The 72089-nt window shown below is 43.8% G+C and overlaps 1 pseudogene; it reads left to right on the top strand.

The window, feature by feature from the left end:
• The first annotated feature begins 36281 nt into the window (after positions 1 to 36281).
• LOC126163842 (5S ribosomal RNA) lies at positions 36282 to 36399 on the top strand (annotated as a pseudogene).
• Positions 36400 to 72089: the final 35690 nt, after the last annotated feature.

Genomic DNA, 72089 nt, shown 5'->3' with positions numbered 1-72089 from the left:
ATAAATCAGTTAAATTCCCGGAAACTACCGGTTTTACTTCCGTAGCGGCTTCCTCTTTAATTGTCCCCCGGTATTCGTCATCAAGGGATTCAGATTAGATTTTCACTTCCGATTCCAAAACATTTTATAAAGTTTGGAATTCCATTTCTCCTCTTTGTTGCGTTTCGGCGGTCGCGTCTTTCATGCTAGCCGCCTGCCCCTGAACAATGGGTACCGCGGTGCGCGTTTGCCACTGTTCGACCGATTGTTAGGTATCCAAGTCCACCAAATTTTGGCAATTGTTGCCTTCACTCATTTTAATAATTTTCAATATAAATGCCAAATCTCAAATCTAATTATGATTCCTCACACTAATATTCTCGCTGACGTATCGACCATTTCGTAACCAGTACTTTGTTACGAGATTTGCACAATGCAAAATTCGTGTCCAGAGCAACCTCAAATTCGAAGATTGTTCTGTCACCAGGTCGCCACGTGTAACCTCCCCCTCACTTATCGACCTTAATGACAGTGAAAAGTTAAACCGCATGTACCTAATGGGAATTTGGGAAAAGCAATCGTCACCGAAGTTTATCTGTCGGTAAAGAGGGAGGAAAGGATTACAGCCAAATGAAAGGAAAAATGCAAATGAAACTGGTGGAAATTCGTTTTGAAAAGGGGTAAAGTTAATAAAGAAAGTAAATGTGCGGCCGTTACGTTAACAATTAACTAGCGGTCATTAGATATTTGAGATTTGGGGGAAATTACGGTCGCCAGTCCTAAGGACAATTACTATAGTAACTGAAAAAGAAAGGTTATTACACATATAATTAGCACTAGAAGCGTGGCAACTTAAGGTTGACACGTGTAGTGTGAAAACTGAAAGTTTGTCAGAAGTAATAAATTTTGCTACACTCTGACTTAATTTAACAAAAGAATTAATAAAACCGGAGAATCGAAAGTTAATTTAGTGACTGAAGTAAATAGTGAGCTTTCTTTCTGAAGCACATCGAAATTCAGTAAAATACAGTTAGTCTTGGACTACCTTAACAATCATTTCAAAAGCTACATGAATCTACGCAATTTAGAAATAAGAGATTTAACTTTGAACTTGAATTAAATGATTCTGAACAATTAACAATAGTAAAATTTAGTACATACCAAGCTGAGCTGCAGTCACAGGTAAGCTAAAATATGGTAACAAAACTCGCACTCTTAATTTGTGCTTGTGTAATCTAAATATTGTAGCCATCTATGAATATCTTAACTGAACTTTGAAATTAAAGCAGTGAAATCGAATGAGGCTGGCGTTTGAATTTCATCGGAACTCGGGTTCATTCCGGAAAAGGAAGGGACCCTGCTTGGTAATGCAACTGGGATAATGAGCAACAAAGGTTCATGCTACGTTGCTGAAATTTTGTGATTTGAACAGTTTGAAAAGCTGAGGTCTGCCATACAGTTCTAAAACTTAACGTGCATCCAGTCTTCCTTGTTGGTTGGTTGAAGGTTTGAAGCCATCGATCGAGGAAGTGGCGACAGTCACTTATTGTCGGCCGTCGCTGTTGCAGAAGCTGGATGTTGGCGCGCCTACTTCTCGACACGGTCACCAGGCGAAACGGGCTCTTGATGTGCGCCAGCTAATGCTTCCCGTCCGCGACACCGTGTCAGAAACTATCATAGCAAGTCGAGCGCAATTACATGCTGCCCAACCCCGAAAGCGCGGCAACTCGCGGAAGCTTCACACAACACACCTGCTCCACCGCCCTACCCCAGCCAGATTACCCTGCCTCTGCCCGCGCTCCACGCGACCGAGTTAACACTACCAAAGATCCTAAACACTTTGGTTCTCCACACGACCTATCGACGTACTCGTTTGATAGCATTGTTTTCCCTAGGCCATATATATATATATATACAGGGTGTTTCAAAAATGAACGGTATATTTGAAACGGCAATAAAAACTAAACGAGCAGCGATAGAAATACACCGTTTGTTGCAATATGCTTGGGACAACAGTACATTTTCAAGCGGACAAACTTTCGAAATTACAGTAGTTACAATTTTCAACAACAGATGGCACTGCAAGTGATGTGAAAGATATAGAAGACAACGCACCATTCTGTACGACGTCTTTCTGCTGTAAGCGTGTGCTGTTCACAACGTGCAAGTGTGCTGTAGACAACATGGTTTATTCCTTAGAACAGAGGATTTTTCTGGTGTTGGAATTCCACCGCCTAGAACACAGTGTTGTTTGCAACAAGCCGAAGTTTTCAACGGAGGTTTAATGTAACCAAAGGACCGAAAAGCAATACAATAAAGGATCTGTTTGAAAAATTTCAAGGGACTGGGAACGTGACGGATGAACGTGCTGGAAAGGTAGGGCGACCGTGTACGGCAACCACAGAGTGCAATGCGCAGCTAGTGCAGCAGGTGATCCAACAGCGGCCTCGGGTTTCCGTTCGCCGGGTTGCAGCTGCGGTCCAAATGACGCCAACGTCCACGTATCGTCTCATGCGCCAGAGTTTACACCTCTATCCATACAAAATTCAAACGTGGCAACCCCTCAGCGCCGCTACCATTGCTGCATGAGAGACATTCGCTAACGATATAGTGCACAGGATTGATGACGGCGATATGCATGTGGGCAGCATTTGGTTTACTGACGAAGCTTATTTTGAACTGGACGGCTTCGTCAATAAACAGAACTGGCGCATATGGGGAACCGAAAAGCCCCATGTTGCAGTCCCATCGTCCCTGCATCCTCAAAAAGACTGGTCTGGGCCGCCATTTCTTCCAAAGGAATCATTGGCCCATTTTTGCGATCCGAAACGATTACTGCATCACGCTATCTGGACATTCTTCGTGAATTTGTGGCGGTACAAACTGCCTTAGACGACACTGCGAACACCTCGTGGTTTATGCAAGATGGTGCCCGGCCACATCGCACGGCCGACGTCTTTAATTTCCTGAATGAATATTTCGATGATCGTATGATTGCTTTGGGCTATCCGAAACATACAGGAGGCGGCGTGGATTGGCCTCCCTATTCGCCAGACATGAACCCCTGTGACTTCTTTCTGTGGGGACACTTGAAAGATCAGGTGTACCGCCAGAATCCAGAAACAATTGAACAGCTGAAGCAGTACATCTCATCTGCATGTGGAGCCATTCCGCCAGACACGTTGTCAAAGGTTTCGGGTAATTTCATTCAGAGACTACGCCATATTATTGCTACGCATGGTGGATATGTGGAAAATATCGTACTATAGAGTTTCCCAGACCGCAGCGCCATCTGTTGTTGAAAATTGTAACTACTGTAATTTCGAAAGTTTGTCTGCCTGAAAATGTACTGTTGTCCCAAGCATATTGCAACAAACGGTGTATTTCTATCGCTGTTCGTTTAGTTTTTATTGCCGTTTCAAATATACCGGTCATTTTTGAACCACCGTGTATTATATATATATATATATATATATATATATATATATATATATATATATATATATATATATATATATATATAAGTAAAACAATTACAGTATATAAAGAGACAGAAATGTCATATCTTCAGGTGACAAAATAAGGAAAAATCTACAGTACAATAGACGGAAATAGAAGGATACGCATTTCCGGCGTTACATACAACTTTAAATTTTAACGCCGTCAGCGTTACGAAATTTGAACGACGTAAGTTAATTAATTAAATATTAACATGAAGAGAATTATTAAATTTTTAAGATTAAATCATAGCAAGAATTTAAAGAATTTCAGCATCATTACGTTTCTTTGCATTAGTACTTGTATATCAGATACCATCATATCTATTTAAAAGACAGTGCGTAAATAAAATTGCCACCTATTATAATTATTATCATAAGCAATTCAAGTCTTTCAGTTCCCCAAAGAGAAGATAGTCACATGGAGCCAGATCAGGATGGTAAAATGGGTGTTTCAGTGTTGTCCATCCCAGTTTTGTGATCGCTTCCATGGTTTTTTGACTGACATGTGGCCGTGCATTGTCGTGCAACAGCAAAACATCTCGCTTTTGCCGGTGTGGTCGAACACGACTCAGTCGAGCTTGAAGTTTCTTCAGTGTCGTCACATATGCATCAGAATTTATGATGGTTCCACTTGGTATGATGTCCACAAGCAAGTGTCCTTCGGAATCGAAAAACACTGTAGCCATAACTTTTCCAGCCAAAGGTGTGATTTTGAATTTTTTTTTTCTTGGGTAAATTTGCATGATGCCACTCCATTGATTGCCTCTTCGTCTCCGGTGATGGAGCCATGATTCATCACCTGTCATAATTCTTCCAAGAAACTCATCCCCACCATTCTCGTACTGTTCCAAAAGTTCGCTGCATCCCGTTTTTCTTGTTCCTTTGTGAGCCACTGTCAACATCCTGGGAACCCACCTGGCAAAAACCCTTTTTAACGCCAACACTTTAAGTATTCTGCAAACACTTCGTTCCCCTATCCCAACGTAGCGTGACAATTCGTTCATTGTGATGCGTCTGTCAGCAGTCACCAATTCGTTAACTCTCAGCACATTGTCTGGAGTGTGTGCAGTACGAGGCCTGCCGCTGCGAGGACAATCCTCAATATTGCTGTGCCCGCTTTCATCACGCAACCTGCTTGTCCACCGACTAACTGTAGTGCGATCGACAGCAGCATCTCCGTACACATTTTTCAACCTCTTGTGGATGTTTCCCACTGTCTCGTTTTCACAGCACAGGAATTCTATGACAACACGTTGCTTCTGACGAACGTCAAGTGTAGAAGCCATCTTGAAGACATGCTGTGACGGCGCCACTGACGGGAACAGGTTGAACTAAGTTTGAAAATAAGCGGAAAGGGTGTATCTACACACTGTAAAACTTTCACACATGCAGAATGAAAACTGTATTTTTACAAAAATGGTGTGCATTTCTATTAGAGTGACCATCGTATTTACCTGCTTTTCTAAAACCTGTAATTCATAGAGTAGCAAGCGAACAACTCATAGTAAACTTTAGACCTGAACATTTGTTCAGATGAGTGGCTTAAAGTGACGTCCATGTACGACAGTCGTATAACGAAAGTGCTCAACGTGATGTCCATCCATAACAATGCAACATCTTGCCCTTCGGCGTAAGCAGTCACGCACTCTTTTTAAGAGACAGCAGTTATTCGTTATGTACTACCCCCGCTTACAAGATGACGACACAAGCCATTCCTCAGATAATCATCGCACACTGCTTCCACGATTTTCGCCCAATCGATGTAGCACTTTCTCTTCCTTTACAGATCTATAGTCATACTGAGATCTTCCACTGTTAATCATTGGGCTACTGCGTAGAGCTTGAGTCCCTAAAACTCTGGAAATCTCAGGTGATCGGCTAATCGGATTTTTCTGCTTAGCGGGAACGGAGTCTTACGTTACTCCATTCTTTTAAACGGTAGTAAAATCAAATGCATCGTATCACTTAAGGATTGGTAGCGGGATCCAGAAAATAAAACGTAACGGACCAGTCCTAGGTGCAAAAAGTGTAATATAGCAAATAAGAAAGTGATGTCACTTTTGTAAGTAGGTGAGGCACCACGATACCCAGAGATGTAAGATATTTGCTGTAAAAAACACCCAACCATACAGATGATCCCAGATTACCTACTGCTCGTAGCAACGTATGCTTAGAGCACTATGGTTAGTAGCTCTTATTGTCCTTACTTCACAAGGATCCTGTCCTTGGATTTCCTCGCCCTGCTCCCAGTATCTTAAGGTCCTTGGCTACTTGCTCTCTACATTTTAGTTTTGGTCTGCCTAAACTTCTTCGCCCCTTAGGTTACTTATGTGACACTCAATCTTGAGCCTTCTTCTCTTCTGCGGAAGTGCCCGGCCCATTTCCGCTTGTCTTGGCTTCCACAGCTACATTTGGTTCCTTACACAGAGCGTTAAGGGTATAAGTCCAGATATTTTATTGGTAACTGAGGACACCCTACTAAACAGTATTGCATCAGTATTTACTTCATTTGAAGGTAAATAATTACAGTTATTAGGAGACGTATGTTTTTAGGTAGGTTAATACATCCAAGTACATGTGGCAAGAGCAAGCCATTAATGCTTATTTATCCCGGTCAGAAGATTAGGTGTTCAAGTGAGGACATGTGTACGCAAAATGGTTTGTCTCTACCGACAGGGCTGTGCGGAGTGGCCGCGCGGTTTGAGGCGTCCTGTCACGGACTGCGCGGCCCCTGCCGCCGGAGGTTCGATTTCTCCATCGGCTATGGGTGTGTGTGCTGTTTTTATTATAAGGTAGTTTAAGTAGTGTGTTAGTCTAGGGACCGATGACCTAAGCAGTTTGGTGCCTTAGGAATTCGCACACATTTGATTATTCTACCGACAGGCGTATTTCACTTAGTGGTAGAATTACGTTTGTGAAGTAAACATTGGGTAGCAAATTATGTGACGTGCTTGGGGGAAGACTATTAGACACACAGAAAAACCAACTAACACATTGAAATGGATACATACTAAGGTACCAATTATCGCAATATCCGCAATTACACCCTTAACATCGTATATGTGGCTCCGACCTCGCTTTTATTTCTTCTTGGCTATTCTCCTGACTCATAAATTTGTCCAATAATCTTTCAGCAGATTTTACTTCCAAAAAGCTTTATTTTTCTTACCTACTCTCCATATTTCTGCCCATACAGGAATGCTGGTTTGATTATAAATTTATATAGCCTTCATCTACATCTACATCTACATGGATACTCTGCTAATCACATTAAAGTGCCTGGCAGAGGGTTCATCGAACCACTTTCACAATTCTCTATTATTCCAATCTCGTAGAGCGTGCGGAAAGAATGACCACCTATATCTTTCCGTACGAGCTCTGATTTCCCGTATTTTATCGTGGTGATCGTTCATTTTGTGTAGGTCGGTGTCAACAAAATATTTTCGCATTCGGAGGAGAAAGTTGGTGATTGGAATTTCGTGAGAAGATTCCGTCGCAACGAAAAACATCTTTCTTTTAATGATGTCCAGTCCAATTCCTGTATCATATCTGCGACACTCACTCGCATATTTCTCGATAATACAAAACGTGCTTCCTTCCTTTGGACTTCGGGCCTGTACTCCGTCAGTACTATATGGTAAGAATCCCACACCGAGCAGCAGTACTCTAAAAGAGGACGAACAAGCGTAGTGTAGGCAGTCTCCTTAGTAAGCCTGTTACATTTTATAAGTGTGCTGCTAGTAAAACGCAGTCTTTGGTTAGCCTTCCCCACAATGTTTTCTGTGTGTCCTTCCAATTTAAGTTGTTCGTAATTTGATATCTAGGTATTTAGTTGAATTTACGGCTTCGTTTTGGTACATCTAGAAAAAAAACCAGGATTACAGTAACTTGTTGATCCCGCTTTGATTCTCTCTTCTGTTTCTCGTTTCTCACAATTTCTGTTGTTTACTATATCTACGCGCATCTCTTGTTTACTATATATAAACACATTTTCTTCCTGAAATACGTGGTTGCCAATCTGCATGGTTCCTGCCCTTTAGTCTCGCTATTTCTTTCTACAATGGAGCATCCCGTTTCCTCATCATTTACCTCCGATTGAACTTCCTGTGCTTGTTTACATGTCTTCGTGGTCCGTGTTTTTTGGTCATCTAAATTTTCAGCGATTAACGCTTTCTCATCACAAAAGGCCATCCGCTTTTATTCCTAGATAGAGCAATATATCAAACCACTCTCTTGCTCCTGTTCACGAAGCACCAACATAACGACTGTGCCTTTATCAGCCAAAAAACGCCCCTCTTACGATCACTTGTTGAGATCTCATCAAGTATTAATTTCTAGACGCGTGTTTTCAAGACTTATTTTTCTCGTCAATTCAAAATATTCGACACTTTGTAAGTGCTTGCCGTGAATTCGTAATTTGCGGCACATCTGGTTTCCCTCCCCACCAAGTCGACCGAGTTAGCGCTGCTGTAGCAGTAGAAACGTGGTTATAGGCTGTGATCGACGGTGTTTACAGCGCTTTTGGCACGGCTCCGAGCCTTGGTGGAACAGCGCGAAACAACAGTGTGGCAGTGACCTGCTCCACTTCCAACGTGGTACATCACCTGAAAGCAAGTGCCGTGAACACAGTTGGACAGCCCGCGGTGCATCGTCAACGGTGGCGGGGCTGGCGGATTGGGCTGTGCTTGAATGAGGACAACGGAGGTGGAGTCTTCGGCTGGCATACGAGATGAATGTAGAAGCTGCGGACAGCAATATGGTCACTTACTGGACAGCGAGGGATGAGTCAGTTTTGGCAAAGCCTAGAGCCATGGCCTTATAGTCGCTATGCTGCGTCACTATCGACCGGACGTCAGTAACGGTCACTATAGAGCGTGGCAGCTGGTTTGATACAACAGCCCAGTGGAACGGTTAGTGTCTTTTTGCAGCCGAGAGATCAGCGATTCCAATGGAAGTGGAGGAAGTGGTTTCTGCATGTCAAGAGGAGTTCTGCCTCAGTGATTTAGCAACCGACGGAAGGAGCCTGGTGATTTAGTGCCTCGATAAGTGCACTGTATCGTGTTCGAGTGGTGCATTGGGTTTATTGGCTAGGAACCACGCTACAGATGGAACTCTATGGTTATCCTGTGACAATTCTGGTTGTTGATTTATGATACACCAGGTGTGTGGGACATTTGTGTTCCCTGTGAGCGAAAGCTATTTTATAACACAGAGAAAACCCATCGATCAACATTAAGGACTTGCACATATAACGTTGTTTGCTTTCGAGTAAACCAAACGCATCAATCTAACAGCACGCTGCACAGTATCAAAACACCAGCCGCCAGTGTACTACTGCCAGCTGCTAAAGCACTCAGGTATTAGGTCTCTTGACTCACAGAAGCTACTTTCTCCACCTCCAATGGAGACTGGAATTGCTGAGCTCTCAGCCGAGATCAGACATGAACTGTTCCACCAGGTTTTGGTGTGGTGACACAGTAGCTACGCCCTGCGCTAACGTTAGTGACCGTCAGCTGACAGCTGTGCAACATAGTAGCTAAAGGCTTCCACTCGCGGTTCTGCCAAAACGCCGAGCGCGATAACCGCGCGGTCTAGGGGGGTCTTACCACAATTCTTGTGGCTTCTCCCGTCGGAGGTTCGAGTCCTCCCTCGGGCGTGGGTGTGTGTTGTCCATAGCGTAAGTTAGTTTAAGTCAGATTAAGAAGTGTGTAAGCCTAGGGGCCGATGACCTCAGCAGTTTGGTCCCGTAGGAACTTACCACAATTTTTTTTCTGCCAAAATTAGCTCACTCCTCTTCGCAAAGCAAATGAAAGCTCCACCATCCTTAACTGCTCCTTCTTGCTCTTGTACCTGCCAGGTCAAGATCCCACTCCGCCACCCGCCTGCAAGTGCAGCCTAAGCCAACAGCACTGACTCCAGACACCGGCTCTCCATTCCCCATGCTGCTGCGGTCATAGAGCTGGCTTAAGAGATCAGTAGCATGTTCAGAGCATAACCGCTGACTGGCCAACACTCGTCTCACACTGTATTACCTACACTCGGAGCATCGCCACCATCACCAGCTGCAAAAGAGGGGCCTTAAATGTGGTCGACAGCAACACCAAGTCAATATCTATAGCTTTTTTTTTGTTATCAGTTTTGTGAGTGGTTTGATGCAGTCCGCCACGAATTCCTCTCCTGTACCAAGCTCTTGATCTCAGAGAAGCACTTGCAATCCATGTCAATTGTTTGCTGAGTGTATACCAATCTCTGTCTTCCGCTGCACGTTTTACGCTCTGCAGCTCATGCTGGTATCATGGAAGCTATTCCGTGATATATTAACAGGTCCTACCATCCTGTATCTTCATCTTATCAGTCTTTTCCATTTATTCTTTCTCCGCCGAATCAGCTGAGAAATGCCTCGATCCTTACCTTATCAGTCTACTTAATTTTCAACATTTTCCTGTAGCGGCACGTTTCATATTATTCGATTCACTTCATTTTTGGTTGTCCCACAATTCATACGGTGCTCTGCGCCAAATGTATATTCCAAGAAATTTCTTCCTCAAACTAAAGCCTATTTTTGAAATTAGCACACTTCTCTCGACCAGGAATGGGTTTTAGCCAGTGCCAGTCATCTTTCTATGTTCTGCTTGTTCCATCTGCTATGGTTCAAAAATGGTTCAAATGGCTCTGAGCACTAAGTGACTTAACATCTGAGGTCATCAGTCCCCCAGAACTTAGAACTACTTAAATCTAACTAACCTAAGGACATCACACACATCCATGCCCGAGGCAGGATTCGAACTTGGAACGGTAGCAGCTCTGCGGTTCCGGAATGAAGCGCCTAGAACCGCTCGGCCACTGCGGACGGCCATCCGTCATGGGTTATTTGGCTGCTTACGTAGCAGAATTTCTTAATTTCCTCTCCTAACTTTCAGTTCTCACAGTTCACGTTTCTGTTAGTTCTCTTTATATTCCTCTTTCTTCGATTTACCCTCAGCCTATATTCTGTAGTCATTAGCCCGTCATTCCATTTAGAAGACCCTTACCTCTTCACTTTCACTGAGGATAGCAATGTCTTCCGCGAATCTTGCCATTGATATCCTTTCACCATGAACTCACTCACGAACTTGCCTTTTTGTCATTGCTTCTTCAATACATACACACATCAAAAAAAGTTTTGCATTACTCCGGTTCTCAGAACTGCTTAAGATGGTCGCTGACTGTGGATGTTGTATCACAGACACAGCCCCTTTGACTGTTCAGAGACGTCACTTACCCCACCCAAAGATGTAAACAACCATGCATGAACAGCTTCTATTAGACGGAGAAGGTGTGACAGCCGATTAGTTGCAGCCAATCCACCATGAAGGAGGTAAACGGCTCGTGTTGTCTATAGTTCAGCCGTGCCTAGACGATCAATACCGCAGTTCGATCGTGTCCGCATTGTGCCAGGAAGGGCTCTCAACAAGGGAACTCTCCAGGCGTCTCGGAATGAACCAGAGCGATGTTGTTCGGACACGGAGGAGATACAGAGAGACAGAAACTGTCGATGACTTGCTTCGATCAGGCCGCTCAATTGCTACTACTGCAGTGGATGACCGCTACCTATGGATTATGGCTAGAAGGAACCCTGACAGAAACGCCACCACGTTGAATAATGCATTTCATGCTGCCACTGGACGTCGTGTTACGACTCAAACTGTGCGCAACAGGCTGCATGATGCGCAACTTCACTCCTGACATCCATGGCGAAATCCATCTTTGCAATCACGACACCATGCAGCGCAGTACAGATGGGCCCAGCAACATGCAGAATGGACCGATCAGGATTGGCATCACGTTCTTTACACCGATGAGTATCGCATATGTCTTCAACCAGACAATCGTCGGAGACGTGTTTGGAGGCAACCCTTTCAGGCTGAACGCCTTAGACACACTGTCGCGCGAGTGCAGAAAGGTGGAGGTTCCCTGATATTTTGGGGTGGCATTATGTGGGGCCGACGTACGCCGCTTGTGGTCTTGAAGACGCCGTAATGGCTATATGATACGTCAATGCCATCCTGCAAACGATAATGCAACCATATCGGCAGCACATTAGCGAGGCATTAGTCTTCATGGACGACAATTCGCACCCCCATCGTGCACATCTTGTGAATGGCTTCCTTCAGGATAATGATGTCGTTCGACTAGGGTGGCCAGCATGTTCAGCAGAGATGAGCCCTATCGAATATGCCTCGGATAGATTGAAAAGATCTTTTTATGGACGACGTAACCCACTATCCACTCTGAGGGATCTACGCCGAATCGCCGATGAGGAGTGGGACAATCTGGACCAACAGTGCCTTGATGAACTTGTGGATAGTATGCCACGACGAATACAGGCATGCATCAATGGAAGAGGACGTGGTACTAGGTATGAGAGGTACTGGTGCATACAGCAATCTGGACCACCTCCGCTAAGGGTCTCGCTGTATGGTAGTACAACATGCAATATGTGGTTTTCATTAGCAATAAAAAGGACAGAAATGAAGTTTTTGTTGATTTCTATTCCAATTTTCTGTACAAGTTTCGAAACTCTCGGAACCGAGGCGATGCAAAAGTTTTTTTGATGTGTGTATATCGAACAGTAGGTGCGAAAGGCTGTCCAGCGTAAAGCCAGCGTCGGCACGCGAGTGGAAACGACAGAGAAGAGAAGGCTGTGAGAAGAGGTCAGCCAATAATACGCTGACTGACCTCTCTCCAGGACTCAGCGGCCCCTAGGTGAAGACTATATAAGCGCTGTTCCCAACTGGTGGCGAGCATTCGAGGGTTGGATTCCCTCACTTCCTCATCGAGGACTCGCACTGCCTGGGCTACTCTCAGGGTGTATCTTCGACGTGGAAGAGCCCCAACCGTGCCTGTCGCGTTGTTGCACGTCTGCACACCGTCACTGCTGCCCGCCGCCGCCGCCACCGCCGTCGTCTGTTCGCCGCCGCCGCCGCCGCCGCCGCCTGGTCGCCGTCTCTCGGTGCTCGTCGCTTCTTCTTCAGCCGCCGCCGCCTAGTCGCCGCTTCTTCTGCCCCCGCCGCCGCCGCCGCTGTCGCCGTCTCTCTGTGCTCGTCGCTTCTGCCGCCGCCACTGCCGCCGTCTCTCGGTGTTCGCTGCCGCCTGCAATCATGAACGCCCCAACTACCACCATCAACTACACCTCTCCTTCACCTGCCCCCACTGTAACGTCATGGAGTGCTTCCTCTGGGATTCACCCGTCTCATGCACCTCCCCTACTCACAGTCTCCTCCCCATCTATCTCCTCTCCATCGCTGTATCCCCACCTGTACCTCACTCCTGCTCCTACCCTGCTACTGCCCCTGCTGCTGCTCCCGCTCCTGCCTCTGTCCCTGCTCCCAACCCCCTCCCGCTCCTGTCGACCACCGAGACGACTTTCCCCCTCTCCCCCCTGCGGTTACCACTGCTTCCCCTGCCAGAGTCTCCGCCCGCCGCGCCACATTCGCCGCCACAGAGCGCCCTACCCTCTCATCTGGTGCTACTGCCTCACAGGAGAGCCCTGCCTCCCACCACCTCCCCATCCATCCAGTCCCTCATCTCTCCTCCCAGGCAACAACCGCCAAAAAATCTTCCAAACGGCCCAGTGGCGATCTCTCCTCTACTCCTTCATCCAAAAAGCCACTGCCCGACCCACCTCCCACTGACCCCGCTATGGATACCACCCCACCTGTCTCCTCTCCAGCCCCCTCCCTGTATACCTTTGTCCTAGCCAACCCTGATCCGAAATTCCTGGATGCCCGCACCCTCACCCTTGAAATCCGGAAGTACATCCCCAGTGCACCCATCACCCAACTTAGCCCTCGCAGAGACTCTGTTCTCATCAAGTCTCCCTCTCCATCCTTCCATACTGATCTCCTCCGGCGCCTTCCCAGCATCACTTTTGGGCACCACGCATCCCTCACCCCATTCCTTACATCCTCCTCTCCTCGTCACCTCCAACCGCCTCGTCATCCGCCGACCCTCACTGCCGTCATCACAAAACTCAGCCCTGTGGTCACGGAGGCTGAGGTGTTGGTGGAACTGAATGCCCACCTCTCCCTGGAAGTCCGCTCTGCCCTCCGTATTTACCACTCCAATGGCCCTACCTTCCTCTTGCGTATATTTACAGAGTCCGCCTCCTCCATCGACCACCTCCTCATGCAGGGAGCCCTGATTTTCAACCGCCGCCAACCTGTTGACCCGTCCCGTTCCCCTCCTCTATTCTACCGCAGCCAGCGTTGTCTTCTGTACAATGACCACCTCACCCAAAACTGCAAGAACCCACCCACCTGCCCCCATTGTAAAGCCTCCCACTTCCTCAAACAGTGTCCCAACCTCGCCTCTCCCCCATCCTGCAACACCTGCAATGAACCTCACCCCACCTATTCCTCCAAATGCAAAGCCAAGCCACCTCCCACCAACCCTGAACTCACTGTCCCCGTTCGCTCCATTGACCCACCCATCCACCCTAACAATTCCCTCCGCCCTCCCCCTACAGCAGAAGACATCATCCGGTTCCTCACTGTCGTCCTGCAGAACATCCACCCCTTCCAGCGCCCCCACACACTCCAGCAGATTTCCCTCGCTGCCCACTCTGTTTTCCACTTAAACACCCACGCCACATACTCCTACAACCAGGCCCACTTTACCTTCACCCACCTAGACACCCTCGTTTAAGCACCTCTCTCCCCTTCCCGCACCCTTCCCACACCCAACCTTATGGCTCGTCAACAGTATCGTCTCCTCTACCTCAACATTCGCTCCCTCCCTGCAAACAAATACCTCTTCATGCATACCCTCTCCCAGCACCAGGTTGACTCCTTTATCCTTAGGTAATGAAACCTTCCTCCAACCCCACAATGTGGTCCGCATCTCCCCTTATCTCCTTCACCGCACTGACAATCCCATTCCCCTAGCTCGAGGTGGGGTCGCTATAGGCCACCTCAGGCATCTCCCTGTCCGGCCACAACCCCTCCTCAATGACCCAACCGAACACCTTCTCCTCAGCCTATTTTTCCCTCCCTCACCGTCACCTGTGCCACTATCTATATCCGCCCTGCAGCTCCTCTCCCCTTTGACTTCATTTCCCATGTTGACCGTACCTTCTCCACCTATGTGATCGCCGCTGACCTCAACATCCACAGCCGTGACCCTGCCACCCTTTGGCGGTGGCATCAGTTCCTTGCCACCCTCCATGGTGACCTTGTTCCTCTCCCACAGCACACCTGCCCTGAAAGTATCTCCACCCCCGATGTTATCCTCGCTTCCCCCAACCTCCTTGGTCGCATTGCCGTTGATGTCCTCGATCCCGTCGGTAATGACCATCTCCCTGTCCTTCTCACCATCTCCTCTACCCGTCCCGCCACTGCAGCCACCCGCCCAGCTGCCCCTCCAAAGTCTGTCCATGACTACCACTGTGCCATTTGGGATGCCTACCGGGAATCCATTGCCTTACAGGTCGAAAGCCGCCCCTCACTTTCCACCACCCTGATGACATCACCCATGCCTCTTCCTTCCTTCAGAAGACCATCATTGACGCTGTGGAGGCTCATGTCCCTACAAAACTCATCCACCCTCACCGCCCTACGCTTCCTCCACAGGCCGTCCTTCTTCTGCGTGAATCCCGCAGGCTCTACAGCACCTTCCTCCGCACTCGTGACCGGGATACTCTCACCCCCCACCGGCAATTACAGCGACATATCTGGAACCTCCTTACAGCAAAGAAACGCCGGGACTGGCGTCAGACATGCACACTCCTCAACTCCACCCTCCCTGTCAACTCCTCCAAGTACTGGTCAGCCTTCCACCGCCTTACTGGAAGCCATCCCACCCCGCATTACCCCATCCTCCATGACGATCGACCCTTTCCTGACAACCTCAGTAAGGTTAACCATTTTGCTTCTCACCTATCCGAGGTCTTCTCCATTCCTGACGATCCCCATTTTGATTACTCCCTCTTCCCCACCGTCCTTGACCGCACTGACACCTCTGTCCCCCCACTCGCCCCTAGTTTCCAGTACTTGGATCGGTTACCCCCTCCGACATCAACACTCCCATCACCACGCAAGACATCACACTCGTCCTCCGCTCCAAACGCAACACCACCTCTGGTCATGATGGCGTCACCAACCGTCACCTCAAGGAATCCCCTCCATCCTTCCTGTCTGTCCTCGCTACCCTGTACAATGTCCACCTCTCCAGTGGATTTTACCCTGACTTGTGGAAGACTTCCCGTGTCCTGCTGTTCCCTAAGCCTAACAAACCCCCTTCTGCTACCTCTTCCTATCGTCCCATCTGCCTCACCTCTGTGTTCAGTAAGGTCTTTGAGGCCATCCTCTCTCGCCGTATCCATCGCCACTTTAACCAGCACCGCCTCCTTCCTCTTACCCAATGTGGCTTCCAGCCTTCCTTCTCTGCCGACTACCAGCTCCTTAACCTTACCGATCTTCTTTCCCTCCAACTTAACTCCCGTCGCTCTGCTATCTTTGTCTCCCTTGATCTCCAGAACGCCTATGACCGTGTCTGGCATCCCGGGCTCCTTTTCAAACTCCAGACCTATGCTCTCCCCATCAACTTTGTCCATCTCGTGGCTTCCTTCCTCTCCCATCGTCCCTCCTATGTGACTATACACAATTCCAACTTCTGTACTTTCTACCCCTCTGCCCTCACCTGGACTCCCCATCTCCTTACCATACAAAACAAAGCTCACAACCGCTTTTGCCTCCTGAAACTCCTGTCCGGCCAGATGTGGGGTCTGCATCCTTCCACCATCCTTCACACCTACAAATCCATGATCCGCCCCATCCTTTGTTATGCCAGCATCGCTTGGATTTCCGCCCCTCCCCGGTTCTATAAAGCCCTACAAATCCTCGAACGCCATGCACTCCGCCTCGCCTTCCGCATCCGCCTTCTGTCCCCCACGCGCATCCTCTATGACCTCATCCCCTTCCCCCACCTTCTCCTTTTCCTTGAACACATCTGCACACTATATATTGTCCACCGCCTTGATCCCCCTCACCCCCTGGTGTCTCCCTTCCTCCCACTCCCAACCAGTTGCCGCGCATTTACCGTTGTGTCCGTCCCTCTCTCCATCTCCACACCCTCCATCTCCTTTCCCAACACAACTTCCACCGTCTACCCCTCCCGGATGATGAGCTTCGCCTTGACATCTACCCTTCTTACCAACTCTAACACCCTCTTCCTGCTTCCTCCTCAGGGCTCCCTCTCCTCCCCCATCCTCCTTCTGTGCTGATTTCCCCTCCTACTCCCCCTCCATCTCTTGTGCCTTCTTTCAGTGTGTCTGTGCTCTCTCTTGTCCTGTCTTCCCTTATCCTCTACCACCCCATGTCTCTCCTGCCTCTTCATGAGCCGATGGTTGCCCCTCCTCTCTTCATCCCGCCGCTTCCCCAGCTGCCCCATGCTCTCCCCTCCATCCTCTCTGACCTTTCCCTCGGCAGGTCCCACCTGGTAGTTTTCGTCGTGTGTGCTCCAAGTGGGTTTTAAGTGTGTTGTTTCGGAGTGTTTTTAATACTGTGGCCAACTTTTAACCTGTGCATGCGCATCCAGTGTCTTCTCTGTGTTTTAATAATCGCCAACTGTATTTTTTTAACTTTCTGGTGACTTTTTTAACTGTCCCCCATGAATGTCTACATGTCAGTGTATTTTTACCTCCATTTCCTCCCCTTACTCTGTTTTATGTTCCCCTTTTTTATCTCCTTATGTATGTATTATTTTATTCTTGTTCTAGTTGTGTCACTCGGCTGAAGAGCGGCAGATTGTGCTGCTGACAGCCCTCCCCTGCCCATATGGGGCAGGGAATGAAATCACAATAAAGAAAAAAAAACTGGTGGCGGGCACTTCGATAGCAGCTTCAACGTTCGCTATTTCGTTAGCCGACGCATCGTAGCCTCTTCATTAGCAATCTCTACGTAGCACAGAGTTCATCAGTCTCTGCAGTTCAGTTGACAGGCTTTTGCTGGTAGCGGTCGCTAGAACCAGAAGTGTTACTTGTGTTTGTCTATTCTGAAGAAGACTGGTTATTTTGTATGTCGGCCTTTGCTTGCGACACATCAGTGTAATTGCACTTGTGGGCGATCGAGTATAAAGGACTACAACAATTGTCAGATCAAAGTTAAGTATTAGTAATTGTCTTGTTGTAATAAAACTCATTAACAGGAGTTGTTTGATTGTCTAGCGAACCGAGTATGCAGGATTCCTAGACGCACCTATTTTACACTCTCTTTGATTGGAGCACTTTTTCTTGGTCTTCCAGTCTTATTGTTCCGTCTCCACAATGCATATCAACCTTCTTGCCCCACAGCTTATCCCTATTTTCCTAAGAATTTCAAATGCCTTGCACCATTTTACACTATTTCAAGGTCGACAAATCCTTTGAACGTGTCTCGATTTTTCGTCAGTCTTGCTTCCATTATCCATGACAAGATCAGAATAGCCTCTCTGGCACCTTTACCTTTCATAAATCCAAAATTATCGGTATCTAACAGATTCACAATTTTATTTTCCATTCTTTTGCATATTATTCTTGTCAGAAACTTCAATTTCTGAGATGTCGAGCTTACTTTGCGATAATTCTCGCACTTACCGGCTCTTGCAATCTTCGGAACTGTGTGGACGATACTTTCCCGAAAGTCTGATATTAAGTCACCAGTCTCATAGATTCTGCAAACATGAATAGTCTTTTTGTAGTCATTTCCGCCATTGATTTTAGAAATTTCGGTGGAATGTTATCTATTCCTTCTATCTTATTTTTTTGTTCAGTCTTCCAAGGCCATTTTAAATTCTGATTCTAGTATTGAATCTGAAACGTCCCCTCTGAAAAATTGTACATGATTGTGCTTAAACTGACACACAATATTTTTTAGCGCAACGCAATCTGACTTTCAGATATCCCTACAAAGGAATGGCCCTGACTAACATTAACCTGTACCTTTCACAAATCACTTACCTCACCAGAAATCTTCGTTACTCGAACTACTGCAGTACAACGAGCGCCACTACTGCCAGCTAAATAAAAGATTCAAACTACTGAAGGCACTAACTACTGATAGGCATAGTTAGCAAATGAAAGATTTTAATAGAGAACAAACAATGTATTTACCTTAATAATCATAATATATATAGCAGTTCATGCCATCCAGTCTTACAAATTTCAAATCTCCGCCATTTCTCTCCCCACATCCACCACTGCTGGCGGCTCACCTCCAACTGCGCAACGCTACGCGCTGTTCACATCCAGCTGCCGCTGCCCAACACTACAATGGCAGACAACAATGCAAACTAGCCACAGACTGCACACAGCACAGCCAGTGATTTTCATACCGAGCGCTACGTAACGTTGCCAATAAGAAAATATAAACAGCCTACTTACAAATCTCCAGTCTCTTTCCTATCGACCCCTATTTCTTCGTCTATCACGTCGTGACAAAAGTCTTACCCCTCACGGATACCTCTAATATACTCTTTCCACTCAGTCGCTCTCTCTTGTGCATTTAACAGAAAAAATGCTATTGCAAATTTGATGTTACCACCCTTGCTTTTAGATTCACCAAAAGCTGTTTTGACTTTTATGTATGCTGAGTCAGTCCTTCCGACGATAAAATTTTTTCTGTTTCTTTACATTTCGAATGCAGCCATTTCACCTTAGCTTACCTGTACTTCCTACTTATTTCATTCCTACGTGACGTGCCTGTCTGTATTCCTGAACTTCCCCGAACACTTTTATATTTCCTTCTTTCACCATCTAATGAAATATTTCTTTTGTTACCCATCAATCATCTTCCTAGCACGTATGTCTCTCTTTTCAGCATCAGCGATTGTGCTCTTTTAGAGATGTCCGTTCCTCTTCAGCTTCTTACTGGCTGTTCATTAGCACAGTATCTATAGCCTCAGAGGATTTCAAGCGTATCTCTTCATTCTTTAGGGCTTCTGTATGCCATTTCTTTGTACTATATTTATTCCTGATTAGTCTCTTAAACTTCAGCCTACTCTTCATCACTATATCTCCTATATCTATATCTGCTCTTCATCACTATATCTTCTCCTGCGTACGCCTTACAGTACAATATCTGATTTCGGAATTTCTGCCTCACCGTGGTGTAATCTAATTGAAATCTTCCTGTAGCTCCCGGCCTTTCCCAAGTATATTTCCTCCGCTTATTTTTTGCGAACAGAATGTTCGCTATTACTTAATGAAATTGACAAATGATAGAGCACAGCAGCCATTCTTCCTTTTTTGCAAGTTTTATTTGGCAGATCTGGATTTTGGCTAGTGCCTAGCCATTATCAACTCACTATTTCATAGTACCAACGCACGTCAGTTCCCTATTGTCCAGGCATCAGTCATGGTTCTAAAATCTACAAAAAGGACGACTGATTCCTGTGCTCTATCATTTGTAAATCATATCACAGTTGCTGAGTGCATCCACGTTCCTAATGGAAGGTAACATGAAATTGCTAAAATTTACTGCAGATCTCAATTAGTTTCATTCTCCATATTCTCCAGAAACCGTTTGTTCTACTCCTTCCCCTACATCTACATTCCAGTCGCTCATAACTATTACATTTTTATGTCCCTGTAGGCATTGCATTATCCGTTCAGTAGCCTCATATACTTTTCCTCTCTCTTCATTCTCTGACTGCGAGGTCATCATGTATACTTGAACTATCGTTGTCGGTATTGATTTATTGTCGATTCTAATAAGAACAAGCGTATCACTGAACTGTTCGCAGTAGCTCACATTATTCCCTACCTTGCTGTTCTTAACGAGTCCTACTCTTGTAATAATATTTTCTGTAGCTGTTGGCATGACCCTACACACGTCTGACCAGAAATCCATGTCTTCTTTCCAAGTCATTTCACTGACACCCACTACATCTAGATTGAGTTTTAACATTTACCTTTTCACATTTTCTGGCTTTCCTACCACGTTCAAACTCCTTTTATTACCCATCCCGATTTGTAGAACGTTACTCTTTCGTTAGTTATTCAGTCTTTTTCCACTCTCACCTCCCCCGTTGCAGATGCCTTCCGGAGATCCGAATGGGTGACTAGTCCGGAGTCTTTTGCCAATAGGGAGATCATAATTACAGGCCACATATGCTGTGAATGCACATAGTGTGCCTTTAACGTAATGGTTTCCATTGCCTTTCTGCATCCTGATGCTTTTAAGCATTGCTAATTCATCAGCCTTTTGGGGGCAGTTTCCTACCCTCTGTCCGCTCCTCTGCCCTCATTGACAAGGACTTATTATGACTGAAGTCTTCAGCACCCATTGCTGGTTATGTTTGTGCAAGCAGTGGCCCCAGGTTCTAGGACGAATTTACTTATCAAAGACACTTTCCCTAGATTATGCTAATTCTGCTGGCTGGGCAGGGCCGAAAAATAGGTGTGCCGTGAATTACAAATCCGCGCAACACATGAACATCCAATTCTGCTGGCTAGGCAGGGCAGGAACTACTCGGCCATGCAACATCTCCTGGCAAAAGCAATGCGAAATGGTTGCACAATCTTTCGGGCATCAGTCGCGAGGAATGGAATGGGGACGTTGAATATGGCTCTCCTTAACGCATCAGTTCTATATGTGCATGAGACGCATGGTTCTAAGACCAACGAGAGCCACCGTGTTGTGGAACCATGAGCCACAGTCCCGACTGGTCACAATGCTACCATTATCGAAGTTCCATCTGTGATAGTGGACGTTTATCCTTACCTGAAACATATCACGGTCTTCTCAGACACAAAAAAAAAAAACAAAAAAAACATATGCGATTTCTAGATAAGAAAACCGTTGCGTTATTCTTACCTACTTTTTTCAGATGTACTGAAACGCTAAGCATTTGGCTAGTTGGTATCTAGTACACTTCAAGACAATTTGAAATTCCTTATATATCAAGTGGTTTGCGGAGCGAGGACTGGGTGTCAAAGACAGATTAATATTTTCAAACATTTTTTTAAAACCAAACATTAATTATACTCTTCACAATGTTACTTCCAAGCTGGCTTATGCATATACGAAATTAAAAAAGGTCACGAGAATGATACACTTACGCTACAATAAAATCATTTAAAGTTTCCATATTGTTAAAGCACTCCGGTAAAACATAGTATAGGGCCGTCATTTAAGCTACTCAATGAGTGTAACAGACATCTGGGTCAGTAATCCATGGGGTTTTAAACAACTGAAATTACGTCGTGAAACCTAAGAAATATTGAAAACTTATGATACAGTCAAATGCAATGACAGTGATTTGAGACAACTATACAAATACGAGGCGTAACAAAATGTAGCGTGGTTTCCTATGGCCGAACCGTGGTCAACGCAGTCAAGCCGCTGCCTTCCGCTACGAGCTCCGTAATGCTAACAGCCGCCACTAACGGTCGGTATCAAATGACATCAAATCACTTCAAGCGCCAACAATTTACTGGATCTCCAATGGCCAACAAAACACCACGTAAATCAGACAAATATCTTTACATAATCTGAAAGCAACCATAATTAGTTCTTAGAAAGCAAGAGACTTACAACTGACAATCATTGCAAGTACTAAGACACAAATAACTACAACGACAACATTAACGAGGAAGCCCTTATTTTCAGATTCACTTATCGCACGATTGTCTATATCACCGACTACAAACCCTCATAGTGTTCATATCTTTAGATTTGCATGTAAATACGTATGTATGCCGCGTAAAGTCAAACCCATCGAATGCTAACAGCAATCTCTCAGTAATCTTGGACGTAATTTAACTAGGTTGAACCTATCTTAAACATACTTAATAAATTTCTCTGCCTCTATGTCGTCAAAATAAAAGAAGTTACAGACTCACAATACTTCTATCACATGCAATATCACACTGAAACTGCAAAGAAACTGATATAAACATGCGTATTCAAGTACAGAGATATGTAAACGGGAAGAATACGGAGCTCCGGCCGGCAATGCCTATATAAGACAACAACTGTCTGACACAGTTCTTAGATCGGTTACTGCTCCTAAAATGGCAAGTTATCAAGATTTAAGAGAGTTTGAACGTGGTGTTATAGTCGACGCACGAGCGATGGAACACAGCACCTCCGAGGTAGCGGTGGAGTGGGGATTTTCCTGTACGACCATTACACGAGTGTATCGTCAATATCAGGAATCCGGTAAAGCAACAAATCTCCGACATGGCTGGGGCCGGAAAATGATCCTGCAAGAACGGGACCAACGACGACTGAAGAAAATCGTTCAACGTAACAGAAGTGCAACCGTTCCGAAAATTGTTGCAGATTTCAATGCTGGTCCATCAACAAGTGTCAGCGTGCGAATCATTCAACATTCAACATTCAACTTTCAACATTACCGGTATCGGCTTTCGGTGCTCAAGGCCCTCTCGTGTACCATTGATGACGGCACGGCACAAGCCTTTACGCCTCGCCTGGGCCCGTCGACACTGGCATTGGATTGTTGATGACTGAAAGCATGTTGACTCGTCGCACTAGTCTCGTTTCAAATTATATCAAGTGGATGGACGTGTGTGGGTATGGAGTCCTCGATGTGAATCCATGGATCCAGCATATCAATAGGGGACTGCTCAAGCTGGTGAAGACTCTCTAATGGTGTGGGGCGTGTGCAGTTGGAGTGATACGGGACCCCTGATACGTCTAGATACTACTCTGACGCGTGACACGTACGTAAGCATCCTGTCTGATCACCTGCATCCACTCATACCAATTGTGCGTTCCGACGAATTTGGAAAATTCCCGCAGGACACTTCGACGGCCCACACGTCCGGAATTCCTACAAAGTGGCTCCAGGAACACTCTTCTGAGTTTAAATGCTTCTGCTGGCCATCACTCTCATCAAAAATGAACGTTATTGAGCATATCTGGGATGCCATGCAACGTGCTGTTCAGAAAGATCTCAATCCACTCGTAATCTTACGGTTTAATGCACTGCCCTGCAGGATTCATGGTGTCAGCACCCTCCAGCACTACTTCTGACAGTAGTCGAGCCCATACCATGACGTGCGTGCTCTCGGGAGTCCCACACGATATTAGGCAAATGTACCAGTTTCTTTGGCTCTTCAGTGTATTTCTCTTATAGCTTTAGCAGTTTGATTTTCTTTTGTCTCCAAGAAGACGTTCATCTCCATCTGAGAAAACCATGGTGCCTACTGTGCTTTAAAAAAGTAAGATTTATACACAATAATGAAAATTTTATAATGCATTGCAGCTCACTGAATTAACAGGCGCCAATACTGACAACTATAATGCAAAGTTATAAAAGAAATACAATGAAAAGCCAAATAAACTCGTACACGGGCCTAATATCGTGTAGGGCCCCCGCCAGCACGCAGAAGTGCCGCAGCACGTCTTGGCATGGACTCAACCAATGTCAGGAGCAGTGCTCGAGGGAACTGACGCCCTGACTCCTCCAGGGATGTCCTTAAATCCGTGAGAGTACGAGTGGGTGGAGATCTCTTCAGAACAACACGTTGCAAGGCATCCAAGATATGCTCAGTGATGTTAATGTCCGGGTGGAGGGGGAGGGGGTGAGGGGGTTGGTGGCCAGCGGCGTGTTTAAACGCAGAGGACTGTCCCTGGAGCGCCTGTTTAGCAATTCTGGATTTGTAGGGTGTCGCATTGTCCGACTGGAATTGTCCAAGTCCATCGGAATGCACAATGGACATGAATGGACGCAGGTGATCAGACAAGATGCTTTCGTAGTTATCACCTGTTGGAGTGGTATCTAGACGTATCACTGGTCTCATATCACTCCTACTGCACACTCCCCATACCATTACAGTGCCTCCACCAGCTTGAACAGTCCCCTCCTGATATGAAGGTTCCATGGATTCACGTGGTTGTCTCCATACCTATACACGTCCATCCACGCGATACAACTTTTTGTATTAAATTCCCGTATAGGACGTGTAACCTCCTCCTCACTTATCGACCTTAATGACAGTGAAAAATTAAACCACATGTACCTAATGGAAATTTGGGAAAAGCAATCGTCACCAAAGTTAATCTGTCGGTAAAGAGGGAGGAAAGGGTTAAATCTAAATGAAAGGAAAAATGCAAATGGAACTGGTGGATATTAATTTTGAAAAGGGGTAAAGTTAATAAAGAAAGTAAATTTGCGGCCGTTACGTTAACAATTAACTAGCGGTAATTAGATATTAGAGATTTGGGGGAAATTATGGCCACCAGTCCTATGGACAATTACTATAGTAACTGAAAAAGAAAGGTTATGACACATATAATTAGCACTAGAAGCGTGGCAACTGAAGGTTGACACGTGTAGTGTGAAAACTGAAAGATTGTCAGAAGTAATAAATTTCGCTACACTCTGACTTAATTTAACAAAAGAATTAATAAAACCGTAAAATTGAAAGTTAATTTAGTGACTGAAATTAATAGTGAGCTTTCTTTCTGAAGCATATCGAAATTCAGTAAAATACGGTTAGTCTTGGGCTACCTCAACAATCATTTCAAAAGCTACTTGAATCTACGCAATTTAGAAATAAGAGATTTAACTTTGAACATGAATTAAATGATTCTGAACAATTAACAATAGTAAAATTTAGTACGTACCAAACTGAGCTGCAGTCACAGGTAAGCTAAAATATGCTAACAAAACTCGCACTCTTAATTTGTGCTTGTGTAATCTAAATATTGTAGCCAGCTATGAATACTTTAACTGAACTTTGAAATTAAAACAGTGAAATCGAATTATATTACTTTAATACTGGCGTTTGAATTTCAACGACACTTGGGTTCATTTGGGAAAAGGAAGGGACCCTGCTTGGCAATGCAATTGGGACAATGAGCAAGAAAGGTTCATGCTAAGTTGCTGTAATTTTGTGATACAACAATTTTAAAAGCTGAGGTCTGCCATACAGTTCTGAAACTTTACGTGCTTTTAGTCTTCCTTGTTGGTTGATTGAAGGTTTGAAGTCGTCGATCGAGGAGGTGGCGACAGTCACTCATTGTCGATCGTCGCTGTTGCAGAAGCTGGATGTTGGCGCGCCTTCCTCTCGACACGGTCACCAGGCGAAACGGGCTCTTGATGTGCGCCAGCTAATGCTTCCCTTCCGCGACACCATGTCAGAAACTAACATAGCAAGTCGAGCGCAATCACATGCTGCCAAACCCCGAAAGCGCGGCAACTTGCGGGAGCGTCACACCACACACCTGCTCCACTGCCCTCCTCCAGCCAGACTCTCCGCTCTGCCCGCACTCCATGCGGCCGAGTTCACACTACCAAAGATCCTACACACTTTGGTTCTCCACATGACCTATATATACAAATAGTAAAACAATTACAATATATAAAGACACAGGAACGTCATATCTTCAGGTAACAAAATAAAGGAAAGAAATTATAGTTCAATAGATGGAAATAGGAGGATATGCATTTCCAGCGTTAGAGACGCACTTGCCTTTCGCTTACGTATTTCGGAACCAGCTTTTGCTAGTGGGGAAGTGGGGAAGTGACAAACTGTGGAAAAAAATGGCAACTTTCCACGACTCTAATGAAGACTATGATGCTTTAAACAACAGTTTATGGTAACATGTCCAATACTTCGTCATTATAAAATTTCTGAAATGGACACCGTTGTCACGAACTTTAACTTCTTATTTGGTAGTGAGGCTGGTAACGCTCTTCAAGGTTCTGAAATTTTCAGCGTCCATTTTACAGGCTGAAACACTGAAACTGTGCAACTTGGTGTTACGGTGAGGCATTCCTTCGAGAGCTTCGAACTGTTATGAAGAAATGGACGTCAATGTAGCCAGTGAGCGTTCTTACAATAATCAAAATTTGTACTTTTTGCCCTTGTGGCAGTGAATATCAGAGAAACAGTGTGGCATCTTTTCGCAAATGTTCTTAATTACAGCGTAGGGGTACAGCACTGATTAAGCTGATTCACCGTAAAGTACATAATTGTCAGGAGCATAAATACAAAGTGACACAGACTACGAGGAATGTTTGAAATGAGCAGTGGCAGCCGTGGGCAGAGTTTCGACGTTTTTATAATTTCCGTCTAAACGCGATATAAAATGTTGGATTAATAACTTTGAAGAGACTGGATCTGCCCTCAAGATGAAACCGACAGGACGACCAAGAAGTGTGCGTTCTCCAGCGAACATTGATGTTGTACGCGAGTCTGTCTCACGGAGCCCACAGCCTTCAATTCGTAAGCAAGGAACAGTGGTTTGAATATCCAGGGAGAGTGTTCGCAGGATTCTTCATCTTGATTTAAAATTTCATCCGTACAAACTACAGATGGTGCAACAATTGAACGACAACGATTACCGATTACCATTAGGATTATGTCAACATATGATAACAAAAATAAACAATGACGAAGCATTTCTAAAGTAGTAGTGGATGTCAGATGAGGCACATTTTCATCTCACAGGTTATGTGAATAAACAGAATTACCGTCACTGGGCAAACATATACTCTTATGACTTTCATGAGCGTCCTTTACACGCTAGTGAAGTGACAGTATGGTCTGGTGTTTCATCACACAGGATTATCGGACCGTATTTTTTCGCAAATGAACAGGGGAACACAATAACTGCCAATGCCGATCGTTACGTTGATATGTTAGGAGCATTCGTTACACCTGCACTGAACAACTTTCCAAACGTTCAAGACGCCTGGTTTCAGCAGGACGGAGCGACAACACACACTGCTCGGCAATCAATGGCATATGTGCGAGAATTGTTTGGCAACTGTGAGATCTCGCGGTTCGGTACCATTCCCTGGCCCCGTAGATCGACACATTTCTCCGTTAGTGATTTTTTTTTGTGGGGCTACCTCAAGAACAAAGTCTACACGACCCGACCAAGAACCCTGGATGAGTCAGAACAGAGAATTCGGGATGTAATTCACTGTATCCCAGCTGAGATGTTGCAGGGCTCAATGATAAATCTCAACAACAGATTTCACGAATGTATTCGCAATGGAGTATGCCATCTAAAAGTAATTAAAAAAATGATTGAAACGTCCCCATAGAACAATTGTACAAGACTGTGCTTAAACTGACACACAATATTTTTGGCGCAACGCAATCTGACTTTCAAAAATCCCTACAAAGGAATGGCCCTAACTAACATTAACCTATACCTTTCACAAATCACTTCCCACACCAAAAATCTTCGTTACTCGAACTACTGCAATACAGCGAGCGCCACTACAGCCAGCTAAATAAAAGATTCAAACTACTGAAGGCACTAACTACTGATAGGCATAGTTAGCAAATGAAAGATTTTAATAGAGAACAAACAATGTATTTACCTTAATAATCATAATATATATAGCAGTTCATGCCATCCAGTCTTACAAATTTCAAATCTCCGCCATTTCTCTCCCCACATCCACCACTGCTGGCGGCTCACCTCCAACTGCGCAACGCTACGCGCTGTTCACATCCAGTAGCTGCCCAACACTACAATCGCAGACAACAATGCAAACTAGCCACAGACTGCATACAGCACAGCCAGTGATTTTCATACAGAGCGCTACGTAACGTTGCCAATTAGAAAACGTAAACAGCCTACATACATGATGAATGTCATCAATGTTTCCGTAAATGGCTAAGTTGTAAGGTCTCAATTACTATGAATGCAATTTCTTTCCTTCATCGCTTCTAGCTTTGGATTGTGGAAATGTTACTTTTTTGTGTGTCACCTTGTACATGAGACAATTTAAAAATCTACAGCATTGTACTTCAGGCGTTTATGGTTCTCAGCATGACAATTTTTTTTTTTTTTTCTCTGTCCATCTCGCTACAAGACTAATGTGCTTGTAAGTTTTGAGTTTGGATGGAGTTGTCACCGTAAATAATTTTGAATATTGTTCACAAAAGTCCCGATTCCTTCATTGCCCTCATGGGAAAGTTTAACTTACTAATGCAAACAAAATAAAAAAGACTATATAAAAATCTGAGCGACTAAGCCGGCGACGTAATATGTTAATTGAAAATCTCACTCGGTGCGCATACTTTGTAGCTTGCGGGGAGTTTTTCATGGTCTGATTGACCACAAGTGTCCTGTATCAAATTTTTTGTCTCGAATTTCCCTACAATACTGTGGCACGTTGCCAAGAGTTACCCTTTTCAACTTTATGTAGAGGACGCGGTCGTAAGACTCCTTTCTAAAGCAGCGTCCACACCAGACTCTCCGCCTCTCGAAGCACCCCGCCGGTACGAACACATGTCACAGTGAAGCGCAGGACAACAGAGCAGCTCAGAGCTGCGCAGAATGCAGCAGAGTGTTCGCAGGAGCGAAGCAATGTTCCAGTGTGCATGTGGGTGCGTCAGTAACGAGTAACGCCGTCCGAACAGATCGGGGCAAGAACGAACCATTTCCTCTGCTGGACCTACACAGCGCGGAACTTGTTCGTTACTGCACAGCACGGTACACTGCAGCGCGACCGGTGTGGACACGGCTTTACATTGGTAGATACCCAAAAAAACGAAACAGAAAAACAAGAAAATTAAGAACGAGCAGTCGTTCTGGTCCAGATGGGCCAACGGGGGCTGACCGAGCAGCGTGTCATCCTGTTGCAATGTTGTCATTCGGATATGGTATGGAGGGATGTAAGGTCAGCACACCATTCTCCCGGCCGTTGTCTATAGGGCCTCACATCATTTCTAGTGTGCCAGGAGATCCTTCTACAGAACCACAATTTCAGGCTTCTTCCAGAGTGCCGAAGTAAGACAAGCTTTTCGAAATGACCTGTCGACAACGTTAGGTGATTTGTTAAACAACTGTGAGACAATAGCTACAGAATAATCCACAGTATAATTCTCCATTTCCTCCGGAACATATTGACATGAATGCTCAAATGATAATAGTTTCAATTAACGCAGAATTACTCTGTCAGCTTAACCCTCCGTTACTCGGGCGAAAATTTGTGACATCGTCACTCGTGCGGATGACTGGTGTCATCCACAAGCAAGCGATCTATTTGTATACTTTGAACGGTCTTTATGACTGGTTGTACGATTTTTTATTAAATCTAAATATAATACAGTTAATATTTGTAGACAGTATAATATATTCTAACGTTGGAAACAGATTGACCAATCGAAGAACAATATCTTCAGCTGAATTACTGGCATTACATGATCCCTCTTGTCGCTTACCGCCATACCGTTCTAAATTCAAAGTGTAAGCTGTTTTTACATCTGCCAAAGCAAACACTTTTAACCTATACTTTGCTGATTTGCTAGAAATATATTGCCTGCACGAGCAGTTTCCTCTAAATGCCAAAAGCTGTTCGTCAACAGTAAGATACTCAGGAGGTGAAAAATATTTTTGGCAATTGTTCGTGAATAGTTCAAGCACCTTTCTGATAGACCCTGAGAGCAGCCATCTCGTCAGTCTCTCTGCGAACACCTCTGTCATTAATAATATCAAACCTCAGACATCTCAACAGAAAGCTGAATCGGTTTTCACTTATGCATAAATAACATGGTTCAAGTCCGTTTCCTTTTGAGTTATCCCACAATTTTGACATACTCTTCCTAGAAAATCTCAAAGATGCACATAGATATGAGAAACCAATGAAAGCTCTGATCTCTATCGTATCTGTGTCTTTAGCATCCCTTTCCCTAGAGAAGTTACCACGAACTTACTTGATGTATATATATATTAGTGCATGTTGCGATTGTTCTTATTATGACTTCATCCAAGAACAGATTCAGAAATTCTATTTCTGTCTTTTTTATACGAGCTTGATTTTTTGGTCCAGGCAAATGCGTAATAAAATTAAGGGATCTGCTTCTAACACTGGTAGGATATTTATTTTTCCTCCGTTTAGTTATTCCATCTTTCCCTGAAAATATGAATCCTCTTGAGTTACTTCTTCCTGTGATTCATATTCATAATTTTCTGACACTTCTTGTCCTGTTCCTGAATCATGACCGCTTCCATGAACAGAATCCTCAGTCTCTGAGTCAGCGCTATCTCTGTGAGCATCTTCATCACTCAGCTCATTGAATCATTCCAACCATACATCACTACTAAACTCTGCCCGAGGATTTTTGCCTTTGACATTTCTTCCACAATTGAAAGAGAAGGAGAAAACTAGGTAACATGGAAGGTAACTGCAATCAGTTTCAATACGTCTAAATTTACACACGTGAAAGATCGTTTGAATCTAGGAAAGCAATAAGGTAATACAGACTTATTTTGTTTCATATTGTGGCAGCAGAGCACGCGCGGATGACATGTGTCCTCCAGACTATAAAAATGTGCAATAAACAATGTATTTTTCGTAACTGAAAGCCAACAATGATTGGAGCTAACAGCCGAAGAGTTAACAGAAAGGTACTGAAAATGGCGCGAACTCAATACTGCTCTGTCAGACAAAATTGAGCGGGAAAGTCTTGTGAATGATGAGTGTCATCCGAGCGAGCAACGGAGGGTTAAATAAATAATTAGCTAAAGACTTAACAAAAATTTTAATACACGGAAATAAATTCTCTGAATGCGAATAACTTCGATTCAGCAGTGTTAGGTATAGCTCTGTACTACCTATTGGTGACATACGAAAATTTGTGTCGATCCGTATGGGACTCGAACCCCATTTCTCCGCTTATCGCAGGCGATCGCCTTATCTATATGGCTATCAGTGCACGCCACCTAACACAGCTGATATCAAGTTATTCACAGTCAGCAAACTCATATCGAAGTAAAACCGTATGGGGACCGAGACTCGAACTCGAGACCTTTACCTTTCGCGGGCAAGTGCTCTACCATCTGAGCTACCCAAGCACGACTCACGCCCCGTCCTCACAGCTTTACTTCCGGCAGTACCTCGCCTCCTACCTTCCAAACTTTACAGAAGCTCTCATTCTGGAAACATCCCCCAGGCTGTGGCTAAGCCATGTCTCCGCAATATCCTTTCTTTCAGGAGTGTTAGTTCTGGAAGGTTCGCAGGAGAGCTTCTGTAAAGTTTGGAAGGTAGGGGGCGAGGTACTGGCGGAAGTGAAGCTGTGAGGACAGGGCGTGAGTCGTGGTTGGGTAGCTCAGATGGCAGAGCGCTTGATCGCGAAAGGCAAAGGTCCCGAGTTCGAGTCTCGGTCCGGCACACGGTTTTAATCTGCCAGGAAGTTTCATACCAGCGCACACTCCGCTGCAGAGTGAAAATCTCATTCATATCGAAGTAACTTAGGACGGCTGTGTTTCGTTAACAGTGTCTGTTCAGCCAGACATGCAGGTAACTATTACATGACGAGACGTGCAAGAGACGTTAACATCTGATGTCTGGATTCCTCATAGTGTCTCACTCGCACCGGGTTACAGAGTACAGTTGCGATCGTTTAAGTAATGAATGAAGGAGACTGTGGTACAGGGATGTAGGCAGTGCGACTTGTGGAAGTTTGAGTCGGTTCGGGACGGGTGCACGGATGGGCTGTGGATAAGGTGGCCGCTCACTATAAGTGGGAAATCCGGGTTCGATTCTGGTTCCTGCAAGAATTTTCATATGTCACCTGACACAGCTGCAGCCGAGTTATTCGCATCCAGCGAATTTATTCAGCACTAATTTCTGACAGCCAGTGTCTGTTAATCGAGACATGCAGGTAAAAATTTTAGCTGAAGTGCTCTCTGCTGTCTGTACTCGCGTCTCATTCACATTCCTATCATTACATTTCTCAGAACAATCCAGTTTAACAACGCACTGTAAACTAAGGAGTGTCTACAGAGAGTTCCGGCAGGATAGAACAAACGAGAAAGGAGTTACGTATTCCAGCAACTTGTTGAGTTGGGTAAAAATATAGACCTGAAGCCAGAAAAGTGTAGCGTCTCTAATGATTCTTCCCGAACAGACGGTCGCGTGCAGTGCAGCACGGTGGACAAACAAATTGGTCTTCTCCTGGCGCCTGGGAATATCCTTCCTTGCACGGCCGAAATACACTTGCACCGCGTCGCCCTTAATGAAGCCATTTATACTCAAAACTGTGTGAAAAAGCGTGGCGTAAGCGAGCAGTCGTCGGCGGTGGCGGCGCCGTTCGTGACTGCAGGCGTCGCGGCGCCGGCGCCCCGGCGTAGCCTACCCTGCCGTACCCCGCGCCGCCCCGCCCCGGCCGGTATGAATTCCCTCCCTTCGGTTACCGGCTTATTATCATAAACAATGCGCCGTAAAGTAGGCGCTCAGTGGGCAGCCGACACCGCGTTGTCTCAGCTAATCTGCACGCGCATCTGCGACCATATTTTAAGCGAGTTCCCCGCTTCTTGGAGGCGCCTCATGAATAATGCAGGTAGTACTGGCAAAGCGGTTCAGAAATTTAGTAAGAGGGAGGAGGGGAGCGTGAGCCGTGGGCGGGTCGGCAGCTTGCCAGCTTCTGATGAGGCGCCGGCCCTAAGTCCCGCAAGGCACGGAACTACATCGACCTCGGCGCAACCATTACACAGGCTCGCGTTAATCGTGTGGACATTTGGGAAAACTTATTGCTTTAACTCATTATTTTCTCGTATGGTTTTAACAACATATTCAATCGTCTGCTATAACCAAGTTGCTAAGATGTACCAATTTTACTTCATTTAGGCAATCCACAAGGTCTTTCTAACGAACAAACATCGAAGAAGTTGGAGCTATCTTTTGTGTTAGCAGAAGAGCCAACACCGTGTTACGAGTGGAGGCCGAAATGCACGCATTTTAGCTCACGCAGGCTGGCGTGAGGAGGGAACGGCTCTATTGACGTAAGGTCTGGAACATGACAAGGAATTAGAATTCAGAAAGCGGAAGTAATTAGTTTGATACTTAACTTTAATCCGTTAATGATGAACGTCGCTTTTGACGGTACATGATTCACAATATTATCTGTTCAGAATACATTCCTAGTAACTGAATATGGCGCCTTGCTAGGTCGCAGCAAATGACGTAGCTGAAGGCTATGCTAAACTGTCGTCTCTGCAAATGAGAACGTATGTAGACAGTGAACCATCGCTAGCAAAGTCGGCTATACAACTGGGGCGAGTGCTAGGGAGTCTCTCTAGACTAGACCTGCCGTGTGGCGGCGCTCGGTCTGCAATCACTCATAGTGGCGACACGCGGGTCCGACGTATACTAACGGACCGCGTCCGATTTAAAGGCTACCACCTAGCGAGCGTGGTGTCTGGCGGTGACACAACAGTATCTACATCAACGTATGCAGACTGTAAACGATAACTGTTGACATCGTACCACACTAGCATAGAGCAGGTCAAGAGCAAGAATTTGATATGCGACACTTGTGGTCCGTCAAGTTGGGGAACTTCCTCATATTGTCCTACAAAACACGTGTAAGCTACCGCGTATGCAAGTGGTAACCTATCGCTCACTTCGAGCAAAGTACACTTCTCGAAGCCCGTCCGGCTAGCCGTGCGGATTAACGCACTGCTTCCCGACCGGGAAGGCGTGCCGGTCTCCGGCACGAATCCGCGCGGCGGATTATTGTCGAGGTCCGGTGTACCGGCTAGTCTCTGGATGGTTTTTAAGGCGGCCTGCCATCTGCTTCGGCAAATGCGGTCCTTTGATCTTCTTACATTTAATTTTTTTTTTTACAGTTGTCAACACATTTACCCACACTGACACATCACCGCACTGGACTCGCATTCGGGAGGACGACGGTTCAATCCCCCGTTCGGCCATCCTGATTTAGGTTTTCCGTGATTTTCCTAAAACGCTCCAGGCAAAATGTCGGGACGGTTCCTTTGAAAGGGCACGGCTGACTTCCTTCCCCGTCCTTCGCTAATCCGATGAGACCGATGACCTCGCTGTTTGGTCTATTCCCTCAAACAACCCAACCCACACTGACACAGATTCAGATTCATTTATTTTACGATTTTTCCTGGTCCTGAGAAGCAAGGGCATCGAAGATAGGTAATGCGATTTACCCGTATCTCTATTGTAGACCCCGCCGATCTGAAATGTCTGATAAACAATGACGTCACGGCTGTTAAAACGTTCTAGCCCTGCAACTTTATCGACTTTAGGTCCTCGTACTAGAGCAACGGTGACCCAGCTATTACCGTGCTGATTGATATCACTGTTGATAAGGGTAAAGTTAAGCACTCCACCACAGAACACTGATGGACCCTGCAGGATGACTTGTGCACTTACAGAGTTCTTAGTATTAATAGAAAAATTATCTGTTGCTTTATAGACTGTAAGGCGGGTACGCCTTCTCCTCCTATAATACCGTGATATCTTCTGCGTGAGCGATCGATGCATCTGCACGTGTTAAGAAGGCGTCAGTCTTCGTGCAACGGCACAGGACAGTACACAGCAGCATCGTCTGCAAACAGTGTAATAGCGATGCTCAAAATGCCTCCTAAATCATTTTTATATATTAAGAACAGCAGGGGGCCATTTCTTCCCTGAACACCCCAAATGTCACTTCTGTTCAAGTCGATGACTTTCCGTCAGTTACTAAGAACTGTGTCATCTTTTTGACAGGAAATCATGAATGTAATCCTAAAACTAGGGTGGGGGATAGTAAGAACACAATTTGATTGGAAGACGTTTGTGAGCAACAGTGTAAAAGCCTTCTTGAAATCTAAAAATACTGCAACAGCTTGAGAAGAAAGACGTAATGTATACTTATTACAAGACGAAAAAGCAAATAACAGTGCATGGAAACAAGTGTGAGAACAAAACGAGCAAGAAATCAATAAATGATCGAGTTGGAATATGACTGCCGGCCTCGGTAGCCGAGCGGTTCTAGGCACGTCAGTCCGGAACCACGCGGTTGCTACGGTCGCAGGTTCGAATCCTGCCTAGGGCATTGATGTGTGTGATGTCCTTAGGTTACTTAGGTTTAAGTAGTTCTAAGTTCTAGGGGACTGATCACCTCAGACGTTAAGTCCCATAGTGCTCAGAGCCACTTGAATCATTTTCATCTATGTATTTCTCACAAATACATTTGTTAATGTCGCCTTTTATACGCTTTAACCATCTTTATCCACAGTTTATGTAACCTTCGGCTGAAGTACGGTTTTTATCATCTGTCAGCCCTCCCCCGTTGTGCAGCGCTGAATTGAATCCGCTGACAGTGCCCCAATCCCAATTTCCCCCCCCCCCCCACCATGCACAGAATTTCCACTACCATTACATGTTACCTCGACACAAACAAAGTAAAAAACACCACACCATAACCACTATGAGAGACGCTGGATTGTGTAGCAGTTCTAACGCCACTAGCATAAACGACCAGTAACTTCATGTGACAAAGACAAATAAAAGGAATCTTTGAAGACAGCTGAAGAATGTCTGATTGAAAACAATAATTCAAAACGGTGTCTTGCATAAGGCGGTATTCCTCTGCAACCTTCTGTAAATTCTTTACTATAATTAGCTGTACGTTACGGTTGCATGAGCGACTTCTACGATTTCTTTGAATTCTGTATACAGCTGGTTGAAGACTCTGTTGTGATATTGATTGAAGTTATTTTTGCATGGTTATGACCAATGGCAGTCTAGCAGAAGAAGAGTATGTCGTATTTTTGTTATAATTTGTCCTTGGTTCAAATGGCTCTGAGCACTATGGGACTCAACATCTTAGGTCAGAAGTCCCCTAGAACTTAGAACTACTTAAACCTAACTAACCTAAGGACATCACACAAACCCATGCCCGAGGCAGGATTCGAACCTGCGACCGTAGCAGTCCCGCGGTTCCGGACTGCAGCGCCAGAACCGCTAGACCACCGCGGCCGGCAATTTGTCCTTGATTTCTATTCTCTTACTACAGTGGACGGTAATATTTCTCATAGTTGTATGATAGATGCTAACGGCCTTGCCGCAGTGGTAGCACCGGTTCCCGTCAGATCACCGAAGTTAAGCGCTGTCGGGCTGGGCTAGCACTTAGATGGGTGACCATCCGGTCTGACGGACGCTGTTCGCAAGCGGGATGCACTCAGCCCTTGTGAGGCAAACCGAGGAGCTACTTGATTGAAAACTAGCGGCTCCGGTCTCAGAAACTGAGGATGACACGGCAGCTGGTCAGTACCGCTGGGCCTTCGTGGCCTGTTCGGGAGGAGTTTATTTTAGTTTTAGTGTGATAGATTCTGAAGATGGCTATTGTATAGCCGAAACTAGTACTTCTGTTACAAAACATTGTGATCAAGGCAATTAAGTAAAAAATTAGGTATGGTGGCTGATGGGACACGGGCAGCATTGGCCAACGCTGTCGCCGGACACCACAGCTCCAAAGCGAGAGGGGCAGTGGTCACCGGAAAAGAAAGAGAAGCAGGTGAAAGGACATGACCAGAGGGCGAAGTTACGGCCGGGTGGCTGGTACGGCATCTACGCTGACAACAAAACCAGGCGAGATACTCGAAAACATGAAAAACGGCACAGAGTAATGCGTGTGACTCAGCATGCATCATGCACGGAGAGCAGATAATAAGTCGTGCTTGGGAGCGTAATAATGGAAGGGAGCAGAAGAAAAAAAATCGAAGCAATGTCATAAATTTGTAATCTTTGAGAATATCTCTCGTGGAGAAAAACAGCGGTATGCCTAAAATACTTTAAAAATTTATTAAAACCGTCTTGTCGGCAGTAAAATATTTATTTGCAATGGTTACCGACTTCGGTCAGGATGTTACCATTTTCAAACCATTTATGCTGTGGTGTGAGGAGTTGGTGGTGAACGGCGCTGGTGTTGAGACTCCACTAACGTAGTCTCCTGCAGTTGACATTCGTGGAGTCGCAACACCTGCTCCGTTCACCGCTACCGCCGGCCATCATGATGTAAACTATCTGAAGATGGTCACATTCCGACCGAAACTGATGACCGCTACAAATAAATATTTTATTGCTACAAAGACTGTTTTATAATCAGTTTTTAAATAATTTGATAAAATCCGCAAAAGAAACTGACATAGGGGCACGAGAAGAGATGATCGTCCTAGATCAGATATGTGTAACAGAAACGAAGTCCGTGGTGAAGTCGGTCACATGCTCTCACAACACAAGAACACGGTCGAATTGCCACTGTAGCAGTACCTGTCCCATGGTGGATTACCAGCACTGGTGCGGTTCGATGTAAATGTGAGCTGCAGACTCAATTCGGGGAAAGCTCCAAGTGATCGGCTGCGGGATACGCTCAACGTCTGGCTCAGCTGAGCGAAAATCTGAGGAGGAATATCAGCAGTCGCCGTAGAGGCTCGTGACCTTTGGATACAAGCTACTTCAGTCGACTGTAGCACCGCCGGTGCAGTTGTGCATACTGCCTATGAGCGATGAAGTTGCCCTTGACGGCGCATGCTAGCATTTAGCGTGTAAATGATTATTTGTGATCAGTACTGTGTCCACATCATATAATGTACCGGATAGTTATGATGAAACAGACGGTGTTCCGAGTGCTTCATTGAGGGCTGGTCCCTGAAGAGCCATCGAAGTATGCTGAAAAAACAATAGTCCCGCATTCTGCCACCAGGTGAAAAAATGACGCTATAAGCAGACACAATGTGGTGTGGGGGCAGGAAAAGGGGAGGAACAACTGAACACGTGATAATGGTGGTTCCGTCACGTTTACTAGCACGTGGTCGCAAGTTAGAAACATGTGTCCAGTGTGGTCTCCCTGTAGGGAAGCAGCCTACTCACACCATATAGCATTCATATGCTTTCAATTGTGTGCCAGCCTAGTCCGCTGTAACTAGCTATGACGACACGAATGTTGCGCAATACCTTAAAAATAAAATAAATAATCTGAAAAGTTAATAGCATGTCAGGCGTGATGTTAAAATAATAATGTGTTAAGTTTCAGTTTAGTAACTTCAACAGTTTTCGAAATTTGGACTTTGTACGCAAAAATCATCGGCGCAACAGGAAGGAGCTAGAAACTTCAAAATTTATATTCGGATTCCTCTTTCGTTTTAATTTCATGGAAACAGCATGCTGGATCTCACAAAGTAATATTTTGTCTGAAATTCGTGATTTTCTATTTTTGTGTCCTAAGAGTTCGGAAGCAAGATAGTTTATGTAAGTGTTTAGATAAAGCTGGGATGTTTAGATTTATGTAGGATGGAGATACGCTATAATAACAAAGATGTGAGAAGTTTCCAAAAGGTAGCTATGAAACTATAGCTGTAGCGTCTCTCCAAAGGGCAAGTTCAGAGCTCATCTGTTGCGTGAAGTGCAACTAAAATAATTCTCTCACCAAAAGTATTTAACCTAGCCACATTAGAATTTTACTATAGATACTCACCTGTTCGCTGATTGCACAAATCTAGAGCTTCATTGGCCTTCAGCGAATAAAGCAGTTAATTATTTGGTCATTTGAAGTGGTGCTTTACTACCCCAGCGGATAGTCAGTAAAGCAAAGGCTGTCGGCTGCACCTTCGTCGGTCCGCACCGTGGCTATATAAATAAGAACGTGCGAGCTAGAGTAAGGCCCCAGATCTCTTCTAGATTCGTATCAGTGCGCACTCCGAGTCGGAAGCCGCGTCGCGTTTATATAGTTGCCAGAAACAGCCTTGGATGCCGTATTATGTAACTCAGTATGCATGTAACAATGAGTTCGCATTGGAGTAAAGTGTTAATTACGGAATGACTCCAGTGATTTAGTCTCAGTTTGCGCATGTCGTATTTTCACGTGTCGCCGCTGGACAGACTTTCTACCATTACTAGCATGGCGTTTGATGAGTATTAACATCAAATTTTTGCGACCATTCACTTTGAAATTTTACATCGATAACGATTGTTGAACAGTTTCATTATCTAAGGATAATAGGATTTGTGCAATAGACTCTGAACAGCTCTGATAGTAAGATAGGTGATAGGGGTAATTATTTGTCAGGAATTTTAAGCTTTATCGTTTTCAGAATATACTGAAAATTGTTATAGTAAACTGCATTTTATATGAATTCCAGACAGCATCCTAAATCCTCAGACTAATGAACTTCAATAATCAATAACATAAATTCTCCCTCAGAGTGGGCACAGTGAACTCTAATTACTTGCATCAGGTTTTTGCTAATCACTTTCTGGTTGCCAACATTGTAGTTAGAGTGCCTGTGTTGAGAACGGCAACAAAAGAAATACATAATAGAAATAAATCTTTATTTTCCACCCCCCGCCCCACATCCCAACGTAGCAACTTGCTGCATCCGTAACACGGTATGGTCGGCAGTTGATCGCAGCGTATCCGGTTCATTCAGATCGATATGTAGTAATATGCTAGCCTTCAGATCAGGAACAGTTCAGATACATCCCTGATAGACACGATCTTTCAGATGCCTCACAATCAAAAGTCACATGAATTTGTTGATTTGGGTCAGAGAGTCTGGAAAGTCACACATCTTAAAATTACGTATAGATGATGCAGTCTTTACCCAAGGTTCCTCGAACCAAATCTATCACCTGGCAATCGACATGCTCTGTCGCCCCATCTTGCTTGAAAATAATGGTGTGAACACAGATGGAATTATGTGTCGCACAAGGACGTCCTTATAATACGCAGATTCCAATGTACGCTTAAAAGACCTGCAGGCGTCATCTCCTCGAAGAACAGCGGAAGGAGAATAAAGAAAGTTGTCGAACCACACAACGCAGTCATGTATTCTGAGTGCAATGGACGCTCCTGCTTCGTATGTGACAGAGTGGGAGCCCATATGCGACAGTTCTGTGCAGTCATGCACCGTCCTGAATGCGTGCCGAAAACGAATGGCAACGACAGGGTGTAGAATATTATCTTACGTCTTCATTTGATGATCATTCTGAATCCTATAGGGATACCAGTGTAAAACGCGCCGCCAAATATTTTGAACAGTTGGCTAGAGGAGACACAATTCCCATCAGACAGCTTGAGCGCTAGCTCTAGAATTTGAGGCATGTGCTGCAAGGTCGGCTATAGCTATGGGAATGGACCACCTGCTTCTGCCTGTTGCACCACCTAATTCACCTATCTCTTAAAACTTCTTTGTCATGTTCTTTAGCTCATCTACTGACATAGGGTCCCTTCGCTACTCTCTCTGTGGGCAATTTTTCCCGCAATGCAGCGCTGCTTGTGCTGCTTTGCTGATAAAACAACTTAATCACCAGTGTTCGGCCTTCCTCCTCAACAGCCATCGCGTTTCATACGGATAATTTCAACCATCCTAACCCACTAACGCTCACTTCACAAAAGAAATCAACAAGGGTCGCAATGTGACAAACAGCATACTGACGTCAAAACAGGAAACGTTTCACGTCCTGATTGCTCACAGGGCCATGTTTTTACCTGGCCGCAGAAACAGGAACTACTATTTTTTTCATCACATTCCGTGAGCGCGTGGTGAACATACCTACGGTGTTTCAGCATCCTGCGACCTATACAGCCCGCACTGCAGCTCTCGGAACCGCGTCAGTTTAATTATAACCGCCCGAAAGAGTGACCGAGGGTTGGCCATGGAACGGACAAACTTTTCGTCGTGCGCATTGTGCCGGAAGCAGCAGTGGACGACTAACAGCCAAATAATAGAGTATCTGTATTTTTTTAAATAACAAATATGTTTTGAACTTCTTACTTTCAGTGAAACATGAGTTCCTATTTTTCTCATCTCACATTTATTTTTCGTTGTTTACATTGAATTTTTCTTTATTGTTCCGTCATACAATTAAGGAAAAGTGAAAACATGCGATATAAGTGGGTGCTATGTGTTATAACTTTTTTTAAAAAAATGTGGTAACAGCAAATTTAACTGCACGTGTTGCTGTCTGTCGCCTGCAGTACAGTTTACATTCCAGTACAGTTTGTCACCTAAATTAATAAGTGCTGTTCTTTATATAAAGGAAAAAATTTCACCTAAAATGAAACTTCTGGTTCTGGGTCTTTTTCTTTAAAAAAATTGTTGATGTAGTTTATCTAACCACCACTTATTCGTTTCTTTCATTTTCATCACTGATATGACGATTATGTTTTTGTTCCGTTCCTACATTACTCTGAATTTTTGGAAAAAGTTAGTTGCTCGTTTGTCATTAGAGCCTGTAAACAGTGATGGTCTACGTAAAATTTGTGTGGAAAGTTGTTTGTAATTTGCTCCAACTTCGTGCTTTCAACATTTCCAAAACTCTATGATCTATATTCGCAACATACTTTCATAATGAGATGCTATCGGCAGTCGTGTGTCGCCTGCTGTCCACCTCCTGAGACCATTATGACACTGAAAACTGCTTTTCTACGAGAAAGACACCATTTCTGAGAATTAACTTCTCATTGTTGGGTTTCAACGTATTGTTAAAGTTCGTAAATGACATAATGCTACGCTTTTACTGAAACGGTTCAAATGGCTCTGAGCACTATGGGACTTAACATCTGAGGTCATCAGTCCCCTAGAACTTAGAACTACTTAAACCTAACTGCCCGAGGCAGGATTCGAACCTGCGACTGTAGCAGCAGCGCGGTTCCGGACTGAAGCGCCTAGAACCGCTCGAACACAGCGGCTTGCACGAAGCAGACAGTTAGCCTAGATCCTGGAGCTGAAGATGGTTAAATTGAAATTATGTATTTTTTAGTATGTAATAAGTTTCCATCTCTCCACTAATGTTTATCATTTTACATTCGACAGGGAATAAAGATTTACCTTGGAAGAAAGGATTTTGCGCGTTAGAGATTAGCAGGTCATTGTACAGCGTCTTTAGGACTCGGAGGATGGCAGAGTGAGGCGGGCGCGATTGTTTAAGGAATCCGTATGGTGCACGCAACTCCTCATGGAGCCCCATTCAAAAAAAATTTCTAAAATTTTTGCACTGGTGTTTTTAACTGCACCAATTTTTACGTAAATAAGCTGGCGTAGATGAACTGTATTATAACACGTGACAATAGAAAATTATGCATACCATTCACAGTTGATTACTTCCGAATAAACGGTACGACTTTACAGAAGTCATTCAGCTGTCTCGGTGATCAGAAGAAACAAATGGCGAAAAATTTACCAGTGTTGAGCAGCTTTGCTGGAAATGTTTGTCGCTTTGCACCAATTAAAATAACGGTTCTTTCTTCTCTGAGTTATTGTCTCATTTAACTCTGTCTTATATTCTCATGAAGAGGAATGAACGTTGTGCCCATCGCATGGCCTAAAGCATAGCTGTATGGGCGTTAGCAGCTTGGCCATCACTAAATTCCTTGCCATAATGTCCAGCGATACTCTCCGCTACACTACACAACGTATGAGGAGCAACTTTTCAAAACGCATTATGTCAACTGGACAAAATTGAGTTTGATGTTAAATCCGATATTTTATTACCCACTCTACACACTCCTGCAATCAGACTGTGCCCAAACGCATTTTAAAACCTTCAAAAAGAGTGCTGAAAAGTATCAGATACAACAAATAGCTTTTTTTCCTCTAGTATGACGGAATCAAGGTGCATCAAGTCCAACAGTTGTCTTTATTTAGTTTTATTAAGCTACGTTGGCTACAATGTAAGACTGGTGGACTACAGCGGAACCCTTTAACTGACCAACAATCACCAGTTAATATTCGTTTTCAGTATTACAGCATTGTTGTGTATAAACGTTTATCTTTCTGTCTGTTACATTTACAGAAGTCAGAGGTAAAAACTTTGTTGTGCTAAGATGAAGAGTATTATAGCGAGTGAATGTGAGACTGTCGGAGAGGAAATAAATCGTGGAACGAGAACACTAATGAAGAGCAAATCATAAAGGGAATTACAATACGAAAACAGGTAAAAGTAAAGAGTAACAAAATTACTGTTTTTGCAAAGCTATACAAATTAATCTATTTGTATAATTATTTCCCTGGTAATTTTTTATTGTCAGATATGGGGCTAAAGATCCTCATCTCATGATCTTTTTACCTCCTTGCCAGTATAAAGTAGGACATTTTTGCTGATGTTAGATTCCTGATAACAGCCTACACAAAACTAAAAGAGTAGTGTTAAACCAGACAAAAAGAACTAGACAAAAGGCTTTTCTTCCTTCTCAACGTGAGCAGTCCTAAGCGCAGGAGAGTATGTAATGATCCGAAAAATAAACCAATTGCTGTAACAGTGCAGTATCATGTAAGTAAAAAATCGTCCAGTTTATTACTTATTACTCCGATAAAACGTGTTAGAAGAATAATATTGCAATTGCTATTTTCAATGCTTTTCTGGTTTACTCAAAAGGTGGTAGGTTTCCTGTGTGTGCTGCTTTCTTCAGGAAGGTTTTTGGCATTGGTTAAAAAGAGTGCATACCATCGCTTATGGGCTTAAAACAGTAATGCAGTGCTTGACAAGAGAGGAGGAGACCATAAATCTGGAAAGTATAGCGCAAAAAGGAGAAAGGTAACTAAATTCATTTCACATCCACATGCAAGGGAGAGTCACTTCTCCAGAAGTAAGAGCCAGCGCCTTCATCTGCGAAGTGACCTGAGTATAAACAAACTTTTACTCATGTATAACAGTTCATCACATCAGATCTGAAAGTGAAGACAATGTTTTATACGAAAATATTTAATACAAAATTTAATCGAGGTTTATAGACTCCAGCAAGTGATACCTGCCATAAAATGTGTCACCAAATGAAATCTGCTACAGACATCAACACAAAAAATAAGCTAATGATTGAACTTGGGTCTCATAAATTAAGAGCTAGAGCTTTTCACAAATTAATAAAGCAAACTTATGACTGTACCCTGACATTTGCCTTTGATTTACAGCAGATGCAACCTCTCCCAAAATTAGCTATTGGTGAGGCATACTATGCAAGACTGATATCTCTGTACTCCTTTTGTGTAACAAATATGTCAGGTACAGAACCTACATTTTACATTTGGAATGAAACGAAGACGGTCACAACTAATTTTCTCTGCCATCGCCGATTTCTTAAAGAAATTGACCATTGGCACATCCGTCACATTTCTCAGATTGGTCGCGGATGGATGTGGTGGCCAAAAGAAGAATCAGCACGTTATTCATGCAATTGCTTTCTGGTTATTCATAGAATCTGCAGTGCATGTGAATGATGTACGTCTCTGCTTTCAAGTTCGAGGACATTCCTTTGTACCTCCTGATTGAGTATTTGGACGAACAGAAAAGAAACTTCGTAAAATTTCATAAATATTGAATCCAAACAAGTACCAGGATGTTTATACCGAAGTGGGTGAAACAAGGGTTTTAGGGGAAGACTGGGAAATATTTGATATCAAGGAACTAAGTACAATTTTGAGGCCTGTATACGGGATCAGTGATCTGAAAAGGATCCATTTGAAGAAATATATGGTAGGAGAAATCCGATGATCCTTCAAAGCGCTTTTTGCCATTAGGTAAACGTGGATACAATTTGAACAAAGAATCAAATATCTCCGAAGTGACATCAGTGATGATGCTGGAACAAGAAAAAGAGAGACGATTTGGAAACAACTGGAGAGAAAATGAAGTACTTGAATTTTGCACTCAGGCTATCAGCCTTCCACGTAACGAACTTATCGCCCAAGATACTATTTGTGATTGTTTAGAAGAGGAGCCTGTTTTGCGAAAAATATTGCGAGCTTTGTTATTAAAAACGAAAGTCACTTTCGTTTTTGTTCCTGTCTGGTGCTAAAATGTTTTACTGAATCCTCAAAATTTTTTTTCAAGCAATAAAGAGTATTTTTAGTAGTTCTAAGTCGCTGAAAACTTATCAAAACGCATTATGTCCCAAATAGCTCACATCAAAAGGCAGATTGTCCAACAGAACCCAGTGAAAAGCATTTTGTCCATCACTAAAGTGCTCGTAGCTTGAAAGTATAAAAAGCAATTTCCTCGTATTAAATACATTCTGATCAACAGCACTACTTGAATAAGTGGTGTAAAATTCGTAAAAATTAATCGAATGTTCTTTGCGGCATGCGTTTTTCGCTTCTCTGAAAAATTTACTTTTTGGGACATAATGTACAGAGGTTGTAATATACCATTCCTAGCCGCGCATGTCGTCTCGACCTTCTTGTCACTGTGGGCGCCTGAGACAGTTCCCGGTATCTGGAAGAAGGGCGTATAAGGGTACAGTACCCTAACATGTTATTGTATAATCGTCCATATTTCTGTAATCTATGAGAACTGCACTCACTTACCGTTGTGAATTAAAGAATTAATGTAATATTTGTCGCTGACGCCAACAATGCTTCTCAGAATGCAGGGCAAACAAAAAAGCCAAATGCGCCATTTCTTTGTCCTAGCCTGGATAGGACGTGAACGTGGCTTCTCCCCAGTAATTTCAGAGTGTAATTAGGACACACGAGAATATGTATTTTTAAATGTGTGAATATGTATTTTTATATATGAGACGTGTTGCATCATTTATTAATAAATGTGTTTTCACTGAAAATTCTACTCCTTTACCTCAATCTAGCCTTTTTTATCCCAAAATAGATCTATAAACGGAAATATACAAAGGAAATCGATCACAGTCATACCAGGACGACTGTAAGATGAAGAACTCGGAGGAGGGATCCTTTTAATGGCTTTGTTCACTCTTGAGATGACCAGCTGTCTTCCTGCAGTCCTTCTGAATGGGTTGTGGTCGGGGCCCAATATGAGGACTTAAAGGCTAGTGGCTTCTCTATCGTGGTAGGCGTTCTCCAACACGTTTCGGCAACATACGTTTGAAAATACCTGCCACCGAGCAGGAATCTGCAGAGCTCTGTTAGCAGAAGCAAGAAAAGGGTTGATGAAAATACCTACATCCTGCTCCTGAGGATGATTGACGGAGATAATTGACTTAATGCCACAATTCAGTTTTGTGAAGTAGCCGAAGGTTCACAAAATTATAGTCAACTGACATTCTTTGAGGATTGTAGAAGATATTTAATATGGACAGTGGGTTAAGGTGATGTTCAAACAGTTGAGTGTTTCAAGTCATGAGTGAGTGACTCTCAGTAAACTTGTTCATCCAGCACGGGAAGCTTTGAGTCAATCTGCAAGTGTATGACATATGTGGAGGTGGAATTCTGTTTAAGCTTTTTGTTTTCTCTGCGAGTGTTGTAGTCTAGTGACTATAAAATGGGCTTGGCAGTTAGAGACCTCGTATTCAGAGCGTGAAGCCGAATGAAGTGGCTCACCATTAGGACACTGGGCATTTATAAAGGAGGATGGTAGGTCAGATATTACGTGTGGACATCTTGATTCTGTTTTTCTCGTTTATCTTTTTCTGCCAAAGGCCTCGTCAAAGAGGATGGAGGAGTGGACAGAGGTTTAGGGCACTCTCTTGTCCTAGGGGTGGGAAACAGCTCCTAAGGGCGAATGAATCAGCAATGATCAACGGCATGAGGTTGCAGAAGGCATGGAAACCACAGCATTACAAACACATGAAGTGTATCCACAGGACATGTGGCCTGTAATCGAAGAAGTGTTATGATGATCTCTCCATTGGCAAAAGATTCCGGAATGGTGACCCATTCGGATCTCCGGGAGGGGTCAGTCAAGATGGAGGTGACTATGAGAAACAGACTGAGTAACCAACGAAAGGATAACATTCTACGAGTTGTGGTTGGAGTATCAGAAGCTTGAACGTGGTAAGGAAGGTAGAAAATCTGTTAAGGGAAATGCAGAGGCTCAATCTAGATATAGGAGGGGTCAGTGAAGTGAAATGGAAAGAAGACAAGGATTTCTTGCCAGGTGAGTATAGGGTAATTCAAAGATCATCAGAAAATGGTATAACGGGAGTAGGTTTCGTTGTGAATAGGAAGGTAGGACAGAGGGTGTGTTACTGTGAACCGTTCAGTGATACGGTTGTTCTTATCAGCATCGAAAGCAAACCAACAGCGGCAACGATAGTTCGGGTATACATTTCGACATCGCAAACTGAAGATGAGGAGACAGAGATAATATATGAGGATACTGAAAAGCTAATACAGTACGGTACTTAAAGGGAGACGGAAACCTAATACTCACGGGGCACTGGAATTTAGTTGCAGAGGAAGGAGTACAAGAAAAGATTACAGGGAATATGGATATGGTATAAGGAATGAGAGAGGAGAAACACTAATTAAGTTCTGTAATAAATTTTAGCTAGTAATAGCGAATACTCTGTCCAAGACTCATAAGAGGCGGAGGTATGTTAGAGAAAGGCAGGGTGATACATTAAGATTTAAGTTAAAGATTACATCATAGTCAGACAGAGATTCCGAAATCAAATACTGAATTATAAAACGGTATAGACTCAGGTCACACTGTAGCAGTAACGAAGAGTAGCCTGAAGTTTAAGAGATTAGTCAGGAAGAACCAATACGCAAAGAAGTGGGATAAGGAAGTACTAAGGAATGATGAGATACGGTTGAAGTTCTCTAAGGCTACAGAGATAAGGAATAGCTCAGTAGGCAGTACAGTTGATGAGGAATGGACGTCTCTTAAAAGGGCCGTCACAGAATTAGGGAAGGTAACTACGAAGAAACCAAGGGTAACAGAAGAAATACTTCAATTCATCGATGAAACGAGGACATACAAAAAAGTTCCGGGAAACTCAGGAACTGAGATATACTAGTCACTGAGGAATGAGATAAATAGGAAGTACAGGGAAGCTAAGACGAAATGCCTGCAGGAAAACTGTGAAGACATAAAGAAAATGATTTTCGGGAGGACAGACACAGCATACAGGAAAGTCAAAACAACCTTCGGCGACATTAAAAGCAAGAGCGATAACATTAAGAGTGCAACAGGAATTTCACTGTTAAATTCAGAGGAGAGAGCGGATAGGAGAAAAGAATACACTGAAAGCCTCTATGAGGGGCAAGATTTGTCTGGTGTGATACAAGAAGAAACAGGAGTCTATTTAGGAGAGAGAGGGAATCCAGTATTAGAATCAGAATTTAAAAGTGGCAACAAAACGATTATTCACGCTGGTGTGTAGAATGTATGCGTCTGGCGACATACCATCTGACTTTCGGAAAAGCATCATTCACACAATTCCGAAGACAGCAAGAGCTGACAAGTGCGAGAATTACCCCACAATGAACTTAACAGCTTATGTGTCCAAGTTGCTTACAACAATTATATACAGAAGAATGGAAAAGAAAACTGAGGATGCGCTATATGACGATCAGTTTTGCTTTAGGAAAAGTACAGCGACGAGACAGGCAATTCTGACGTTGCGGTTAATAATGGAAGCAAGACTGAAAAAAAAAAAAAATTAAGACACGTTCATAGGATTTGACGACCTGGAAAAAGAATTCGACAATGTAAAATGGTGCAAGATGTTTGAAATTCTGAGATAAGTAGTGGTAAGCTATAGGGAGGGGTGGTCGTGTACAACATGTACAACAGCCAATGGGGAGTAATAACAGTGGACGATCAAGAACGAAGTGCTCGTATTAAAAAGGGTGTAAGACAAGGACATAGCCTTTCTCCCCTACTGTTTAATCTGTACATAGAGGAAGCATTGATGGAAATCGAAGAAAGGATCAGGAGTGGAATTAGAATTCAAGGTGAAAGGATATCAATGATATGATTCGCTGACGACATTGCTATCGTGAGTGATAGTGAAGAAGAATTACACGATCTGCTGAAAAGAATGAACAGACTAATGAGTACAGAGTATGGATTGAGAGTAAACTGAAGAAAGACGAATGAAACCTGATAGTCAACGGAAGGCAGAATTCGGTTACGGTTGTGGACGGGGCCGTAATCAGATATTATTGGTTGCCTTTTACAGTTACACCCAATTTATTTTAAACCAATAATTCCAGATTCAACAACAAATAAAATACCACACGTTGTTAATGAAGGAATATAGAACTGTGTAAATAATAGTGTTTTCAGTGAATTACAGTTTAGCAAATCACCGTTAAATACAGATACAGCAGATAATGTTTTAAAAGCAAGCCACTGTGATCTGGGCAGAAAGCCTTACACGCCAGGAATGGCAACAAATTAAGAATTGTTTAAAACTCTCTGCAACTTACAAATTGAAATATTAAAATCAAGTCGCCACAAACACAGCAGATGGCATCAGACGCCAGGAATTGCTGTAAATGAAGTTTTAAAGTCTTACTGCGTAAATAAGAATACCAAATTAGAATTTTAAGGCAAGTGGCCACAATCACGGCTGCAGGCCTTACACGCCAGAAACGGAAGTAATATAAAATATTTTGAATCCTGCTGTAAAATAGCAAATACATTAGCAAAGGTTAAATAAAAAAACAAGCAACTGATCACCAAATGGGTGAAATAAGATAATGCTGAACTTTGTAACACTATACCCTTAACATCCACTGAACACTACACTGCTAGATTTACTCCAGAAGGCGACCAGAACTATTAACTAGACATATGTAATCTTTAATGTAGGCATTGCAAGGTATTGTAATAAATAATACAATAATAAACACAAGGACCAGTACGTAAGTTCCTTAAAGGGTACTGAGGCAGATTATACCCGCAGAAGGCGTGGGCTGTAGGATCGTTGCACTGAACTATTTGCCATCAGACCTCCTTGTAGAACACAGCTGTCTTACAACAACCAAGGGGCCACAGACGGTGCTCCAGGAATCGACCTCTTAGAAGGTCCGGCAACAAACGTTTTTGCGAGCGATGAGACAGGCAGCCAGGAACCGGAAGTCTGCACTACGTCCCCTAAAAACTGTGATTAGAGTGCCCGGAACAAGAAAGGAATCACTACCACCAGAGTAGAAGAATCACCAACCGGCCTACAATCAAGAAATCTGTCAGAACTACACGCCTTACCGGACAGCAGCGGCAAGGCGAGGAAACGTACACTGCCGTTACATACACTTACCCCCAGGGCATGTGACTGGGGCGTTAGCGGCCACCAGGCACGAAAAATTACCGCTGGTTGAACTTAACCAATTGTAACAAGTTGAACGCAGTAAATAGTAATAAGAAATCGAGGAAAGCTAATCAGATCCGCCTTACCCAAGCACTCCACTCGCTGCTCTTCGCCTCGGCGACACTACGAGGAACAACAGTAAAGCAAGTCACTGGAGAATCGCGAGATATCAATGGTTGAAGTTTCTCTGCTTGGATTGAAATGCACTCATCTTAATGCTTGTTGGATCCGGTTTGCTACGAGGTCGTGCCCTCGTGATCACAGCCCTTCCATCCGGCAGCCCATGCGTGCCGCCAGCGGTCCTGGCGTGTTCTGGCACTGTGCGGACCTGGCTCCTCCCCCAACCAAACTCACACACTCACACGACCCGGAACAACCACGACGACGACGCCCCAAAGATAGGGCAACAGTTAGTACATACCGATAACAACCGCTACTGCCACTAGCAGACAGGACACGCTTGCGAAACCGAGTGGCGCCAGACAAAACGAGAAGATGACGAACAACCGCAACCATGCCAACTAAATGATACCGTCTGCCCTCCAAGAGAGGGCGGAAACCTTCAGACAGCACCAACGCGAGCCGCAGCATGGCTCAATGAAGGTAATGAGAAGTAGGAGAAATGAGAACAGCGAGAAACTTAACATCAGGATTGATGGTCACGTAGTAGGTGAAGTAAGTAGGCAGTAAAATAACCAATAACGGACAGAGCAAGGAGGACATCAAAAGCAGACTAGCAGTGGCAAGAAGGGAATTTCTGGCCAAGAGAAGTCTACTAATACCACATATCGGCCTTAATTTCAGGAAGAAATTTCTGAGAAGGTACGTCAGGAACGTACGTAGTGAACATGGGCTGTGGGAAAACCGGAACAGGAGAGAATCGAAGCATTTGAGACGTGATGCTACAGACGAATGTTGAAAATTAGGTGGCCCGATAAGGTAAGGAATTAGGAGGTTCTGAGGGAGAGGAAAGGAATATGGGGAAAACACTGATAAGGAGAAGGGACAGGATTATAGGATGTCGGTTAGGACATGACGGAATGAGTTGCATGGTAGCAGAGGGAGCTGTAGAGGAAGATAGAGCTGTAGAGGAACACAGAGATTAGCACAGGACAGGAATTCGTGGCGGGCCGCATCAAACCAGCCAGAAGACTGAGGTTAATAAAATAAAATAAAGAAAAAATAAAAACTATCTTAAACTTTTTCGTTCTTTACTCAGTCATCTTAGCCAAACGTCGGAACATTTCCAGCTGAAAGGCACTGCCGAGTTCCTTTCCCTTACTTGCAGTATTCCTACCTTGTGATTCATGCTTAAGGGTCTCATCGTTCATAGGGCGATCATTCGAAATCTTCCCTGCTTTCCTTTCTCAGAGCCTGGAGCCATTATCTAACTAGATGTTGGTGTTTAACGAATGAGACAGATCTGTAAAGGTCAAATTTACTTCAAAATATTTTTGTGGAGAAATGAAGTCTTTATTTTCCTGTGATTTTTGATCTATTGACTGAACTGTTATCCTGTTTTGTTTAAGAGGAAGCTCCAAGGAGTCAGCTGAAGGCAGCTCTCGGAATCTCTCTAAGTGTTCTTAGACAGCTACAGCGCTTCATTTGTAGACTTTGGAGTAACCAAACCGAGGCCAAAGACACACAACTCATGAGCTGCCTCCCAATATCTTGTCGGACCTCCTTTTGCCCGGCGTAGTGCGGTAACTCAATGCGGCATGGTCTCAGCAAGTAGTTGAATCTCCCCTGTAGAGATATCGAACTTTTCTGAATCTATAACTGTGGGCTTAAAGACGATATGAAATCATTTGTGGAGAGCATCATAACGTGTAGTCAGTGATAAGGCTGTAAACGTTACTATAGAGTAGTTTGAATTCCGCATAGGGTTAAACAGTTGGTGAGGCAGAAATTAACGAGCTGACGCAATGGTGGACCAAGCGAACTTAAATAACAATTACGTAATGGTTCTGTCGAGTCCTGAGGCTCCCAGCTGAACTGATATAGGGAAACCACGGTAAATCTCAATCACGACTTTCAGACAGAGATAGAACAGTACTTCATCAGAATGGATGCAATGCTATAACTGCTTCATCCGCGCCGAATCCATCGGAATTTGTATTATCTTCTTTTCTATGTTATCCCGCAGCTATAAGCGAGATTGTTTGTATTACTTTAGACACCGTGTTGTTATTTCATCCTATACAATGCTTCTTTGAATTCGACAAAGTGAGATTTCCGTAACAATTTAGAGTACTCCGTAGTGAAAAAAAAGTTGTTTTCGATTAAGACGTATTTATAGGAAACAGCATATCAAATTGCAAAATACTTCTACTATTCTGCGGCGGTTGAGAAGATTACATCCAGAAAGAAGTCAACCCTTCTAGCAGCGCCACCAGCCGAAGGAAACTGTACACAAAAGAAAACCCAAAATTTGCCTGAATGTTAACTAAGCGTTTTGGTAAAATCTGTTCCATGTAGCAGTACTCGACCCATGTCGGTATTCATTTATGCATTTATTTCACCTGGCAACATCAAAGCCTTCAGGTCTCTGACATCGAGCGAGACATCCTTAATGAATCATCATTACCATTTGTTTACTACGTAATACAGAGTAATGATGATGATTGCATTTTGTAACATTAATAATAATAATGAATTACAATATACGTGTAGCAATGAATACATGGTTTATGAAATCACAGTCTTATTAACACTGTGTTAAGCAATTTTTGTTCTTGTCTAATGGAAGTGATGGAATCTAACACAAATGTGTGGACGCAGTGTAGAAGCAGTCCATGGGGGAATAAGTTGACTTGTCAGAGGAACAGAGAGAAAATTAGCAGTCAGACAGAGAGAAGAAAATAGAAAGGGATGAAAAAAATCATGTACAGTTTACCATGTGACAGAGATACTGGTTCCCTGTTGGACAGAAAGGAAACAGGGGAGTTATACCGAGAGGAAGCTACGCCAATGGCGACAGATCAAGCTTTAATTTGCTATTGAATGCTGAATGGTTCTGGGTAATACACTGGTTACGAGAGGAAGTGGAAAAAGAGTTAGTGTTATCCAAGGATGTGACTAAGATACTAGTTCTATCTGACCTGTCAGTGCAATAATGAAATGCCGGCAGATATTTGATATGTGACACTGAAAAATTTGTGAAATTTTGTCATTGCTCACTCGTGCTTTCCAATGAATCCCTCCAATGGTTTACGGGAGCAAGGTTACACATTCGGAAAGAACTAAATTCACAGCGAACTACTGCCACATTGGTCAGTCGAAACGAGGAATCGAGAAATGACTAAGTGCCGCCGAGGGACTTCGGTTGGAGTGGGGCTAGAAAGCAGTCCCGGCATCACCTATGGAAATACTGTCTGTGATTCTCTTCGGCAGCTGCCAGAAATCTCTTGCAACAGGTAAATCGCTCAATATTAAGTATTCCGAAGTTAATGTCATTTCCAACTGTTATTTCCACCTTTATGAGAACAAAATGTTCTGTGACTATCAATTTTTTCTTGTACCCTCAGTCTTATAATGTCGCTGAAGAATTTTTGTAGTTTACTAACATATATTATTGCCACATCGTTCAGTCGAAACGAGGAATCGAGGAACGACTAAGTGCCGATAAGGAACTTCGGATGGAGTGGGGTGAGAAAGCAGTCGCGGCATCACATATGGAAATACTGTCAGCACTTCTCTTAGGCAGCTGCCAGAAATATCTTGGAACAGAGACATCGCTGAATGTCAAGTATTCCGAAGTTAACGTCATTTTCAACTGTTACTTCCACCTTTATACGAACAAAATGTTCTGTGACATTGAAGATTATCAATTGTTCTCGTACTGTGATTCTTTTGTTGTCGGTGAAGAATTTTTGTAGTTTAATGAAATGTATTAGAGGGCGTTGGAACCTGGCTTCGCAGGACAGAGCGGATCAGGTTATGGTTTTGGAAAGGGGCCAAAATCAGTTACTGTTAATAATTACTTTTAAAAACAGTCTTGATCACGATTTATTTAACAAGGTGACCGGTTTCGACCACTACTGTGGTCATCTTCAGACCTACAAGATGTATACAAAGCACTAATTAGAGGACTACATGCATTAATGAAAATACATAAAGTTATAAGGCTATAAAGCTATAAAACGTTGAATTACCATTGAGTAGGAACCTCTTTCTGTTGGAGAATCACTACTGGAGAAACCAGTGCACGTCTTACTATATATAATGGAGGCTCCACCCACTTCTGACTACATGATGTCATTATTAACCAATGAGTTATAAGTCAAATTACAATTTAAAATTTCTTAGTTAAAAGAACATTGTCAAGAACTAAAAATAAATACACACTAACCTTAGCTTATTAAACAGTTATTGTCAATTGAAAAGCGTTAAAAATATTTTAATATGTAGGAAAATGAACTTCGGTTTGGCAGTACATCGGTTGCCCTCTCAAGGCCTGTCTGTGAACCATTTGGAACCACTGGTTGCTATGGTGAAGTTAGACGCCGTTGCAAAGATGAAGAAGCAGACTTTTTCCACTGAAGTTGTTGTAGAGTCGATAGTCGAACTAGTAGTTGCCATGGTGAGGACAAACGCCGGTGCAAAGATGTGGCAGCAGGCTTCTTTCCAACGAAGTTGTTGCGAAGTGGAATGGAAAAGACTGTGGCGTCAGCCGATGTATTATTGAGCAGCAACTTGTCTTTATTGAAACGAAAAGAGTAAGCTACAGTAATCTGTAGCTGATATGTATACTACATGCTGCACAAATACGCTACGAAGTAGTTGACCGTATATATGAAATATTATCTATGAAGTTAATATGTAGATTACAAGTGCCAATTTTTTTTAAGGCATTGCTATTCCTCAAGTTACATACCAGTCATATAAGCAAATAAAAATGAAAGAATTTAAAATTATAAATTATGTATTTTCATTAATGCATGTAGCCCTGTAATTACTGCTTTGTATACATCTTGTAGGTCTGAAGATGACCACAGTAGTGGTCGAAACCGGTCACCTTGTTAAATAAATCGTGATCAAGACTGTTTTTAATAGTAATTATTTACAAGACATCGGTCACTGCTGTTCCCGTAATGCATTCAAAAGTAATTCAGTTACTGTTAGTTGCACAAAACACACAAACTATATTTTCCTAAAAACACTTAATCACACATGCCCTTAAAATCATCCAAAAACAATACAGCTGAGAGCCCGACCACAAGTTATTAAAATTTGCCTTAAGGGATACACGCAGCTGAAGGCCTTACTTAAAAAAAAATACCTAAATACTCGGCCAAAGCCATGCATTAGACACAAAAAACTGAGGCTTAAAGCCTGGATAACAAGAATTTCCAATAGAGAACAAAGTTTTCAAAGGTTTGAAACAAGTGAAATTTCAAATTTTAATTTAAGATGGCTGAAGGCCTCATCTTAAAAATATTTGACATGAAAGCTCGGCTGAAGCCCACATACTGAACATAGAACCACTCAAGGCTTAAGGCCTGGATAACAAGGATTTACAATAGAGCAAAATTCCCGTTTTCTTCTTTTTAAACAAAATTATTTGAACCAAGAATCTTCAAAGTTTTAACTTAAGACGGCTGAAGGCCTTATTTTGAAATTAGAACAAACTAAATTAATAGGCGGCTGAAGACCTCGCACCGTACTTTAGACAAAAATCACAATCTAAAAACAACAGAACACTGGTGGTCAGAAGTGTTCCAAGCGTCGTCCTGAAGAGGTAACTCTAACGCAAGCTTAGGTGAGGTAGGCAGTCAAGCATAATATTAAGTAATCAGATGGCAACCCGACCCAGGGACTGCTGAAGGACCGACCAACAACCTAATCAATTCCGCTACGCCGACCAACGGAAAATATCAGCCGAGGACGAAGATATCAGCACCACTACGTCTTAAAAATTGGCGTCTAAAAACAGCCAAGGCACAATAACCACTCAAAAATATTAACAACACCAAAGACTGTCAAACTACACGCGTTACGGACAGCATCAACACGGCGAGGGAAAACACACTGCGGAACACTACGCTAATGCCCTCGCGGCGGAGACTTCCTTGCTGCACTGTCCCAACCGACCGACTGCCTGTTCCACTACGATGGTTCAAGTGGCTCTAAGCAATATGGGACCTAACATCTGAGGTCATCAGTCCCCTAGACTTAGAACTACTTAAACCTAACTAACCTAAGGACATCACACACGTCCATGTCCGAGGTAGGATTCGAACCTGCGACCGTAGCAGCAGCGCGGTTCCGGGCTGAAGCGCCTAGAACCGCTCGGCCACACCGGCCGGCTACTGAAGTACGCAGACAGCATCAACATAACTGCTCAGTCGAAATTACACACGCTAGACACAGATCCATGGAAACACTTCCACAAAATCTCGAACAATCATAAAAGCAATTACTGTGGAACAACCAGGAAGAATGACAAGTCGACACACACAGAGAACGAATCGCTCGGCGACCAAATGTATGTTGTCCGGTGAGACGATAGACCGAACGACCAAACAAGGTCGTCGCCACTGAAGTCATGTGTGTCAGCAACGGTCGGGCGAGTCTTGGCTGTCCGGACCTCACTGCAGCCACATCCCGACTTTACTCCATGTCCGTTCGGAACTCGGAGACACGGGCACACTGTCTCGGACCCAACCATGCAGAGGTAACACTTGCCCATTGGCCACCCAACATCTCTGCACAACGAAGGAACCGACCCACGTCCGGCAAGACGACCAACTGACGAGGGCCAGAAACGGTCAAATGACCAAATACACGTTGCCCGATTAGACGACCGACCGAACGACCAACCAACGGTCGTTTCCGCTCCAGTCTCCTTCCGTCGGACAGTGCATGCTTGTCGCAAGCGCTCGGCGAGTACTGGTTGTCCCGACGTCACTGGCGCTGCGTCCCGACTGAACCCCCGACAAACGACGAGCCGGAAATATTAGCGCTCGCTTCAAAGATAATACGACAGCGCTCTTATCGATACGCGCTGCTGCTGCCTCTCACGGGCATGCAAGCCAGCAACTTAGTGACGCCAGTAAATCGAATAAGAAACGAGGCGACAGTTCCGTAAGAGAAACAGTCAAGCAAGAAACGGCATGAACACGAGCCGCGCACGGCTCAGACGTGCTGAAAAGTAATGCCATAAACTCTTAAAGCTGTTTAAATGAAACAATAGTTACTAACTTTTACATCTTTTGTCTTCACGTCTACACCCACTGATGGGCCAAAACATTACGAAGAATGTCCACCGCTCGGTGGAATGTCGCCTGGCGGCGTACGTAAGAGGAGCTAAGACGGATGGGGAATCATAGTAGCGATGATATAAGTCGCAAACGGGCAAAACTCATTGGCATAAGCGACTTTGACGATGGGCAGATTATTATTATACGGAGCCTGTAAAAGAGTATCTCGAAAACGGCGAAAGAGGTCGAATGTTCCCGTGGTACGTGCTACAGTCGTGAGCATCTACGGGAATTGATAGAACGACAGCGAAACTACTACTAGACAATAAATGGTTGGACATCCACAACTCTTCACAGAACATGAGATACGGAGGTTTGTCTGCTCTGTAAAGTAGGAGAAACGGCGATCTGTAGCATCTATGGTGAAAGAGCTCAATGCTGGTCCATTCACAGGTCTTTCGGAGTATGTCATGTAACGTACTTTGTTATCACTGGGCTCCGCAGCAGATGAACCCTGCGTATTCGCATATAACCCAACGACACAGTCAACTACGATTGCAGTGGGTGCGTCTAATGTGGGCGGATAAATCACGCTTCTTGCTACACCATAGATCGGTGGTCATCCCCACAAGTGCCGTCATCCAGGCGAACAGCTGCTCGCGAGAAGGATGCAGGATGGTGGGTGAGACATTCTCCTGAGGTTTCATGGGACTTTTGGTAGTAATCGAAGACACGCTGACAGCTGCGAATCACCTGCATCCTTCCTGGCTTGCTGTCTTCCCTGACAGCGATGTCACCTTTCAGCAGTATAATTGTCCGTGTCTCGAAGCCAGAATCGTGCTTCAATGGTCTGACGAGTTGGATAGTGAAAGCATGTTGATGTCTTGGCCACCAAATTCGCCTGATGTGAATCCGATGGAAGTCATCTGGATCGTTATTGGGCGCCATCACAGCGTTCGCAAATCAGCGGCCAGTTGTTTACGGGAATTACATTACTTGTGGGCTGTGGTTGGACACTGGACTCGCATTCGGGAGGACGACGGTTCAATCCCGCGTCCGGCCATCCTGATTTCCCTAAATCGCTCCACGCAAATGCCGGGATGGTTCCTTTCAAAGGGCACGGCCGATTTCCTTCCCCGTCCTTCACTAATCCGATGAGACCGATACCGTCGCTGTCTGGGCTCCTTCCCCAAAACAACCCAACCGAACCCCAACTTGTGGGCGGGTATCTAGTGCCACAAACCTTCAGAAATGTACCAACGACATGTAGAATCGATGATACGCTGAAACGATGCTGCATTGACTTACCAGGATGGCCCAACAAACTATTAAGTAGGTGGTTATAATATTTTGGCTCATCTGTACTTGCAGCTGTCTGCCGCTAAAGGCCTCCTGATTCTAGCGTGTAACATGGTGGTGTTTAACGTAACTATGTGCGTAAGAAACAGTGTGCTGTCATCTAGATTAGAATTCGAAGAGTTCAAGCGCTGCGATATCTGTAACAATTCGACGCCTTGGGTTCATGCCACCGATTATCTTTCATACAGTCCCGACTTGGTCGCATCTGATTTGCAACTGTCTCCAAGAAATGAACAACACCTTCGAGAGCTCATTTTAATAGAGGTGAAGCGGCGCAGGTAGTTGAGGTTGTAATTCTGTCAAGAAAGTCAAACATTCTACAGTGACGGTATCAATAAACTGTCCAGGGAGAGATGGGTTCGTCGACAGGGTAATTATGATGAGAAACAGGTATGTAGACATGAAGGATAAAGATGCAGAATGTTAATAATCATGTTGTTTTATTCCAAAAGCTTTCAGCGGCATTACTTTTCAGGTCGCCCTGGGATATTGTGATGGGGATAAAATGATGATGGTTAGACAACACACCTAGTCCCTGAGCGGAGAAAATCTCCGACCCTGCCGGGAATCGAACCCAAACCCTTACGATCGACATTCTGTCGCGCTGATCACTTTTTTTCTTTTTTTTTTCTTTTTCAATTTTTTCGATATAGTTCATTGCGTTTGCTCTGGGCGGACGTTACAAGACATCCGTTCAAGATGACCGTTAATTCCTTGACTCGTTTATTTTTTATTACAGAGAGCACACAGCCCTCTGACAGAACACGCTGAGCTACCGTGCCGGCAGATAACTCAGCTACCTGGGGGCGGTCACAAAACACATAACTTTCGCAGACATCTGTCTCAGTCTTGTCACATAGTGCTAGCCAAGAACATCAGTAATACTCCCAGAACCTTTCGGCATCATCCTCCGTAAAAAGGCCACGTCAGAGAATTCATTACTTAAGAGGCTACATTAGTTCCTATTTTGTGTAAAGCTGCTAAGGCTCCAGAGATTACGTAATTCCAATTCAGTACTGACTTGTTTGTCAACTCATTTGGTATTACTTTTACTGTAGGCTCTGCTAAAAAATACCTTTTTTAAAAAGCCTGTGATTATTCTTTTCTAAATGCCATCAACTTGTGAAAATTGTGACGTGGAAAGTGTGATGAAGTGCTTATTGCAGAGTAAACTGCATCATTGTCCAGGATGAGTTTTAACAAATTCTGAGAGTTAACTTTACCGCAAATCGCGCTTAATGAACTATTGGAATAATTACGGGATTGATTTGGTCTCCAGAAGACTCACTAATGACCCGACCGTTAATGCTGGTCGTTAACCAAGTTCTGCATCAATTATAGTCTGGCTGCTTCATTCTGTGGTGCCATGCATTTGTGAGCTTACCTTGTTTCTGAGTTGTTTTATAATGGGAAGGCTATTTTACTTCAATAAGTTTTTCCCCTTACATAATTTTTTTCCTGTAACTGCAAATATATTTCTTATCTACTGGTGACAAATATTTACTGGTCAAACAAGAACAAGAGCAACAGAAATCAGGCACACATTTACCCTAATCGGATTTGCACTGAAGATTATCGTTGGTTACTTCCAGCCTTGCACATTCAGTCTTCTCTCTTACTCATAGGTTTTATCGCAACTGACAGTGAATTCTGTTTTACGGTATCTATGTTTTGATATGATGGCAGTAGTAGCCGAAATATCGTAATACACGAAAGTATACTTTCTTCTTCTATCTTCATACATAAGCTTGCTCAAACCTTTCCAGTCAACAAGGTCTACACATCCCTCCTCGGTCTTCCCCTCTGTCTTGTCCCTCCAGGTTTGTCGTCAAGATATTGTTTCGGACGTCTATTTTATGCATTCTGTCTACGGCTGTTTACATCCATTTTCTTTTGCGGTGAATCAACTTTTCATTCGCTTCTAATATCTTCATTTCTGAAGCGATCTTCTTTGGTGCACTGTTCAACACTACAGAGATATCTCATTCCCGCAGCTTGGACCCTGCTAAAATCCTTTAGAGTGGGAATCCAGGTTTCTGATGCATGGAGCATAGTAGATACTGCCATGTCCTTGTGAAAATTCTGTGTCTCCTTAGCAGCTTCTTTTGCAGCGTCTTTCTAATATCTCTACAGGTTACCTTAAAATTCAGGACTTTGTTAGCAATTTCTTGGTCGAAATTTTATCATGTGTCATCGCGGTTGCGATCCTGGCGCAAGTACTCCTAAATTTTTTATTTTTTTTACATGTGTGAAGTCACAAGTCACTCCATCTTATGGTATTATCACTATGACGTCACAAGTCACAAACTCTCATGTCAATGAGTACACCATCATTATGTGGTGAGAAATAAAAAAAAATTGAAAAAAAATATTAAAAACAAAGGTGGTGGAAATGGAGTGATTGTGTTTTGTAACCACTATCTTTCTCGATACTGCTTCCCTCTCCACCTAGTATTTTTCCAACCAATAAAATCAGACAACCATCAAAATTTACTCTTTCGGCGTCTATTAAAATGAAATAGGCTATCACAGAGTCGCCTCGTGTTGTCATGATCACCTAAATGATCTGGATTGTACACTATGCTTAAAAGTATCCAAACGATCTGAATTATTTGTCGAAATATTAGGTACAGGATGTAGTTGGCACGCAGCTGTCTTGCTGCAGGACAAAAAAAAAACACATGGCAAAACATTTAAAAACAAATGAAAACTCTTCCAGCCCCAGGAATATGGTATTTGGAGAACAGAAACGTTTCACTGAAGAAACTATCAAGAAGTGGTTATCTACGATAAGTTGCAGATACGGAAAAAGAGCAGGGACAGCATGACTAAGTATGCTGTAATAGCATTCACGAAACCGACGACCAGCTGTCCGTCGTGCAAGTCACGTAATTTTGAAATAAATATGTTGAAGTAACTATGAGTACTCTATTGTGTGGCATGGTAACTAAAACTACCTACGCATATGGCTGCTTCTAAGGAGATGAAGTCAACACACGTCCAACAAGATGGTGCCTATTCTCACATTGTTAGAAATAACAGTGTGATACTGGCCAAGAACTGCAATGGAGTGAGGCCCGCCAAACGTCTCTCCATTGTTTTGTAAACACGGACGCAGCACTGTAGTGCATTTCCTATATAGTGTGCCATTGTTTTAAAGATCGTTTTTCAGAGATATCGACTTTGCCTATCTGTTTCGTTGCAACATTGTCTTTGGCTGTGTTTCATCTCCCTCTTGGCCCACTATTGTCTTTGGGATGTTTACATTATTATTTGGTGCTTTTCAAGTGACAGATCGCCATAAATATCTCATCAGGAACCCTTTTTCCCTTTCTAACTCGGTTTTAGCTTAGCTTCTTTGTAATTCCTAAGCTGTATGCTTTTACATGTCATATTTTTTAATTTTATTACTACATATTGAATGTTATTTAGTAGTTGATAATGGGAATTACGTTCTGTAAACATTTTAAAGAGTCTTGGAACTCTATTTCTGATTGAAAAATGTTGCAGCAACCAGAAAAATGGTGCAATATTGGCCTGTTAATAACGTTAAAAACTTTTTTTTTAGAATAGAGCATGATGCAGTATTGCCCCTCTCTTAATTGGTGCTTGCTAGGAAGAAACTTTACTGCATAATGTCTGAAAACGTCAGGAGGTATCAGTTCATTCTATGAACCACCAACAACGTAGCTTCAGATTCAGATGCCAAGGGCCTTTCAGTATTTCAGGTATGACGACAGCTTTCTAAACTTGACATAAACATGGTGTATTTGTAATGCTGACCTATTTGTTGAAAGGATGTGGAAATAACATAAACATTGTATTACTGATGCATTTTTGCAGTTATTTTGGTCACAGCGTTACCACTGTGCCACTTGCATGTATCAAAGAATAATGAAGATGCATTAACTAATTTGAAGGTTCCGTTGGCCCTACGACAGGTGTAGGCCTAAAACTGAAATTGATTAGACTCATCCATGGCCTGCCAGTACCTGAGATGTCTGTATGTTTTCCTTATTAGCATAACATTTTAGGCAACATGCATCTCCCACAGTCATAATCTTGCTCAGATTAATTCTCCTATACCATCTCATTTAGGCCTAAACACCATATGTTAACTGCTTGTTTAGCATGTTATTTTTGGATATATGTGCTTTACGACCATTCAGGCACGCAAATAGCATTGTTGTACTTATTGTGAGAGCCCACAATCATGTTTAAAGCATCGATTTTGACAGATATGTGTGTGTTTTATGTGTGGGTGGAAATAACATTGTGACACTTCATGTAAACCTTGAAGATTTTGTATTGTTGACGAACTTTTAGATTCTGTATTAACACTGTAACACTTGCAAGCATTATGAAACAATATGAAATATATGTCTTATTTACATAATAAAATATGTAGTTTGAGTATCCGTTGTGCCTTACATCAAGTGTGGTAAAGAGCTCGATTTATGGATATTCACAAGTGCTGCTTAACATGTATGTTCACAGCATAAACATTCTGTCTTCATGTGTGTGTGTGTTTGTGTGTGTGTGTGTGTGTGTGTGTGTGTGTTTGTGTGTGTGTGTGTGTGTGTGTATGTGAGTTGCCAATGTATTTTATATGCGGAGGAACTGCAAGTCACATACATTACATAATGTTTTGACAAATAATTTTTGTTGTTTCGGCACTTTTCAGGATAGCAAAGAATTCATAACGTTCAGATGCTTTTGATAATGGCCAAGATGACTCTGGGGCTACATTGTGATATATCACTTCATTGTAATGACACCTAAGATACTAGGTTATGATTGGCTGTTGCATTTTATTACTGGATGATATATTAGGCACCATTTGAGGAGTGGGGGTGGGGATAATGGAGCAGAAGGGGGGAGGGAGGGAGCGTCATTACAAATTAGGGTGGGGTTATAAAGGACAACTGGACTATTTCCACCATCTTGGGCATTTGAAATTAGTTTAATTGCTTTTTTTTTTAATATCCCACATTGTGGTTTTGATGATGTCATCGGTACGAGACAGCATGCCTTGTGACGTCATCATGACGACATCATAAGTAGTATGGCATGGTTTGTGATGTCACTAATATAAAAAGAGTAAACCGTTTTGAGCAAGTGAGCCGGGATCGCCATAGTTTTAACATTACCAGCGTCGCAAAATTGTTCGCCCACACTCGGGTAGGCATAGAATGGAAATCGTAGAGGTCCATATTTGCATCCAAGTGTGGGCGCAATACAAACGCGGCAGAAATCCAATCTGCATTTGGATCGCACTTCCTTAACTCTCGTGCAGAAGGGTGTGCAGTATACTGCTGAATCCATTTCCAAGAAACTACCACAAGAATTCAAAAATCTTAGCAGTAATCCACGCCCTTTCAAATCGGAACTGAAGAGTTTCCTCATGGGTCACTCCTTGTATTCTGTCGAGGTGTTGCTTGAAAAATTACTTAAACTTATGATGTGACTTTTTGGCGTTCATAAACATTTTATTTTTATCTGTTATTACTTTTATGTTGTAATTTCATGTACTGACATATTCCATGACCTTGGAGATTTGCTCCTCATTTTGGTCCTACGGAACTTGACGTGTAAATAAATTAATAAATAAAACTCGCTAGATAGTGCAGTATGTCCAAGACGTTATGTCTCTCAGGCTTCTCAGTCGCTTAACCTTTGAATCACGTAACAGAGATTTGTCATAGCTTCAACTATTGCCTAAGTGTGATGTAGGCGGCTTTTAGTCTTCTGTGTTACGTCAGTAAAGTATTCTGTATTCTGTGAATGAGAGGGTATTCATCGCCGAAGCTTAAGTCCGTAGCGGTTCATTTAAGATGATTAGTGATAATTTTTTATCAATTTCCAAACTCCAGCTGACATCAGAACGGGCATCCAGTGGTGATGTGTCCAGTTCTAAGAGGAACCGCAGTTCCAACTCTGGAATCGGTTGGAATCAGTTTGCAGGAAACTACGATTCGCCAGAAGTGATCTGCCAGAAGGTTTTCACCACATACGTTCAGTATGCCAAGTGGCTGTATATAGCGAACGTGAACCGACATTGTATTTTATGAGTGACGAAACTTGATTTGACTTTTATGGGTATGTGAACCACCAGACCGATTGCTACTCGTCCGTGGAAAGTCTTCTATCAAATTCTCCTTCACGATGTCGACGGGAAGTTAAACAATAATATTCCTTCCTGCTTACTCTTCTCGAGAAAATAAAAGCAAACAAAAAATGAAGTTTTTAACGTTGTTCCTGCACGTCGTTTATCTTTAGATTTTCGGGAACTTTTACTGTCAGTGATGGGAGAAGGTGTAGCAATAGTCCACACGCCTCATCAGTAAAAAAAAAAAAAAATGGTTCAAATGGCTCTGAGCACTAAGCGACTTAACTTCTGAGGTCATCAGTCGCGTAGAACTTAGAACTAATTAAACCTAACTAACCTAAGGACAGCACACACATCCATGCCCGAGGCAGGATTCGAGCCTGCGGCCATAGCGGTCGCTCGGCTCCAGACTGTAGCGCCTAGAACCGCACGGCCACTCAGGCCGACTCATCCAGGAAGGAAAAACATCTACTAGCAAGTGTCGAATTTTGACAGTGACCGAATTGTAGGGCGTCTAGACTAATACAAGTATCCACAAGGATAGTGCAACAACGTCTGGAGCATGATGATCTGTCAGAAGAGCGACGTTTGTTGTGGCTGCCCTTGACGCGGCAACACGTGATGACTGGGTGTTGTGTGATGTCCTTAGGTTAGTTAGGTTTAAGTAGTTCTAAGTTCTAGGGAACTGATGACCATAGAAGTTAAGTCAAATAGTGCTCAGAGCCACTTGAACCATTTTTTTGACGCGGCAACATAGAGGGGCGCCTATACTAATGCGACGACGACAACATCGCGTCTAACTTTCAGACAAGCCTTGGTTCTAAGGATGGCGTGGGGATGTGTGTATCCACGTGTCGAAAGTAGTAGGAGAATGGACGTTGACAGTCTGCAGTCGTCATAGCCACATGAGGTCAGCAGCTGGTGTGATAGTATGAGCTGCCACTGCGATGAAACAATATCACCTCTGGCTACCATATAGGGTCATTTGTACAGCGGCCGTTTCATTTCTGATATGATGAAGCTGGTGGCTGCATCCTGCCTTCGAGGTCTCCGAGACCTTGTATTTCAACAAGATAACGGAAGTCCATATATTTCGCTTTCTGTCCTGATCCTACTCAGGACATTCTCTAGATCTTTACCAACGGGAACCATTAGTTGATGAGTTCCGAGAGACAGGCATGGCACCACTGGCCAGCCACTAATGTCTGACGTTTATATGAAGTAACATTTTTGTACCTATGTCTATCCTTGAAGCTCAGATCTCCTTGGTGCCCAGTGTTCTATACCATGTATGATAAAGAAATTATCCATGTTCTTGCAGCAGCGTAACACAGGCATTTGTGGGAACTAAGTGATCCTAAATCATTGGTGAAAAGCACAGGTCATTTCCAGTTTCATGAAATTGTCGGTATGTTGTAGAATTTTGGAACATGTATTATGCTCGCGTATTATGGCATTTCTGGTGACTGAATATTTCCTCTGCAGCAATAAAGGTATGTTCCCAAAACAACATATCTGTGAAAGTCAGCTCGCTCTGTTCGTCCACGAAACCCAGAAAGTATTAGGTACAGGCTCCCAGGTAGGGATTCCGGAAGGCTTTCAATACAATACTCCACGGTCGCCTAATGAACAGAATAGGAGCGTACAGGATATCAGACCAGCTTAGTGACTGGAAAATGTTTCTAGTAAATACAGCATGTCATTCTCAATGGAGAGATGTCTTCAGACGTAAAAGTAACTTTGGGGGTGTTACCGAACCAATACATTCCACAATATATGCAACTGGCCTACTCATATTATTGACAGTTCCATGAGGCTTATCACGGATGGTGCTATTGTATACGTACAATTCGCGACGCTAGAAAATTGTAGCAAAATCCAGAGGACTCCGCAAAGGATCGACGCTTTAAGGATGGAGTGTCGTTCACTCTCAACATTAACTAAATGTAACGTATTGTGAATACATAGAAGGACCCTTGTCTGCCGGTGCTAACTGTCACGTCTTGTGTGGCTATTTGGAACTTCTGATGCCGCCTCACAGGAAAAGGGTACACTCCTGGGTCGCTGTAACAACTGGGGGCGCCCACGCATCGGCTGGATTCTGTTGATGCAAAAGCCGATGAAAGCTAGTGGTGCCCCGCGGTGGTCAGCGAACGAAAGGTCAATATCGCCTGCAGCGTTAAAAATACGATGTGTTACGGGGATTCAACGAAAATTACAACAGAACTGGCGATTTATTTTTGTTTGAATTGTTAACATTCTCTCATTCGAAGAAGCATCACCATTTATGAGGAACGGCCACGATTCTCTTGTTGACGGTTTCATTGTAGTTCTTTTACCAAAAAACAGTGTAATTTACACAAACTCATCTTGCAGCAGCTATTACGCAGAATTCGGAAACACAGTGCCCAATTAAACAAGCAGTTGGCCACCAGAGAGCTCAATAGCTTACGAAAAATCTCATTGCGTCGGTTTCTAGTAACATAAGAGAAGAAATTTTGTGTTTATTTTCATACTAGGAAACTCCTGTTTTACTATCTGTCGGTAACTCTTAAAAAAATTACAGTCACTGGAGTGTAAAAATAAAATAGGAAGTATAGCTTTCGATATATCGCCATATATAAGAAAATTCCATGTGTTTACACCCTGGCAAAATAATCTCCTCCTTGAATGCTATCACTCTCCAAACTTTGTTCGATCGTGTGTATCGGAGAGCACCGAATTACGTAGGGATCCAAAGGGAACGGTGATGGACCTTAGGTACAGAAGAGACTGGAACAGCACATTACGTCCACATGCTAACACCTTTTCATTGGTCTTTTTCACTGACGCACATGTACATTACCATGAGGGCTGAGGTACACGTACACACGTGGTTTCCGTTTTCAATTACGGAGTGGAATAGAGTGTGTCCCGACATGTCAAGCCAATAGATGTTCAATGTGGTGGCCATCATTTGCTGCACACAATTGCAATCTCTGGCGTAATGAAGGTCGTACACGCCGCAGTACATCTGGTATAATGTCGCCGCAGGCTGCTACAATACGTTGTTTCACATCCTCTGGGGTTGTAGGCGCATCACAGTACACATTCTCCTTTAACGTACCCCACAGAAAGAAGTCCAGAGGTGTAAGATCAGGAGAACGGGCTGGCCAATTTATGCGTCCTCCACGTCCTATGAAACGCCCGTCGAACATCCTGTCAAGGGTCAGCCTAGTGTTAATTGCGGAATGTGCAGGTGCACCATCATGCTGATACCACATATGTCGACACATTTCCAATGGGACATTTTCGAGCAACGTTGGCAAATCATTCTGTAGAAACGCGATGTATGTTGCAGGTGTTTGGGCCCCTGCAATGAAGTGAGGACCAATGAGGTGGTCGCCAATGATTCCGCACCATACATTTACAGTCCACGGTCGCTGTCGCTCTACCTGTCTGAGCCAGCGAGGATTGTCCACGGACCAGTAATGCATGTTCCGTAGATTCACTGCCCCGTGGTTTGTGAAACCCGCTTCATCGGTGAACAGGTAAAACTGCAACGCATTCTCTGTTAATTCCCATTGACAGAATTGCACTCGATGTTTAAAGTCATCACCATGTAATTGCTGATGTAGCGACACATGAAACGAGTGAAAGCGGTGACGATGCAGTATGCGCATGACACTACTTTGACTCAGTCCACCGGCTCTCGCAATGTCCCGTGTACTCATGTGTGGGTTCATGGCAAGAGCAGCTAACACACCAACTGCACCCGCTTCTCCTGTGACGGGCCTGTTACGGACCCGTTTGCGTGCTACGACCATACCTGTTGCATACAGTTGGCGGTAGATGTTTTGCAATGTGCGGCACGTTGGATGCTCTCTGTCCGGGTACCGTTCTGCGTGCACCCTGCAGGCTTCAGCTGCATTTCGTCGACACTCGCCACAAATGAGTATCATCTCCGCCTTTTCAGAGTTCGAATACACCATGGTCACAGTTCCTACAACAGTACACTATCACAGACGTCTGGTAACACGGTGTACTACAGTTGGTCTGCGTGCGGAGACGAATGCAGAATAACAATAGCAGCAAGCGCCACATGCGGACACTGCGACAGCTAGACCAAACCAAACCACAACAGTGCACTACAGCCACACTCGTAAACACGGTCGTCATCATAAACATGTGCCAGCAAATGCTGCTCGCCGACCGTGGCCCGTGTTTGTTACAACACGCCACTGAACGTCGGCGGTTTCAAGCGTCAACTTCAGGTTACAATATCTCCGGATGTAATTAACATTTTACAATGCAACAAACGGCAATGATTACGTATTTGTTTATATGTTCAGATGTGCTAACAAAACTAACGGGGTTCCATTTAAAAAAACGTAGGTTTGTGTTAAAATACATACTTCCGTGCATTTTTGTATGGTTTGTATTAACCAGTTACATTAGCCCCTCTCCTCACGTTCGGTCTGTGGAATCGATTCGTCAGTATTTGATGTTGTTTACGAAATATATCCAGCGGTAACGTTAGGTGACTCACCCTGTATACACTGACAGCGTCGCGTCGCGTTCACTTGGGTGGTGGCCGATTTCAGGCGGCGGGTGCCGTCTGGCCGGTGGCCGGTAGCCGCTGCATCGCGAGGAAACACTCGAGTCTAAGCTGCACTGACCGTGACGCAACTACGAGCTGTGCTGCAGAGTTGTTCAAATGGTTCAAATGGCTCTGAGCACTATGCGACTTAACTTCAGAGGTCATCAGTCCCCTAGAACGTAGAACTACCTAAACCTAACTAACCTAAGGACATCACACACATCCATGTCCGAGGCAGGATTCGAACATGCGACCGTAGCGGTCGCGCGGCTCCAGTCTGTAGCGCCTAGAACCGCTCGGCCACTTCGGCCGGCGCAGAATTGTTTCTGAAAGTATTTGTTATTACTAGTGTGTATAATGTTATTTTCGACATTCAATCAGACTCATAACTTTAGACGAGGGCTGAAATGTGATAAAAGAAAAGAGAGAAATACGGTTGGAAATACGAGAAATACGAAAGAGAAAGAGAGAAATACGAAAATGCGATTGTATGCCCAGAATGCACGACGATTACCGCTGGATCACGGGCTAACACAACAATACAGTGTCTCGTAAGTACACAACAGTTCCTCCTGACACTCGCGCATCTTACAACATTGAAAGATTGTGCAGATGGCCGGACTTTGCGTTGTCAGAGACGGTCGGTTTTATTGGCCACCGTAAGTGAAAGAATGAGACTTTGTCTCTGTGGCGGCCGGCCGGCAGTCAGTTTCCGTGTCTGAGGCTGGACGTGTATGTGTCTCGATACGCGCTGGACCAGCGAGGCACGTGCAGAATGTGCACATCACGCTGATGTCGTGTCACGTTACACGTGCTATATGCGTCTCAATTTGCGCTTCTACATCTACATCTTCATCTACATGGATACTCTGCAAATCACATTTAAGTGCCTGTCAGAGGGTTCATCGAACCACCTTCACAATTCTCTATTACTCCAATCTTGTATAGCGCACTGAAAGAACGAACACACATATGTTTCCGTACGAGCTCTGATTTATATTATCGTGGTGATCGTTTCTCCCTATGTAAGTCGGTGTCAACAAAATATTTTCGCACTCGGAGGAGAGAGTTGGTGATTGGAATTTCACGAGATGATTCCGTCGCAACGAAAAACGCCTTTTTTTTAATGATGTCCAGCCCAAATCCTGTATCATTTCGGTGACACTCTCTCCCATATTTCGCGATAATACAAAACGTGCTGCCCTTCTTTGAACTTTTTCGATGTACTACATCAGTCTTATCTGGTAAGGATCCCACACTGAGCAACAGAATTCTAAAAGAGGACGATCAAGCTTAGTGTAGGCAGTCTACTTAGTTGTTTCAGTTTCCACGATATATTCATTACCTTGTAAGTTCCGGATATTTGAACGGTTTGCCATAGGAGTTCACCTGCTGGGCAGTAAACCATCAAATATTTTAATGTTGGTGCACCGAGCTAGGTGGCGCAGTAGTTAGCACACTGTGCTCGCATCCGAGGGTACGACGGTTCAAATCCACTTCCGGCCGTCCTGATTTATGTTTTTCTGTGATTTCCCCAAACCGTTTCAGGCAAATGCTGGGATGGTTCCTTTGAAATGGCGTGGCAGATTTCCTTGCCCCTTCTTCCCTAATCCGATGAGACGGATGACATCGTTATTTGGTCCCCTCCCCCAAATAAATCAATCAATGTCACTACCAGTCTGAATGAGTGGGTACGATGGAGGATTCTGAATAATAAGAGCACATCCGTGTACTCTGTGGCCCTAAGTACTGACTGTCCCTCCCGTGGTCAGAGTAGGTCAGACTCGAAGGGTATTAAGTGGACATCTGTTCTCTCACGTCCTGCTGCTCACTATTGGTGACTTGACCTGCTGTGAAATTTTTCGTGCTGTTAATAAGTGTGGTCAGTTTCTAGCAGCGAGCTTCGCAGCTGAGGAACAGTTTGCAAGAAAGTGATGCTGTTGTTGCTGGTAGTGAAATATGCCACTTACGCTTTCTGAACAAACGGCCTTCCACCGACGGATTGAGCCCTATCTCCGTGTCTGCTATTGGTTCTTAATGAGAAGGAATCGGATTCTGTGAGTTGCTTACTGTCTTGTTCAATAGCCGAGCGTAAAGTCATTTACGTACCACCAGCTTTTCAAGAAACGATCATTCGTCTAATCTATTGTGGGCCGTTAGCATTTTGTATTGACTAATCTTCGCACGCGAGTCATTCAAACGTGCCTGAGAGTGTGCACTGTTTGTTCTTAAAACTGTCGTACTAAACTGTAGCATCATTAAGCACAGGTTAACTTTTGAAATTGTAACTGAAGCTCGAGCTTGACCAGCACTTGTGTTTTAAACTATAACATGAGCAGATTGAGAAACTTGGGCAGATAGCTTGTTTAATCAATTAAAAGCATTAATTTGAGAGTGCTGTAGGTGGAGCTTAACCAGCCTGAATCTGTCGAACTTGTGTTATGAACATTGTAAATTTGTACAGCTGATTTCCTATTTTCGTATTTGAGCTTTTACGAATTGAGCTGTTGTTAAATTGTGTCATGACTGTGTTTCGATGTTTTTTGAGTAATTGTACTTACATAACTGGAAATTGGGGAAACACACTCCTGGAGTGAGG

The sequence above is a fragment of the Schistocerca cancellata genome, chromosome 2 (genome assembly GCF_023864275.1).
Source record: "Schistocerca cancellata isolate TAMUIC-IGC-003103 chromosome 2, iqSchCanc2.1, whole genome shotgun sequence".
NCBI classification, from domain to species: domain Eukaryota; kingdom Metazoa; phylum Arthropoda; class Insecta; order Orthoptera; family Acrididae; genus Schistocerca; species Schistocerca cancellata.
This window is presented reverse-complemented; position numbering and strand designations above follow the sequence as displayed.